General features: G+C 41.9%; 1 protein-coding gene and 1 long non-coding RNA gene across 4 annotated transcripts in view; both read right to left on the bottom strand.

Moving 5' to 3' along the window:
• The window catches only part of LOC112990877 (uncharacterized), a 14,708-nt gene extending 4,471 nt beyond the window's left edge, over positions 1-10,237 (bottom strand). For all 3 annotated transcript variants that reach the window (XR_010390080.1, XR_003261181.2, XR_003261180.2), the window contains exons 1-5: positions 10,112-10,237; positions 8,864-8,994; positions 5,235-7,783; positions 4,055-4,196; positions 1,616-1,788 (exon numbers count right to left, since the gene is read on the bottom strand). This is a non-coding gene — a long non-coding RNA (uncharacterized LOC112990877). The remainder of the gene's footprint in view (positions 1-1,615; positions 1,789-4,054; positions 4,197-5,234; positions 7,784-8,863; positions 8,995-10,111) is intronic.
• Positions 10,238-14,807: 4,570 nt separating this feature from the next.
• On the bottom strand, positions 14,808-60,247 carry NDUFA10 (NADH:ubiquinone oxidoreductase subunit A10). Its single transcript, XM_026112902.2, has 10 exons — positions 60,090-60,247; positions 58,700-58,868; positions 57,875-58,090; positions 56,568-56,654; positions 52,021-52,142; positions 51,190-51,269; positions 47,202-47,256; positions 38,878-38,963; positions 30,051-30,159; positions 14,808-15,267 (listed from the first exon to the last, which is right to left on the bottom strand). Exons 1-10 carry the CDS (start codon positions 60,162-60,164, stop codon positions 15,199-15,201), a joined length of 1,068 nt encoding a protein of 355 aa, XP_025968687.1. The 5' UTR covers positions 60,165-60,247; the 3' UTR covers positions 14,808-15,198.
• Positions 60,248-60,948: the final 701 nt, after the last annotated feature.

A 60,948-nucleotide genomic window follows, 5' to 3' on the forward strand; every position in this document is an offset into this window, starting at 1 on the left:
TGCAAAAAATCATATGCTGATAAAAGTTCCCAAATACCCCCAATTATTGCAGTTTTCCTATTAATATTTGCTTTATATTAACACTTCTATTAGGTTCCAAAGCTGCAAACTCATTGTGCCTAAGAGCACAACCTATGCAGGACTGAAGGATGCTGCCAGCGCTTTCTTTGATATGTCAATTTGTCCTGCAGCTAGTGATGCTGCGAAGATCCCAGGACAACAGACTGGTGATGGTATTTCAAGCTATATTACCTTGGCTCCTCTGCACTGCAGAGGACCTGGGAAAGCAAGAGCTATGGGAGGTCATGTAAACTGACTCTGAATCACTGCAGGTTTTTTTTTAGCTGGTCAGATAAATGCTTTGAAAAGACATACTAAAGCTGTGGCTGCTTTCTCCAGGGAACTATCAGGATGATTTTATTTGGCCAGAACACAGTAACAGGGTCAGGCTGTCAGTTTCTATTAAGATTTGGATGTGCGTCACTGAATGGAAAGTGCTTGGCTATATTGCTTCTCATTAGATTGCTTTATGATAAATCTAATCATTAACTGACTACACTTGGCTGATTTGAGGGTTATAAGCCTGGCTCTGCAGCTGCCCCAGCCGAGCTGTTAACCACCCTGCCTTCCACCAAGGAAGAACAGCTTCACCATGATGGTACCTGATTTGCAACAGCAAACATCTCGACATGGTGAACAGCAAATCTGCCACCCAGCACTCCGAGCCAATGGGCCTGATACGGCCTCTCCTGACAGCAGAGTTGAGACGTCTCTGGCAAATGAAGTAACGCCTTCCCTATTTCCTTGTCCTGGCGGGCCGCACCCACCCTCAGCTCTCGCCCAGGCAGATGTTTTTGGGTAACTACGGCGTTCTCACACACTTGATGGCTTAGCCACATGTTACAGCTTGCCCTCTTGGGGTGAACTCAGGAACATTTGCACCAACCTGCTACATGCAGTGACAAGCCAGGTAGGCAGTCCCTGCTGCTGCATTAAATGAACATGGGGCAAATGCTGCCATTTCATGCCACATCCTTCTGCATCCCCAATGTAGAGGGACATAGGCCTCTTCTGAGGCACTGGGGGCACAGTTAGACAGTCCCTTGGCTTTCATACCCCTCCCTTAACTCTGAGAGCATCTCTGAAAAGAGGTGAAATCTTTTTCCCCCCTCCCGTTCATGTGGCAGGATCAGGGGCAACTGTGGCCTGACCAGCAACTCAGAGGGGCTTATTTTTGTTTAATTTTCCGCTGATCCCTTTACACTACAGCAAACTGGCTTTACAAGGGCCCACAGAGCCTTTTAAAAATTATTTTCTAAGCTAAATGAGTGAGGATTTCTCCTCTAGAGATAGTGCAAGGAGTTGATTTAAGCCAAGCTGAAACAAGCCTGTGGGAGCATGTCCCCAGGTCCCACACAGCAGCTGCACCAAGCAGGTTGCAAGGGCGTAAAAACCAACGCAATTTCGAGTGGCTTATTCCAGAAAGGGGCAGGGGACCTGTGACTATAGGACAGGATCACTGCCATGGACTCTGGGCATGTCCTGCTTCTAGCACAGCTCATGAAAACACCTGCATATGGGGAATCCTGCAGAAACTGCCCAGGCATGCTCTTACCTCACTGCAACTCTCCAACTAGATGGCTTCCAAGACGTCCTGCTGGGAAGGGAAGACCTTTGGGTTGGACCCTGCTGGGAAACGTCCAGAGCAGAAACGGCACAGGGCAATCTTCTTTCCACTGAGGTCATCTTTCCACTGAGATGCTCATTAATTGAGCTCTTGCCTTATCTCTAGGATACAGCACTGTGAATTTACCACCCAGGTGCCATTCAAAACTCACCCAGGCTCCTTCCTTTGGCTTCAATGGGTTGTCATGTCCCACTGCTACTACCAGCCCTGCTAAAGTCCTGATCCATGCCTGGCTGTTGGCAGTTTCTTGCCTTTGCCTGCATGCTGTGCTGTGGCTGCAGTGTTATGAATGCTGGTCCTGCCTCAGCCAGCTGCTCCTCAAGAAGATGTGCCTTGACTCTAATGCCAAGAGAAGGCAGAGATTATCCAAACTGATGTCTCACATGGGAACAATGAAGTGGCAGCTCCACACAGTGCCATGCGGAGAGGTGATAGTCAGGCTGAGCAGATCACTCTTGCCAAGGTTTTAAAATAAGAGCTGGCTTTTGGCAAAGTGCAATGCATTAGGTCAGCCCTGTCAGACAGACCTGATTATTCAGCACTTGCCCAAAGACAGCTCAGTAATCCTGTGTTCACAACTGGTTGCTGAAGAAATGCCTTTTTTTTTCTTTTTTTATAAGGACCAGACAGTTACGCTACCAAAGACTGCTAGGATTCACAGCCCCATGGCACAGGTCATTAGCAGCACACAGGTTTGTGTGCTTCCCAGCACTCCTCTGCAGCTGGAAGAGCAGCCCTAAAAGACATGGCATTGCATTTCCAACCCAAAGCATTGTGAGCCTGAATTCTCCCAGCTTACGGATGCCACTTTCTCCCTCCAGCCTCGTAGATAAAGCTCCTTTTGATCCCTGCTGTGCCACAATCCAGGCACTGGAATGCCCAGCAGCTGGTACCCATGAGTATAAACAGAGCTCCTGGTAACCCACGCTTGTCAAAGGCCTGGGGCACAGGGTCCAGGATTAACCTCATCCTGGCATCCTGAGCACTGCAGTCACCTGCTGCTTCATGGAAAAAAGGAAGCCAGATATCCAACTATCAAGGTGCTGCAGTGAGGTCTAGGCTCATAGCCGCCTCTCTGGCAATCTAGGCAGAAATTCTGCCTTTTCCCACTTTAACGTACCCAAATCAGGGACTCGCACCCTTTGTCCAAAGTCACAAAGCAGCTCTTAAAAATGCCTCTGACCAGCTCCTCAGTGGCTGTAAGGCACGTTAGTGAGGTTCAGACGTGCTGGAGAGGCGATACTTCATTCTCTCTCTCCTGACAGTATCCTGATATGGCACTCCTTTCCCCAGTGATAGTAAAGCACACCACAAACTTTTGATTAGAGATGAGGGTGACTGTGTTCTCCCAGTGACAGGCAAGGAACCAAGCTACGAGCCTGTCGAAGGGTTCACGCCAACATTATATAGCAAACTGGCAGCGCAGCTGGGCATGGGACTCACATTGCGCCCTTCCCACCCTCAGCTTCCATGGCAGGCTGTGGGACGGTACAACACACCTCTAGATAAGGCTTCAAAGCTGGAAAGTTTGGTCTTGGCATCTTTTTATTGCATTCTTTTGGCCAAGGTGGGGGCCATACTGGCCTCCACAGTTCCTGTGGGTGTTGAACTTAATCCGCTTGTGCCAATTCAAAGTGTGCCTGTCTTGCATCCCATTGGCAATAAGGGTTTAGCATGAATCCTTCCCAGCTTCATTTTTTTATGATTTCAGAAATTTATCAGAGACAATTAAACTGCCTGTGGTTGAAGCATCCCAGACAAGCCACTGGAATTCTCCTGCTCTTCCAGAGCAGTGTCTCCAGGTTGGGGAGGGCTCTTTCATGCAGGGCTTGGCAAAATTAGCTCAGACGCACTTTTCCTGGAAACTAGGCTGTGGTTCAACCACGAGCCACCGGGTGCGTTGCAAGAGTCTGTGTCACATTCTCTGGCCTGGGCCGCACAGAATGCCAGGCTGCATCATCACTGTGGTCCCTGCTAGCTTTAAATCTCAGGGACTAGGGAGACTGTTCAGATGGACAAGGCATTTGCTGTTCTTTACACTGTGACTATAAGACAAATAATTAAAGAAATGTAAAGTAAAGAGTATTCTGCAAGGCATTTGAGGATTTGCAGCAGGACGGTGTCCTGCTAGGAAACGCAGAGTAATGTTTTAAGCCATTCTTTCTCTCTGCCTCGAAAGGACATGGGTGACTCCAGCACATTATCAAAACACCAGGATTTTGACAAATCCCAATACTGGCCAGCCTTGTTTTAGCACACATGATGACAAGATAAAAGCAACTTAGCTGAACTTTCTCTCTCAACAGGCTAGGTGAAGTTTCATGGCTTTGGATTAACTTGGTAGGACCAGAAGACTGCAGCACGTACCTGAAGCCTGAAAGGAGGCTGTTCACCTCATGGTATGGGGAGCGAAGAGCTGCGTGCCGAGCAGGTCGGAGGGTGTTTGGGCCTGGAGGCGCCACAGCAGTCAGCAACGCCCAACGCAGAGTGGGGAACACTCCCCATCTGGCTGCAACAGACGAAGGAATGAGTCTTCCCCACCCTGAAGCCCAGTATCTCATGGGTGCATCAGGATGTATCACAGTAAAAAAGACACCCATGTTGGAACTGAAGGCTTCCCTGGGATGCAGCGGTAGTTTCCCATGCCTCGGGCTCTCCCTTTCAGGGGTTAATTGCAGTCACAGCTAACAACCTCTGTCTTTATTTACACTAAAGGCTGGGCACCCGCAGCTGGCACACCCACAGTTAGTGGGAAAGGGGCCTAGTTTGGGCCACACTATCTCGTCTAAAACCACACACAGAGCTCGAGCCACAAACAGGAGCAGCATTTCTGCTCTCAGCTGGCTGCTCCCCTCGCAGACAACAAAAGGGTTGGTAACGCAGTTCAAAGTTCCCCCGGTACAAAAATGTTCTTTGAGGGTAATTTGTTTCATCTCAAAAGCAGCTGAAGTTAATTATGCAGCAATGAAATATTATGCTTTAATATTATTTAACTCCCCTTGGCTGGGCTGCCGTGAAATGCTTCTGTGTTTGAGATCCGGACCCAAGAGCTTTCTGATCTCTAGATAACGTCCTAGTTAAACAAGGGAGAGACAGAGTAATGGGATGCACAACAAGCCAAAAGCCCAGGAGAAGGGGACAAAGGAGCATGGGGCCAGCTCAACGTCTGACTGCATGTGGGGACACCAACCATGCACAACCAGGGGGTCAGTCTTTGAGCTGGATAGTGCCTGGGGCCTTCAGTGCATCACTAACCCATGAAGGATCTGCCAATCCCTCATACTTTCCTGGACAGAATCACCTGCCCTGTGTTTTGACTTAAAGTCTTATTTGAAAATTTTTCCTAATATAAAAGGTGAGGGGTTCCCAACGCACTGGAAATTCGGACATTTCCTTGCCATCAATGCACAGGTCACTTAGCACAGGTGATGTTCTGTGTAGTCTGTGAGTGATGCTGCTATCTGGCCCAGTAGTCATCCCTGGAAGTTCCCTGGCTACAGAGTCAGGCATGCCTGTAAGCACTTGGCCAGATGAGTTCTTTACTCACCAGTTTCTTGAGCAGGAGCTTGAACACCCTGTCTGAGGCATTGCAGGTGTCTCCCTCCATCCTCTGCAGGCCTGGAAAAGGCTTCTGAGAAGGGTAGAGAGCAGAAGCCTTGACCCATTTGAAGCTTGAGCTGGGACAGAGTTTGTGAGGAAGGCCAATGACTGCAGGCTGGTGAATGAATGAACAAGGAAAGCCCTGCTGGCTCTGTGGCAGATGCTCTGTGCCCCTATTTGTCCCAATCCCACACAGCTGGGTACTCTCTCCTGTTACCCTGCTTAGAGATCACACAGAATAAGGTGATAGGAAACACCAGGCTTGTGGATACAGTGGCCAAGTCCACAAGGAGCTGGAGGCACAGGGGAAACTTTTCTCACTGTGTTCTTAGCAGCCCACAGGTGATGTCCCTGAGGGAAAAAGGGTGACATCTAGGAGCCAGCACCCCCATGAAGCCCTCATGGTCCTCTGAGCCATGGATCTGCCTAGAGAAGGCAAAGTAGTTTGAAGGATGACACCACAGCAATAAGGAAATGATCATTCTGAGTAATGGGAAGGAAGAGCAAGTCTGAGCTCCAAAAGCTGGAAAAGCAGTGCTGGCACTTTGAAAGAGAACCTATGTACCCCAAGCAAGCAACAGGGCTGGCCCTAGGATCACCACAGCCACCAGGTGATTTAAGGCACCTGAAAGCCAGGAGGATGGGAAATCCCAGGGCTGTTCCTGGTGTTGACAGAAAAAAATCACAGCAGACACCAGACTTAGAGTGCCCTTCCTACGTGCTCAGAGACTTGGCTGCGCCACCCTATCCCACAGCAATCTGCAGACCTCAGGCTGAAGCTCAAATCACCCCAGTCACGCTGAGGGGCCCATGTCAGCTGCCTTTATCATCCAGTGTCACATGGAGGAAGAAACTGCATTGCCACCTAATGGGATGTGCTGGGAAAGCCCTGTGTGTCCTACTGGAAACCAGAAAGATTGGAGGCACTGAGCAAGAGGTAGAGATGCTCAGCCAGCTCCCCTGTGCTGGCTGAGGTCTTCATTTAGTACTTACTTGTCAGGACGTCCCCTACACTGTAATATAATACAGTGCAGGGGGCACAAATCAAAGAGGATGGGGAGGATGTGAGCGGGTGTTTGTACTCAGAGTTATGCCAGGAAACACTGGCATGAGGTAACCGCTTGTGACCCAGTGGTATCGCAACCCAGATCTGAGCACACAGGGAAAAGGTTTATTGGGTATCAAAGTTGTTTTACTTCACTGCCTCCCTGTCTCCTAAAAGCTGCCAGCAGAGCATGTTTAGTATTAAGCTGTTTGAGCGAGCGGATACGTTGTCCAGTTAAACATTCCTCCTTGCCAAAATGCTTCATGCATGTGGACAGCAAGGGGAAACCAGACCCGCAGGGATTTCAGCAATGGATGTTTAGCCCACAGGGCAGCAATTAGCATGGCTAGGAGAAGAGAGGTTTTGTGCCATGAGAACACAGGACCAGCTGGGTGGAGACTGATACTCCATGCCTGCTGCCACCCCAGATTTGCTCTGTGGCTCCAGGCAAGCCACTTCATCTGCCTCTGTCTCCATCTCTCTGTGCCCAAGAAAACCAGCCCTATAGGCTGGGAAACAACTCTCCTGTCAAAGCGCCTACCTGGGAGACGCAGCAAGCCAGCCTCATCTCCTAAAGCAAAGAGCCACAGAAACATTTCCTGGGCAGAGCCCACACCACTCATCTTCAGCAGTCTTACTGCATGAATGCCTTGTAAAAGGGAGCCTGCATGTACAGAACCTCCCATCCGTGCTTAGCCTCCTCTTCACCACAGCCTGCCCCCTTTGCCTTCTACTCCTAAGGGGAGCTGCAGTAGAAATGGTAGGGCTGCACTTCACTTGATCTTACCAGCCTGAAGGAAACCAGAAAGTTCCATGGGAGCAGCCATGATCCTCACCAATCTGGAGGTCATGGGCTTTACCTTGCAAGGGGCAAACTCGGGGGCTATCCAAAGGGCTGGCAGCAATAACTGAAGTTGCCAACAGGATTTGAGGACTACTCTTCTGAAAGACAGGTACTGGTAAGTTCAGGTCAACAGACAGCTGTCACACATGCCACTGTATGTAAGGAAACCATACTCACAAAATTAAACACACCATATTCCACCACCACCTGGAGAGTAACACTGCACAGATCTGCCCCGAAACTGCAACGATCTTTCATGGTCCTTTACAGGGAATTGTTGCAAGCAGCAAGGATGCCACCTCTGCCTCACTTGAATTCATACACTGGCCAGAGTTGCCTCGCAGTGATGGTTGAGCTGAACAGCCTGCCAGAAGGGTTTGCTCACCTCCCAAGTCCTGCTTGGGGACTGACTACATACTTACATTGGTCTGTATTGCCAGCTTTTCCCCTAGCACAAACCAGATCCTGACATGAAGCAGCAGTAAGAGACACAGAGGCAACTCCGATGTCATATTCCAGTTTAGCTCCTCATCTCCCTTCTGCTCTTTCTCCATTGTTTCTGAACAGCTGCAGTCTCTCCTTCTCACTGTTGATCACAACAAGCACCCTAGGGAGAAGTCGGCAAAGATTTGTGAGACTTGTCCATAGCAGCCTGACTTCCAGGACCATTTCATCTGGCAGGACAAGTCTGGCTCTTCTATTTTACCACCCAGAAAGCATTGCACAATGGAGGGAGTGGGCTAAGTGAATCAGGGCTAGATCCAAGATTAAAGCCATGGCATGGCATGGCCCTGGTCCCACCACACACTACATGTCAGAACTTCAAAACCCAGCTAACAAGCTTTAACTACATGCTTAACTTCTACCCTGTCCTAACCCTGGGGTAAATGAGGCCATGTCAGCTAACCCCAGAGAGATAATAATTTTTGGCGATATCTCTCCCTCCCAGTTCACAGCAATACCCCCAGCAGCAGGCAGCTCTAGTTCAGAATGGCAGAAATATGAAAACCATGTCTGTATATAAATGTTAATCCTCAAAGGAAAATGAATCTGCTGAACAGCTACTGCTTGCAAGTGTTGCAACAAGGACCAGGACCGTATTCCTGGAGCAGGATTTATAACTTTTGCAGCAGCCAGGCTTCTAAGAAGTCGAAGCCAAGACAAACAGATCTCACCCTCCTGTCTTGGGTACAGAGGTCTGAGTTTCAGCAGCATTCAGCAAAGAGAAAGAGAAGCAAAGGATTTTGACAAGTTCCTCCTTTCTTCCTTCTTCCAATGCTCAGAAATCCCCTGTAATCAGACACAAACCAGAACCCAAAAGGATCAAGTGGAGTGTCTTAATGGTAAATTCCATCCTACTCAGCTGTGAATTCCACCGGTTTCTGAATGCTTCTACTCCTTACAGGATGACAAAAATCAACTTTCTCTCCCAAGATACCCAGAGAAGATAGCAGGTACCAGCAAACAGGCACATGCTGGGAGCCAATCATGCCAAGGCTGAACATGTCATGCCTACTTTATGTTAGCATTGGCTTGTTCAATTTTTTCTTACATGCATCAACTCCCTTTCTGCAACAGAAATTCTAGGATGAATTTTGAATGCAAGAATTTGACTCCCAAATTAAGCAATGTGGGGAACCAGGAAGGAGCAAATCTGTAAATCAGTGGCTTAATGAATAACACTTACGTCTCATTTCAGGAAATCCAGAGTGGCATCGCTCTGCTATTCTGGCACTATAATACAGCACAATCCAGTTCCCCCAGAGTGCCGGTATTCCACTTTCTGCTGGAGCTGCACAAGAGCTGAAAGGAAGGTGCCTCCAGCAGTGAGATAAAAAAACAAAGAGAGACCTTATTCTTCAGCCTTGTTTTGCTACAATTTTTAGCCCACAGCTAGAAGCAGCACAATCTCTTTTGGCATGCCCGTGACCCCACGCAGCACAGATCTACCAGTTCAGGGCTGGAAACATACTCTCCCATAGGTGCAGCAACATACAAACCAAACAACGGATGCAGCCTTTATCCCTTATATAGCACCACTGTCTGGGATTCTGTCTCCAGGCCCTGCTGTGTAAACTGTTGATACACAAGCAGATGGAGGAATGAGGTGTGTCTGTCTCTCTCAGAGAAAACCAGAGCAAGTGTCACAGATTTAAATGCCCAGCTATCTCTGAACATGCTCAGTACCCACTATGCTAATTGAGACAAAGTTTTCTCAGGCCCACAAGGTCTGGGTATCATTTGTACCTGGAGGTTTTGTTTGGGAGGGTGGAGAACATCAGCAGAAATCAAATAGTTAGGAGTGGTCCCATCAGATAGAATAGGCTAGGTTGGGTTCCAACAGCTGCAGAGGAATTACACAGCACCAGCAGACAATGCTTTTGTTTTGATCTCACTGTGAACGTGTATTTGGCAAATAAAATTTAGACCTGGGATCTGTGGCAGTACTTGCACATTTCATGCCATCCTGCTGCCTCCGGCGCTAACCGAGGATGCTATCTGATTAGCAGCTATGTAAAGAATGCTGCCCTCTTATCAGGGTTAAAAGGGTCAGATCAAATTAAGTTGTTCTCACTGAATTACTGCAAGGGAAATAGTTTTTCCTTTCTCAGACAAGCTCTTTAACATGGCCTCTGAACTTGTTCCTCTAGCACAATAGGTATTTCCAACCCACAACACCAAAATTGGCGAAAAGCACTGTGCTGGGCAGCCAAGACCCAAGAAAGGTTTGCTCATCATTGCAGCAAGAGGGAGACATGGTTCCTTCTCAGCAAAAAGACAAGCTGAGACTTCAAAACAGTGCCTGGCTGTCAGAAAAACTTGGAACCTAACTCTCTTCAGCCCTGAGGAAAGCATCAGAGAAGCAAGGAGTAGGTCAGAGCACACCCCTGCTCCAGAAAGAGCTGCCGAGAGTGTTGCTCTAGATTGCTGTTACCTGAGCATGGCCTTCACAGAGACGCGGGGTCACTGCAAGTCATTCTCCATATGTGTTGAGGCCTTTCACCCTGTGTCCAATGGCCTCATGATACTGACCGTCTAAGGCACACACTGATGCAACTATCTCTGCTGGGAGGCAAGGACAAGCAAAGTGAGGCTTCAAACAACAGCACCTGCAAAGCATGGTAAACTCAGTGCTTTATGATGCTTCAGTGATCTCTTGTACCCTGGCTACCCTGTGCATGTCTGCTTAGCATCACTGCAGTGCTGATTCCTCATTTCTGATCACGCAATGGTCTCTGGGTACACAGTGTGTGCAGAGAGGGCACTGACTGCCTCTCCCAAGGTCATGCTGTTCTCGGTGCACCTGCAATCTCCATACACCTCATCCCCAAATTAAAACCCAATTGTTAGAAGAGTGGAGAGCACATAGAGAAAAGGATTGCTTTGGAGTTGCTCGATTACTTTTATGCTCTTCTTTCACCATTTGCTGGTTTATGTTACTTGACAGAGCAAGGTATTCAAGAGCAGGACGGTGTACAACACAAGCTGTTATTGCTGTTGCTGCTGCTTTGCTAAAGCTGTTCAGAAGCAGTGCCAAAGCTCAGGGTCTGAGCTGAGCTTGATCTCTTCCCTCCCTATTCCTGCAGGGCTCGAAGGCCTTTAGAAATCTCTATGCTGCTGCTCTGGGGACGCGATATAGGACTTGTAGAATAGGTGCAAGGAGACCAATGCTATTCCAACGCTATTAGGTGTTGCAAATACATGTCTAGTACCAGCAGCTGATGTAAGTGTGAATGCAGCATGTAGCCAGGCTCCAGCCTTTCCATTCTCTAATGTGGAAGAAGCTGATCCTACCACAAGGGTATTAGCAGGAGCAACAGGGAACTTCAGAAATAGAGGAGTTTAGAGCCAGGCAGCAGCCTTATAGCAGAAGGCTGTCAAAACTCATCCTTGCATTGCTTGAACATTTCTCTACCAAAGGCACAGGCCAGCAACAGACACCTAGGATAAATGCCATTCCTATTTCAGCCTTTGAAGAGATCAGGCTGGGAATGCAGTTTTGAATGCCCATATCATCTTTCAACCAGTGTTTTATAAAACACTCATTTCACATGTGAGGGAGCTAAGCAGGGCCACAGGAAGCAATGCTGTCAAAGTGCTCAGTTTTGGCTGACATAGATGGGAGCTCCCAGTATCAAGCACCTCCACCTTGCCTGAGATCATGCGCAAGTCAAAAGGCCAGGAGCATATGAAGCAGACCCAAGCCCTTTTATCAAACTTTGGACCTTCTTTTTCCTCAAAGGCATCCTTTAAGGTTGATGGCTTTTGAGATTCTCCATAAATGCTCAGCTTACATTAAACCTGAGAGTTTCTTGAGAATAGACTGTCAAGTTACGGTGTGCCATCCCATCTCTCCTCTGCTCTGGTTGCTTCCATTAACTTTCACACAGATGATTCATTTTGCCCAGGCTTTTGTGAACAGAATTTGAAGCCAGATGGAATTTGTTTTGCATCTAGATTACACTCGCTCAGCAAGCTATTCCTCAGAAGAGATTAATTTCATTTTTCCTATGTGGTGGGGACAGAGCAGTGTGCATATTCTACAAAATGAAAGAAAATCTGCTGCTGAAATAAAACAGAATTTAGGTAGTAAGGTTAACATCTAAACCTCATGGCTATTAAAACGTGAAAGTAACATTGAAGGAGGAAGAGGCGGAAGAAACTCATTGGATCCCTTAATTGTAGGCCTGGGCTAAATGTCATTGCTGAAGAGTACAAGGTGGGATGGGGGGAAGGAATGAACATTTTTATGGAAGGTGAGGAATCAACACCTTAAGCTAAAATGCAAAGCCTGAGGGGGCTTGGATGCGTGCAGATGACTTCTGCAGAGAAGCTAACCTTGTTGTTCCCTGCAAGGTTTCGGCTCTCCCCCCCGCTGACAAGGAATTAACGGACATGTTGGGAAAGCACAAAAACTCACCAGTCAACAGCAGCAAAGGCCAGAGGGAGAGGTTTAAAAGAGTAAATCTGAAATGTGGTAAGCCAACTTATTAAAGTGGGACAGGGGTTGGCATGAAATCACAAGTTCTTGAGGCTGACGGGCAATCATCACAATCTCATCTAAGGCTGTATCGCGACAAGCATTCCCTTTGGTGGCAGGACCCATTCCCACCTCCTCTTTCTTTTCGTTCACTCCACTTGTGCAACTGTACAGGGAACCCAATGCGGAGTCACTGGAATACTGGACTAACCTACTGTGGGACATCAGGGAAGTCAGTGGCTTTTTCTATAAAATGGAGCTGATAAATATAAATTAAAGAGAATAACCTTTCCTAGTGAATTTGCCTTTGTAAAACAGGCAGATTCATGCATGGAACATGATAGGCAGAAGGCAAACTTTGCCATCCATGAATATAAGCAATAAGAAGTCAGATAGCAGGACAGACTGCAGATAATATCACACGCACACTAGGTATGACTAGGTTAGTCAAAGGAAAGGTGTGGAGAGGACTTCAGCAATTTTATCTTTTCCTATATAACAAAGAATTGGAGACAGACTCGTTTAACTAGCACAGCACAGACTAAAAAAGCCAAAGACTTTAAGAGCTGGCTTGCTAAGAGATGCTTTTTTGAGGTGCTGGAGTGGGGAGGAGGGAAGAGAAAAACACAGCAAAAGCTCCTTCCTACAGTGAGAGAAGAAAAAGATATTTCCTTCAGATTTAGTTATAAGCAGCTTTAAAGCAGAGTTAAAACTTTGATTAAAAAAAAAAAAAAGTATGTTCAGCATCTACTCAGTCATATCGCACTGCTTGCCATACAAGTAAACGCTGTTTTTTCCTGACCAGAATTAAAAGGGCAGCACAGCTCAGCTCACATGCACGTTGTTGAACAGTCCAGCTGGAAAAGCCAGGGAAGCCTATTCTGAGTACTCTGCACCATACCGTGCCCCATTATGGCAAAATTAAACAGAGCACCTTTCCTAACATTACACACAGCACAACATGCCTTTCTGCCTTTTCAGCACAAGATTGCCTGCACAGAGCCAAGTGAATTACTACACCTGGAAGACAGAGCAATATCCAAATGTAGGACACCTGTAAAAACAGAACTGGGCCACTCAAAGAAAACTTAAAACCACTGCAGATGTTTTTTTCATCTCATCTCCACACTCATTGTTGATTGTTGCAAGATGGCACCCCAAGCATGGAAAGAAAAGCTAACACACTACTTGCTTAAGATCTCCTTGCATATGAGAAGGCAACAGCAGCTCAGACTGCCAGGTCCACAGGTGTCTACAGAACTGATGGATGCTGAAGAGAGGACTAGGATACACCTTCCTGGAAAAGTCATGGGATAAGGAAACACGTGGCTGAGCTGCAGCATGCTCAGGTACACTGCCCAGATAACCAACCTCTGGAAGGTGAAAATTCAGAGAGATCTCGCAACGGTTCAAAAGAAGTGCACAACAAGTACCCCCAACATTTCTGTAGGTCAGGAAAAGCAGTCATCTCTGCACAGCAGAACAGGACCTGCTACACACTGGGCTAAGGAAGTCCCACTGACCCAGCTGCAAGGCGTGCAGCCAGTCCACTTTTTGTGTACATAACCATAGATCCTGCACAGACACCAGCCTCATAGGAGGCACTGCTCCAGGACAAGGTTTTGGACCAACACCAAGACTGACAAGGTACCTAGAAAGGCACAATTCCTTATAAGCTTAAGCAGGAGATGGGAGACGAGTGCACAACAGCACATGCACATTGCCAAGGTGGTGGGAGGACCATGGCTGAGCAGTTCCTGTTTCTGATTAGGCCCCAAGGCCAGAAAACTCCACAGTACTGACACTACCAGTTCTGCTGAGTTTCACACAGGTCCAAGGAATAGTGCTGGCCTCGTATCCAGGCACTTGCTTGTCACCATGAATGCATCAGCTGCGTTAGCACAGGAGAGCACCAAAGCAGAGCGAACAGTCCTTTTGTGACTAAAGAAACTCTAAAGCCATAAAACATGGAAACAAAGAGCTAGGAGATCAGTGAGAAGAGCCACATATTTTTTTTCTGTTCATTTATCTTCGTATCTAACTGGGCCCCTGGGCACCTGTTAAAGGAGTCTCTTCACAATAGTTTTGATATAGGAAGGGGCATTGGCTAGACATTGGCTTAATTCAAAAGCATTGCCCTGAATACTGGAATGCCTGGCAGCACTTTTATTCAGTCACTGAAGTATTTAGCCCCTTGCTGGAAATGCAGAATTACTGCAGACTAAGTCTGGACAGCATTGCTTGAACCGATGCCAAGGTGCCTCATTTGTGTGACTAACTAATACCAAATGAATCATTTCTTTAAAAAGCACTCTAACTTGGATTTTCAGGGACTTGCTAAAATAATAATTACTTTTACTTTGTCTTTTATGCCCAACAAATATTTTGATCTATGGCTTCCTTTCGGGGAAGAAATTATGAGTACAACTGCTGGCAATTATTATGAAATTTTTACTTTAAAGCACAGCTATTTTGCTGTTTAAATTGAGCTCACACTTATTTCCTTCTCTCAATAAACTTTTCTTTATGCTTGCTTGCTTTGATGCTGATGTCCACTAAGAGACTTTGAGAACAAGCAAATACATCTTCTTTAAGCAGGTGCATTCTTCTAATGAAACTAAGAAAACACCATGCATCACAGAGCAAGAAATTAACTTTGTGAGAGCCAGGAGGATACCGTTTAATCTCTCTTGATTTAACAGAACAGCAACAATATGGTACAATATTACATGCCATAATCTTGATGAAGAGAAAGTTCAGCATTGACTTCAAGTCTGCCCCTGCAATACCAGATCACCTATTATACATATACTACCTAACATTCAAAGGAAGAGCACTCTGAATTTACCAGGGAGGAATAAACCAGAATAAAGAGATTTGCTTTCTTTGAGTCTGTTCTTTTATTCAGTAGCTGGAAAATGAATTACCCAGATTCTTCCGTGTTACACAGAATTGATGCAGAGCAGGCACACTGAACTCAGCCTCTTCTTCACTCAAGTTCTGCAGTCGATCACTGTTAGGGCTTCAAAGCGAGGCAGATTTCATTTCAGCCAGATCCACTTGTCACCAACATCAGAATTGTAGCCTTTCCTAAAATTGCGACCAGGAAGCTAGAGAAAGCAGAAAGTTCAGTCAGAAACATTTTTCTTTTCACTGTTTACTGAACTTTTAGATTCTCTATAAAGGAATTAGTGGTATCTGCAAGAGCCCAATCTGAAATATTGGATTTTTTGCAGAATAAAGATTAGCACTTAAAGAAAATTCAGTCCCCTTTGAAAAAATCTTGAACTGCGCAGCTGGTGGACAAAACGGCAAAATATACTATACTATTTAAATACTCACCAGCACAACAGCATATTACATCTGGATTCACCCAGTTCTTCTCTTATATTCCCTTGTTCCTCCTTTTAATAGGAGATACCCTCTAAGAGATTTAACTATAGCATGTAGTAGAGGAATGGAATCAGCCAGTAGAATCTCATGCCAAAATAGGCACACATTGTTAAACACATGAAATATTTCATGCATGAAATATTGAGTTAATTATTATATTAAATTAAACCATCCAAATGAAATTGCATATTTAGCTTTCAAGAGCTGAACTTAACTTCATTAAAGCAGAAAGCAATATCTGCCTGTCTCCATAAGCAAAGCCAGAAACTGCTATTTGCTGGAAAAAACAAAATTCCTCAACCCCCCTACCCAAATTTCATAGTTACCCTGAGAATGAAGCCACAGCCTTCACTTGCTACCTCTGAACCTCACTGACCTTTTAAGTAGTAATTCTTCTGCACAGACCCTTAACGCTCCAGTGAATTAACCTCTGCCTAAGCAGCTCACAGACATGGTGGCTAGCCTGAATGACCTTTCTGGATCAGTGGTCCCCAAACCAGGGCTCAGGGAAACACTGTGATGGTACAAGAAGTTCCAACTCTTACGATGCAGACTGGCAATTTATTAAGTATTGCTATGCACAGGGCAGTGCAGGACTAGGAACCCCTGCAAGGAGGCCTTTCCAGTGAGAATCTTCTAACAGGGTCTCAAAGTTAGGGCTGATTTAAAGAAACACATCTCTCTGGAAACAGAAGAGGACCATGCAACAGTTCAAGTCTAGGAAACCAAGGAACCAGCTGCAGGGGGAAAGGATGGATGGGCTGGAGCAGTAGGAGAGGGACAGCAGCTATATTAGAAAAGCTGAAGGGTCTGCAAGCTCACTAGACAGGGAAAGCAAAAAAGGGACTGAAGCACATGATCCCTTTCTTGGTAGTTCATCCAGGCAACCAGCTTCACAGATATCTCACAACCAACGCCCTGCAGGAAAGTTCAGGAGGAAAGGGATGTGCATGGCCTTGCAGCCATGCATAGGAACAGAAAGTCAAGCTTGGCCCTCTCAGCCTGCTGCTGTGTACAGCAACACCACAAAAAGCACTCCAGGTTGCATTATAGACACAAACATTCAATTGCAAAGCCATTCTATCTTTAAAGATTTGGAGAAAGAGGCCTGTTAAGTAGCAGCCACTTTGAAGGATTACAGACACAGCATGGAGGACTACAAGAAAAAGCCTGTCAGGATGGTTAAAATAGCAAACACTCCTTCCAGAGCTTACACACTCTCTCTGCAGGCTAAGAAAGTGTTCCTTCAGGAGAAACAGGCTGCATCAGGTCAGCAAAAGCACTCTTACATGACAGACTGTCTCACCACAAGTTTTCCAACAATGCTGTCATCAAAATCACCTTACCAACTTGTTTTACAAAAGCAATACAAATTTTCAATGCAGTTTCAGCCTGAATAAACATAAACCACACTCTGCACCCACTGAATAACAAAGCCCCGTGAACAAAACCTCCAAGCTACAGAATCAGGACATAAAATAGATACTTTGACAATTATTCTAAGCTGAGTGGTCTTAAGGAGGAAACAGATGTAGATGCATTTCAATCTTTTCCTCTTCAGAAAGTACTGACAATGACCTAAAATGCCAAAAATGGTTAGGGTCCTATCTCAAAAAACATCCTGGTTCTTATCTCTATAAGCAAATGAGACAAAAAGACAACATATATTTTTGAGATATAACGTTGGCATCAAAAAGCAAACCACTATCAAAAAAGCAAATGAACTTTGTGAGAAAGTCTAAGGTAAGCAAAGATGCTATTATAAAACTCATCTTCTAAAAATAAGCCATCAGCTGACAAATTATTACAAATAATTAAAGTCAGATCATCTACACATCTGCACAGAGACAAACACTTGCCCCACACAGGACCCCAAACTAGTTTTTTTCAAAAAACTGTGAAAGCATCCTGTTTAAGAGAGCTGCATCTGTGAAAAGAAGCATGACCAAGTCTTGATGTAATCTATACTTAGGCCACAGAAATAGCTATTTACTCCAGGATGAAGCCTTTTTTTCTTTTTTTTTAAATTAAGGTCAGAAAATAAGACTTTTTTTTCCATAAAATATCAAGCCAACAAAAGACTTCTACCTCTTTCATAAAACATGCACCATCCCACATTGTCAGAAGCCATTACAAGTCATTCTTGATCAGTTTTTCTAAGGTTTTTCATTTAAAGTTGTCTTTAATGTCTTATCTAAATATCAGAAGAAATCATGCAGTCCTGTTAAGAATTACTCCTGCTGAGCAAAGAGGAGATGTGAGATGGAAATAAATGATTACACTATCTCTGCCATATAAATTTACAGCGGTGGGCTAGGGAAGACATCAAACCTGCTGTGACCAGACTGTATCCATTAATTCTAGGACAAAAACATCTTTCCCTGGTCTTCTCCAGGCAGCACAAAATTGTCCCTTTGATACTTCAAGAGAATCCCAGATAACTAGATTATTAAAGCAACAGGAGCTCTCTGGGAAAATGCAGGAGTTTACAGTTTCATTTCTGGGTAAATCTCCCGTCTTTAAAAGACACAGTATCAGTCCCAACAGAATCCAAATTCATTGTCCAAAACAAATTCCCCATGTGTCTTTGCTTAAAGACATGCAGTACATCAAAGCAATTTTTATAATAAGTATTCATCTATGCTCAATCATTCACAGTGGGCCTTGGCAAAAGCACTTGAGTTTCGGGATATGTTATGGGCAAGCTTTCAAAATAGCCAAAAAATTCAAAAAGGAAGGCACTGTAAGCAAATCCCATACTACCTAGCAAGCAGAACCATGTAAATTTATGTTCGCTGCACCAGCTAGATCAGGTACAAGTAACAGACATGACTTCCTGAGAAAGGGCCCTTCAAAGCTCACATTTGCTAAACTGTTGTAAGAGATGCACAACTTGGAACAAGGTGAGTGTGAGTGTACTCCAGAGGGGATGAAGTTGTTCTTTTAGCACATATGGAGCATTTGGAAAAATACTGGAAAATGTAATGCACAAAACATTACCCCTCCCAAAAATAAAAGCATACCACGTGCCTAAATCCCTGCTTGCTCTACGTTCCCCAAAAGATTGCTTACAAGGATATTTCCTCTAGCGGAGCATATGAAGGGTTTAGACAGCTGTGATACTTCACAGGTCTGTTGTTTTATGAGTCTCAGAATCCGGGCCCCAAAGCGAAAAGCCTCCATATTCTGTTTACGTCCTGTTTTCAGACAGGAGACCTGCTTCCATCTACTCAGACAGGTGGTTTCTCTGACCAAAGAGGTGTCATTCCTGTTCTTGTGGTCCTCTGCCTGCCTTCCACCTCCTCACAAACCCACCTTCTGCCAGAACAAGCATTTGCTCAGCTGCATGAAGAGCCAGACCGGAGAACCAATTTGGATAAAAACAGCCAAATAAAAAGCATTAAGAGTGCTGGTGCATGATGTGGCCGAATGGACTGAACAGCTTGATGCCAACAAAAAGGAAAGGTCCTACAGCACCAATCCTCTCATCTCCCAGCTGTGCAGTCCAAACCAGCTCTGCAGCTTTCTGGATTGTTCTGTAAGCTTAATCAACTCCCTTGCCCAGGAAGAAGCTATTCACTCCTTTGGCTGGGATAGCTTTCAGTGACTCAGTGAGCTCAGTCAGCCAAACACACACCAGACAGCTGCAAAGAAAGTGGTGGGAGTGCAAGGGAAGATTTAGGGAGGCAGGGTGGATGGTAGGATGGTGGCAACAAACGATTAAATTGGCAGCCCAAACTTCACCCTTGGTTTTGACCCAGCTTAAGCTCCCAGCCTGTTTTTCCCATGGCTGCTAAGCCAGCACAAAGAAAGGGAGAGGAACAAAAGGCTAGCGTTGAGACTGTCCGTACTGTAGCCAGAAGAGGTAAACTGTTCAGCCTGGAGAAGAAATGATTGAAAGGAAGAAAGCACAAAGGTCTACATAAGTTTCAAGTAGCTGGGAGAACATAGAGAGGGACTAAATGTTCACTGTCTCTTCCTGTACAAGATCTAGGTGCCATCAAATGAAGCCAAAAGGAGCAAGTTAGAAACAAACAAGAAGAGCTTGTTCTTCAGGCCATGGATAATGGCTTAAGGAACTCTTTGCTGAAGGATACTGCTGACACTAAAAGTTTAGAGGGTTAGAGGGGAGACTGGGCAAGTATTCAGAAGAAACGCGTTTTCCATGAGACTTCTGCATTACAGCATGTTTCACAGTCAGAATTGTAATGAAAGTCAGCAACGCCACATCATTTGCAAGTGGTTTGCACATTCACAGGACTGCTCCATGCTTGGTAACTTTAAATCAGACTTGAGTAAGACCAAAGAAAAGGTGCAGCTTAATGGCCGCATTAATAACAGTAATAAAGTATCTTATGATGCATGATTAATTATTAACCACAACACATCTTTCCACATGGGAGTAAAGGGAGTAAGCATAGAGGGTCAAACCTTGGCTCAAACAAATCCCTTAGGTTTTTCACTGACATTGGCCAAAACAGACCTAAGGAGCATATCAACAGGTTTCTCCAATATCAAGTAACAGCAAATGCAGTTGACAGTTACACAAAAGCTGAACTATCTTTCCCATGAAAAGAAATAAAAGTCACATTATCACAGCAGCCATCTAGAAGACACATGCTTTGCAAGGCAGAATTAAATCTCTGCCCACAGGAGCTTACAATTGAAGCAGAACTGGTCAAGCAGAAAGCAACAGAGATTCGACTGAACAGATCCAACAGGTCACCCTTGTTCCTGCAGCAGGAGGTAAATGGGAGCTCCTGCAGAGACACTGCTGAGTAACAGATTTTCCCACTCCATGGAAACAGATGAGACTGAGAATCGAATCTCAGTCTGCCATGTTACACTGTACAGAACTTAAAAAGTTGGCAGTGAGGACTAACTCAAGAAGTATGCTACGAAAACGACCTCACAAAGAATGACACTAATAAAATGAGTTTTACCCAGCAAAGGTAGAACTGCTCAACTTTAAGGAGAACATCGGTAAAATGATGAAAACAAGATCATCCCACCAGTTAAATTAAGAACCCTGCCACAGAAATGTCTGTCAGAACTATAAACATGATAAAAAGTCCCGTAAAATGGTATATGCTGCAGGGTAGCAACAAACAGCTTTAGCCACCTGTTTGCTATACACTGCAGCTGCATTTCATAGCTCCTCAAAATAATTTCAAAGCAGACATGCATAGGTAGAGCTTTGGAGAATTTTAACTATCTGAAAAGGTCTACATCTGTGAGAGTTTAGAGTCTGTCTCATTTTCCAGCATTTCTGGAGCAAAAAGAGTTACCATTCTTTTTCCTTCAATTCCTGTGTTACTTTCCACTAACGGCTGTGCTTAACAGCTAATCTAGATCTATAAATAGCATATTCTGAGCAGTGCACTTAGAGCACTTAAAAACAGAGACATTACTCTGCAAAGCATGGGCTCATTCATCGATATACAAATCCTTTCTTTTATTGACTATTTATAATAAGTATAATAATAGCACCTACTACCACCACTATTAGTGAAGATTATTGCCATTTCCTGCAGAAATCCTGACTTCCAGAAGTTTATTGTCAATGTTAGTCATTGGCACATAGCCAAAAAATTAAGAAAATCTAACAACATAATCATATATTAGTTATATTTTGGAATTGTTTGGTTATTATGTTCCAGAGCAACAGGGGGAGGAAAAAGAAAAAAATAAGTAAAACAAGGGGGAAGGAAGTGATATCTCCTTCCAAATATATTTAAGGTGTATATGGTTTGGTTTTCAAAGGAGTTGCATAGATGGATGTTCATTTACAGCTCTATTCCTGCCATTCTTTATTCAAACAAAATTCTTAATGAACTTAACATCCATTATAGTCCAAGTAACAAGTACCAAATTGATACTAGAGTACTCAAAGGCTTTACTGAATTGAGGTTAAAACAATTACAATTCACCGGAATTGTCAACGAATGTTGTCCTACTCTTCATTCAAAAAAAAAAAAAAAAAAAAAAAAGACAGTGGAAACCTTTTTGAAAAGGCAAGTGAGGGAGGACTAAGCTAAAGTATTTTTATTTCTGTAATAGTGTTTAAGCAGGAAACAGATTTGTAGAAATGAATTTGTGAATTGTAATTTGAACAACTACAAGCACCATGAACAATCTAAAGCATATCTCTACTTCTGCTTTTGCAAGACAGCCAGGAATAAATAAGCAACACAGTTTAAATAAATATTTTGTTGCAGTTTTTCTCCACAATGCCAGCTTGCCCTAGTGACTATTCCACATACTGACAGAATAAAATATACTTTGTTTTTTCTTAGCAAAGAGAATGTTATAAACACCAGTTAGCCACTACAGTGCACAGACCTACCATAGGAAAAAGTCAAGCGACGACATCCAAGCTGGATAAAGTGTTATAGTAACTGCAGACTCACTTTTCTAACTGGACAGGTAAAATGCAAAATGCATTCTTTATGTTACATTACCCAAAGTAACAGCAGGTTTTAGAAATGCCAGTTCATCCCTAACAGCCCTAACTGAAATTGTCCCACCATACCTGCACAGTTCTGCACTGTCACTATTTCATGGTTACGCCTGGTTACCCATGCAGATATTACCCCTGAAGAGCTGGAACAAAGCAGGGACAGGAAGGAGAGTGAGAAATAGATCCCAGTATCTTCCTTATAGATTTTATAAAACCTTTTCCTGCTCTACAGCATGTTTTTCAATATAAGATACCAAGTCTCCCGGGACATGCAGAACAGCAGACACAGAGCAGTTCACCTGTGACTTCTTTCTCCATCTTGTTTAATCACTAACAAAAGGTCTTTCTTCCTAGCTATTTTTCAGTTTTTTAATTCAATACACTTCTACCATGGGGATCACATTCCTATCTGGGCATGGGATTGAGAAGGGTTTTGGAGAGGGAGTATGTGCTCCCACAAAAAAAAAAAAAAGTGTTTTCTTTCATAGGGCTCAGTGGAAATTGCCAGTGGGGATTTTATTGTCTTTTTGCTTTACATGGGCACCTAGTGCCTGGGACAGCATTTTTTATTGTCTAAAACAAAACAGATGTAACTAACAAGACTGAGATTTGAGATCGCCCCAAGGCCTTTCAAGTCCTGTTTATTTTTTTTCCATATTTGGGGTGGATATCTCTGCTGCTTGCCCATGAAATCTTTCAAGGGAAGCAGAAGGGTAGAAAGGGTAGAGAAATTACACATTTCTAAAGCAGAAGAGATGCTGTGCAAAACCTCTCATGCTCTCTCTGTACATAGAAGAATGGCAGGAGTACAGAAGGATGGGGAAGCAGTGGAGAGAAGCAGATCACATGCCGACTTCCACCCCTTTCCAGGTAACCTTCAGGAACAATGTCATCATTCCTAAGTTTTAGTTTTTCTTCAGCTTCTTTTAGTCTTGCATGCATCTAGCTATCTTTACATGTTTCTATGCACCGGTCAATTATAAAATGTGATGGTAACATCTTATTGTTAGTTTAGAAAATGCTAAAAATATTTTTGAAGAGATAAAATAGAAAAAAGATAAAATAAATTGAGTCTTTCTTAATTTATTGTGGTCTGTTTTCATTCCTTCCTGGATCCAAGAGCAGACAGTGCATTAGAGCTGTCAAATCTCCATTAAAAAAAGAAATAGAATGGGAGACCTTGATTCTCAAAAATGAAAACTTTGGCAGGACAAGAAAAATAGCAGAAGAGAGAAACAAAAGATCTTGTTACCATAGCGGCCATCTTTGACACAATCATAAACAGGGAGAAAAAGAGATATCCAAACAGCGTTTAATCTCCTTACTTCGGAAAAGGCAAGAGAACCATGAGAGACGATTCATGATTCAACTAGGTTGTAAGAAAACCTACAGGCTTCTAGAAAACTGTTTTGACTAAATTCTACTTGTATGTACTGAGACAATTACATATACATATATCTGTATCTATGCATATATACATATACACACGTATATACGTGTGTGTGTGTGGAAAAAGTAACTGCTGCAATGAGCCAAAGGCTAAAACATCTACTACCCCACAATATAGTTATTACCATGTTAAAACTCAATGCGTTATTTCAACACAAATGTTCCCTGTTGTTCACCCAGACTCTCATTTCCAGAAGCTAAAGTATTTCCTTTGTAGTTCAGGAGACTTTAAATAGGGGATTAGCTTGTAAGCCAAGAGCATTCTATATTTGTAAAAGAGATGGGAAGGCTAAAGGCCTTCCTAACCTCTCATTTACCATGTAAGCCATCATCAGCCCCTTGCAACCAAATCTGTCAAGACATCTCAGGCCACATCAAATCTGGAGAAAGCCTTCTCCTAACGTTCTCCTTATTGGACTAGTTATAACCTTCACAGTATAAAAACATGTTCTTACAATACTCTTATTTTCAGTGTTTTGAGGCTGATAGTTGACAAATGTCATAGACCCACAGCTGTTTCCTGAGCTGTTTTACCTTCCTGTCATTCAACAGCTCACTGTGATACAACAGTTTTCCTGGAACTACTTATAAAACTAACTTGAGACATCCTACACTCCAGGAATTTCCCCCTAAGGTTGCATCCTTAACTGGTTATGGAAAAAAGTGAAAATAAAGAGCTTGGGGGAAAAGTCTGAAACTCTTCTCCCCTCCAACCTATCACCTCTTCTCCATTTGCTGCTACATGCAAGACTCCAGGGAACTGCCAACCGCACTATTCCAGATCACTGGGCCAAAAGGGAGAAGGAAGATGAGGAGAGGGATATAAAGATGCAGCTTGACGAGGCAGCTGTGCTGGTGCAGCTGCTGTTGAAAGGCAGCCATCCCACTCCTGGCTACATATTCCTGCTACTTCCCTTCTGCGGCTCCAGTATTCATCTAACCCCTCAGCAAGCCCATTCAATTTGGCATAAGACTAGCCCATGCAGAAAAAAAATCAACTGCTGTGAGGTTAGCAAGCTGAATGGACTTGCCAGAGGCACGCAGTTATCAGAGCCAGCACAAGGAAGGGAGCCAGACTGCTTCTCTTAGAGGTAGCAAGGTCTTACTGGTTCAAGCTTTCTTTGCCTCATTATCAGCATCTGTATTCCAAGAATAATCTCCCACCAAGGGAAGAGAGCACAAAAAGGAAAACGAGAGCTCTGTCTACCTTTCAGTGGCATATTTATTTGCATTTTTGATGAGTTAAATAAATGTTTGGCAGAAAAATCTGAACCTCTGCTTAATGTGCAGCTATACTGACAATGCAAATAAAATCTTTAGATGCGTAAGGGATGGGGATGGAGGACACAGAACCAATGTTACTGCCAAAGAAGCCTCTGATTTGCTCAGATGGTGAATATGCATGAGTGCGAAGTTTATCTTACCTTAGAAAGGGATGCTGCACAATTAGATGTTTTAGGGGAGGACAAGGAAAATGATCAAGGGCTTAGAAAGGAACGCAGGGATGGAAGTTGAAAGGATTGACAGCCAGTGTCCAATGATCAGCAAACAGCCAACGCATGATGGTGGGAAAAGTAGTAAGTGGGTAGAGAAAGGAAGAGAAGCAGGTCGTTCACCATCTCAATACAAGAGCAAAACGACACTTAAGATTGAAAGATGACAATTAAAACTGATCTAAGGAAGCTTTACACACAGGCAAATGACCTACTGGAGCTGGAACTCACTGCAATAGAAAGCTTCTTTGAAGTTAGTTCAAGAGCATGGAATAAATTCTTCAAAGAATTCCTCACAAACTTTCTGCTTCAAGGGTAAGTTACACATCCTTGACTTTCCTTTTTCTAACTGTAGAAACTGGGCTAACAAAAGAGACAAGATTTTGATATGAGTTTTGCTCTGGTACAAAAGAAACTTTTCCTAGGTGCATAGGCCTTTCTTGTCTGAAGAAGGATCTGCGTGCCCAAACATTTGTTCGCTTTCTTTAGTATACACACCCGCACACATGCTTAAAGAATCCCACCAAACTAAAATGAGAATACTCCAACTGCTTGCTCTCACCCTCAGGAGAAAGGACGGGGGGGAAAAACACTTAACAAAAAACAGACCCTAGAGCATGAGATGCAAGCTGTAATGTTTAACATAACATAAAAACAGTTCTCTCCTACTACAAGACCACTTAGACTTCTGTTTAAAGATGTTGAGGCTAGCCACTGGAGAAACAGAGGAAATGAATTACACAAACCAGGATCTCAGTGAGTGCGGTAACACACATGCTTTCTGCTAGAGCTGGTAACATGAAAAAAGTGACTTAGTTTTAAAGGTTTTGCTTCCATCTGTCAGAGTGACAGTGTTTCTTGGGTATGGCTGAGAGGCATAGTTTTAGCTCAGAGATGTACTTCAGAGAAATCCCAAGTGACTAACACACCTAAAAAGATTCTCCCCTCTAATGCCCAAGTGAACACCAGCAAGTACTGGACTTCAGACTCTAGCAGACCTTGAGATAAGCAGCCCACTAACTTACCTTTCGTGTGTGTGTGTTTTTTTTTTTAAAAACAAACATAAAGTTTGTGTAAAAGAAATGCTGATCATTTCCCTTTTATCTGCAGCGAAGGGTGAGGTGCTAAAGTCTATTTTAAAGCTCTCCAGCTTGGTTTTCGGAGGTAAAGAGGTAGGTGATGGTTTGAATGAGAATCTCAGACAGCTGCATTTTTACGTATGCAGAAAAGAGTATGCACGTAAAAGAATTCTTATTTCACCCTCCCTAGGAGATTCAGGCAGAACTTGCCAACCTCATCTGGGAGTGTGAAGTGCATAAGTACATTATTTAAGTACACTGATTCCATTAAACAGAACCATTTGTTTTCTTTTTCTCTGCAAACACATCTGCCTAAGTGCTCCAGCTTCACAGGAAGCACAAAGAATTTGGAGCATTATCTGCTGGGATTGCGTGTGGTTGGAAGAAAGCACAGAAATAGAGCAGTTGTTAAAAAAGAAGAAAAAAAAAGAGTAGTCAAGTCTTTACTACTCTGACAGTTCCTAAAATAATGTTACTTCATTTAAGAATGAACATGCTTATCTTTCAGTGATCTACAAAACCTGACTCAAAAGGTTACTTTTCCCTTGCCAGAAAAGCATCTTTAGAAGTTTACGAATGCCTGAACAAACTGCTGAACCCAGCCAGATGACTTTACGGTGAGAGAAAGAGACAGAAGCCACCTCCTCACAAGTGAAAAGAGTATCTACAGAAGAAATTTAGGGGATACACACAAAAAAGCCATTTCATCGAACTCAAACCTCATGATTTTAAAAAAAGACGAATGTACCTAAAATCTTGCTCTCTGAAAAGTGTTTCTTCCTCCCCAGTTGTTTGTGACTAATGAAATATTTGAATAAAAAACAGCTTCTGCCTGGGATTTGAGAACCCCTGAAAACTACAGGGGCAACAACAGCATTAGGCAGCATGAATTGTTTGCATGCAACTCTGAAAAGCACAGGGGTTAGCTGCCTATTTCTATGATTGCGGATTTATGACTAGTTATAGAATTGCTGAGGAAAAAAAATCCCCTACACAAACCATTGAATTTATTTGGTAAACATTTATTATACTAACTTTAAAAGCACATATTTCCCACATGGAAATGCTGAAGTTCTGTAATTATACCATAATTAAGTCTTTAATTACAAGTCATGTGAGCCTAAAATCTTTATCTGCCATTAAATGCAAGAGCAGAAGTATAGTTGTAACTGTCTGTACATAAGACATCAACAAAGGCAAGGTTTTAGGGGCTGAAATCCTCCCTCATCAGACCAAGCAATTTCATAGTCAAGACCTGTGTGTCTAAAAGATCATCTACTTTTTCTGCTTGCACTGGTTGGTCTTATACTATATTATCTCGGAATACAAGCTATCACACTGTCATTTGCTAAACAAAACTGGCAGGGGAATGAAGATCTTAACACAAAGAATTTAATTCTTACAGCATAAAGAGGCAGGTGGGGCTGCCTTTGTGCTTTCTTTTCTAGTAGCTTTCTTTTCTTTAGTAGCTTATGAGAGGTAGGAAAATTCAGCATCTTTTGCACTGAGCACAACAACCCTGCATAGACTTACTGAGTTGAGACAATCCTTCCTGAGGCCAGTACTGAATAAGCAAAGCATCACAAGCTGCCCAGTGCCTCAGTGCAATTAAATCTTCTGAACATTTCCAGTGGGCTGTGGGTGAACACTGATTATAAAGGCTAAAGAGGGAAAACTCGTTTTACCTTTAGGCCATGACCCATTCCTGTGGAATTTTACACAAATGGCAGAGACCACCATGCATGGGGCCACGCATCTCTCTCATGAATAGAGAATCTCTTACCCAACCCATGACAACCACTTCTCCACAGCACTGTTTCATAGTGCAGGAACAAATGAATGTCTTCAGGAGATGGTTCTCTGGCACTCAACTCCAAGAAGCAGGGAAAGGCTGAAGAGAAGCTATTCAGTAACAGATTACTTTCAATTAAAAATAAAGAAATGAGAAAAGACAGAATTGCTAGGTCACTGCACTCACAGGAAGATGAGAAAAGAGAAGAGACCAGGCAGATCTACTGGGAAAGATGCCTTCTGAACAGTGGCTCCATCAGACACCTGATGGATTACAAGTGTTTAAGCATTCAGAAAAAACAGTGTAGCTAGTATTGTCTCAATTTAACAGAACCCTTCATGAAAAACGCATGAACCTTTCTTATTCTAAAAGACATTAGCACTTTGCATAGTATTTTCCTGAAGGAGGGCCTAAAAGCATGCCTGCAGAAAGGAGATTATATTTTGGCAAAGCAGTTTTTCTGCACTGATAATGCTCAGCTTCTGCTGTCAACTAACTGGCACCAAACTGAGTAACCTCTGATCACTGTTTCCCTTCCCAGGTATTCAGATTCCTATGGCTAAGCAACCTTCTACTATGTCTGCAAGGCAAGTCACAATTTTTCCTGGAAGCCAGCTTTCTTGTGATCCAGGGCATTCTCAGTTTCTTGCCAACACAAAGAGGAATGTGCTGTTGTACAGTCAGAGAAGAAAAGGCTTTCAGAACTAGTACCCCTGGTTCCCAGTACGCAGCACTGAGGTCACATCTAGCTGTGTGTCAGGCAGCCTCAATAATTCCCTGCTCCACTGCAAAGTGACATTTCAACCAAAAAGGCCTATCATCTTTGGGAAGAAAGGCAGAGTCAGTACAGATGGATGTTGCATGCTGGTGACAAGTCATGCAGCAGATCATTCTGAAATACGTGCTGCACAAAGACATCTTTTGGAGTGAAGGACTCCAAACATTCTTAGTCTGAGCTTGAAGTTTCAGATTTAAACTGTGACACCAAGAAGCACCAAATTCTGGTAGCAATTTCTCAGATGAACCAGGGAGTTTTCAAACCCATTAGACAAACGCAAGGAATATTGACAAGCTTTCTGCTGCTTTAACCCTTAGCTTTAGCCCCTTTTACAAAGTGGAAAGAATACTTTCGTACACAACTCAAATAAGGCAGAACAGCATGACCTTGGAGAGTCTCTGCACTGCACAGCTAGCTGAAGAAGAATAAAATATGTTGAATATTTACAGGAAATTCTGAACAGACTATTCAAGAAAGCATTTGCTAGTACAGAGTTTCCAAACAAGTCCACAAAACTACACCTCACATTTTAATTCTACTAACAGACTGTACACTAACAGGACCAGAAAAATGACAGTGTTTTCTCTATGCGAATCATGGTTTGTAACAATTTCCACATATACTCCTTCATCTTCAGTGACTGCTTGAAAAAAATGCAGTGGCAGAGAAGATTTCAACAAAACTTGAAAATATACCATTCCTTGCAATTTCAGTTTGTCCAAACAATAATTGGCATCACTTCCACAATTTCTCTAATGAGAATTTACAGTACCTGGGCCTTAAAAAAATACTGCATGGTGTGATAGGATCCCATGCCAGCCAAATAACAACTGATAGGACTAAGGGCTAAGTCAATTTGAAGCCATTGTCTCCAGAACCAGAAAGGCAAGCAGCTAATTAAAACATTGTGTGGGAGCCTGCATGAGGTGTAAGAAAGTGCTGGGCCACAACAGGCTTTGGATGTATGCCCGCTAAGAGAAACACACTATTTAAAGCAACAACACTTTTGAGAACCAATGTAATACTCATATCTCCTCAGCCTACTTCAGAAAAACACCCCCTCCTGAAGTGTTTTATAAGCAGTCTTCTTTTTAGAAGTCTCCATGGGTTTCCAATTTTCTTGTTTGACTCAAAGGATTATTTTAGATTTCAGAGGTCAGAGACTAATCAGGGCAAGAGAAACAAAAACAAATGAAAACCACTTTAGTCCACATCTAAAGATCAAAAAAGAAAATCAGCTTACAAAGCAAACAATTTGCTTCATTATTCCTCTTATGTGGAAGCTAGACTTCAAAAAAGATGGGGATCTAGGCAAAATCCAGAACTTACTCTTAGAAATGTGCATGTACGTGCACTAGATTAACACCCAGGCTGTGCGCAGGACAGGTATGAATACACTCACACATTCATAGGCACAATTGTACCTGCTCCTCTTCCAGAATTACTTACCGATCGATATTCATAATAGGTTTTATCATACTCCGTGCCTCCAATTGTTATTTCTGGAATGAAGCGAGGGATGGCTGCAGGATCTAGTACTCCATCCTTGTCCTGAACACTGAGGGGAAAGAAAATGGGGGGGGGGGGGGGGGGGAATAGTTAGTCCACATCCTGCCCAAAAGAGAGCAACATCAACCCTGAGTTTTGCCAAATATTGAAGAACAACTTTTCTGCTAAATAATTCTTCCACACATTCTGGCTCTAATTATGATAAATACACAGTCCTTTTCCTCACACTGTAGTGTGCTAGGGTTCCCCCCAGGTTTTACCTCCCTCGAGTTACTCTGTCATTGCTGGGAATAACCTTCTGTAAAAGGCAGCTCTAGCTTGCTGCTTTCCTATATAAGCAAGATAAAGCCAATGCTTTTAGCAAGTTCCACACTCCATCTTGCTAAATCAACTTCATTTAATTACTTCCCGTTCAATCTATTTTCACAAACAAACCCTCACAAACGTTAAAGTAGGGTAATGCTCTTCCTCCCCAAATCCCCATCCTAAATGTATCAGCACTTACTAGGTACCTTGCACTGAGGCAAATCAAATGATTTGGAGGAAGGTAGTGCCTCTAACATCCTGCCTGGGACTAATTTAGAGGAAGCTTGCTGTGGCAGTTATGACAGGTTAGCTATAGCTACAAGGGGTGCAGATACCGGGACCAAGCAAAAATCCATGCTGCATGGAAACAGCACTTTCAAAGATCCCAAATCTGAAATGTCTGAGAAACTGCTAGAAAGCCACCTTTTGGGCACAGACGCTATACACAGCTCAACAGTGCCACCTATACGTACATGGGGAAAAAATACATCAGCTATCAATTTGCAGTGGACAATGACTGCATGCTAAATTTGATACTTGAGGACCCCGCAAACAACTGTGTTATTCGTTTTCAGGGAACTGCACTTCTTAACAAATAGCTACACACGCATAAAGCAAACAAATGCACTGAGCAAGGCAGAGTTAATCGTCTTTAAGCAATTAACATTTTTCCCTAACGCACAAAACTTGGGATATTACTTCACAGCACTGCAGTTTCAATGAGTTAACTAGTTTATTAACGCTGACACACACACTGCAAATTATCCTAATATGGCCAATCAGTAATAAAATACAAGAATCCAGTAAAAGGTGAGGGAGGAGAAGATAAGAATAAATGCCTATTTACAAGATCAGGATGAAAATAAAAGATGTTTCCTACAAACTTTTATATTATCTGTCTTCACATATAAGTCAAGTATTTTCTAATCATTTGGGAAACTACCACAAATTTAATGCTCTGGAAAGCTGTGGAATGACACACCATTTCTGTAAACGCTTTTAAGATCTCTGTGGTTCTATTCTGTAAGAGGTAAAAAGTCAAAGGGCAAACCCAGCAAGGTTCGTCTAGCTGCCGAAACCCACATCATCCACTTGCTGGAAGCCAGGAAAATGTGCCCTCCTCAGCTTCCTCCCCAATGCAGCAAGAGCCATTTCCATACTAATACCAGGCCTCCCATGTGCCATTCCCAGACTTTCCACCTGAGGAGAACTGGGTAATAACCGAGCTGAGATGGAAAAGCCTGCCCCAGATAGTTGCATGTGGTTTTTCTTCTGAATCCCAGCTTGGTTTGTGAACAGCACCTTTGCATGTAGTAGCTCTCTTCAATTAAGGTTCTGCTGAGACTGAATCAGCTCTAACACCCACTGCTAATTAAAGTGGAACTAAAATAAACAGATCCCCTCCAGAAAGCAGACATCCTGGTATCACCTCTTCATTCCTTAACCTCAGTCCATCTCCAAACATAACTTGAAATCAGGACTGAAGCAAGGAGCTTTCATCGGCATTTTCATTGTACAGAGAGCCCAGAAAAGCCCTTTGAAAGACAACAAGCTAAGAATATTGATTAACAAAGGACTACTTGCAGGCTATCTTTAAATGCCTTGTTGAGCTCAGCCTTAACAGCACAGGCTGTGGAATACCCACTAATTTATCAGTTAATAAACACCTCCATCCCTTTTTCCCCGCACCAATGTCCCACATCAATGGGAGAGTTGGCTCTCTGTCAAATAGTAGCAGATGTTCTGGACCTTTCAAGTCTGCAGGAGAACACAGATACAACCTATCTGGGCATATCTACACACACAAACTGGGTCCAGCTGTCAACTAGTCTGCAGTCAATCCATTCTTTCAGGCATCTCAGCCAAATGCTAAACGGAAATTTTAAAGGACAATTCCCAGGTACAACTTATTGTAGTTAGTGACGGAGACAGAAAACCTGCTGCTCTTATAACTTCTTTCACAAAACCACTGCCTCCAAAGAAAATGCTGCATAACAACAACAAAAAAAACCCTAACGCTACCAAAGATACCTTCTCTAGATTCAGCTCTACTTTTTACGTTAAGAAATTCCTTGGAAGACAAAGTAAATGCACCACCCAAAGACACCTGCCACAACAATGTCTTCAACAACAAAACCACATTTGCTTGCCAGAACTAATTCACTGATCAGGAGGAAGCATTTAAAGGTACCTAATAAGTTTCCTTAGTTTTCTCTGTCTCTCCCAGTACAAAAGTGCCACCTTCATTATTTTCTGGCACTTACTGTACTTTCTAGAAGCAGCTCACTCATAGCCTAGTAACATAACTACCCAGAGTATGTTCTATCTATCCATAATATTATGTGCAATTTCAAACATACCTGAGAACATGTAAGTGATTACATGGTCCTAATAATGTAGGAATATTAGATTTTAAGATTTTAGTTTATCATCATTAAAACAGTTCATAACCCAATTAGCTAGAGATCTTCCCATTGTTACACAGAACAAGGAGTAAGACTTGCAATTATGTTACAGTGATGGGTAGCTCTCATCTCTTCTCCGAAAGCATCTATGACACAGTTTGAGGCAAGCTCTGTGAGCAAGTCATGAAGAATCAGGACTGACACACACTTGCCTCTTCTTCAGAATAGGAAGTTCTGTTTCTCTTAAAGGCAGTTTATGACAAGGATACACAGTGTTTTCAGAGAACCAGCAAAAACCTGATGACACACGAGTACTGTAAGCTGTCCTGAAGTTACTGCAGTTCTCACAACAGCTAGGTATTGTATCTAAAACTTCTGTTCCTAGGTGGTCAACTTTACTACCTAGAAATGCCTACCACAATGAAAGTTAGAAAGTCTTATGAACGTAACTGTTAAAGGTGCAAAGTGGGAAGATTATGGGATGCAGACTGCTTGGAAAACAAACAAACAAACAAAAAAAGAAAAAAAAAACCCCAGCTGCGTAGCCCGAATCATGATTTCTCAACAATTGATGTTGGCATTGTTACAAAAATTTAAATGAAACAATACACAATAATAGAAAAACTTGCTTGTACCTAAAAGCATTCATTGGCCTAAAAGACTTAGAGCCAGCAACACAAATCATCCCAAGTTAAATTCTACACTCCTCCATGAAGGCAACTTGAGAAATAGCAGGTGGACTCCCCTGGAAAACTGAGAGCATTTTCTAGCACACCTTGAAACCAGCTCCAAACTTGAAATGCAACACCCAGTCAGAATCTGAGCGAGTGGGTGGCATTCATTCCTTTGCTGTTCGCACCCTTATCACCTTAGCCTGGCTCCTCAATTTCTGCTGCGGTCTGCTTCCCTATATCCAGTGGGTAGGGTACGTACCTGTGTGAGGGAGCAAGTGAGTGTGTGCATCTGTAAAATGCTCAAGTTTTGCCCATACTTGTGAGAGCAGGGGAAAGGAGAAATGCTCCTGACTCATGCCACAGGCACATAAAACTGGTTGGGAGAGATGGCAATCAGAACTCCTGTGTCCACCTCCTCTCGTACTGACCTCTCCTTCTGTGCTCATTCAGCAGGCGCACAGGACAGCAGTAAGCTGCCCACTGCCTGTGCCCATTTGCTCCAGACCTTCGCAAAGGTAGGGCAATGACCTACAAACCTGCTGCTGCCAAATAAGACTCAGACTGCACCATCTGGTTAGGCAGTACAAAGCATGGTACGTCTAAGGTGAACCATGACCACCCCCTTAGTGAATGAAACCCACTAACTTTTAGTAACTTCCAAGAAAAATATGGCATTTCAAGAAAAAGCAGAAGGTCTGCAAGAAAAGGCCAAGGAGATGTAATAACAACTCTTCAAACCTATAAAAAGGCCCTGCAAAGAGGAAATGACAAAGAATAACTGTTTAAATTGAAGCAAGAGAAAACATGGATGCTTGGGAAGAGCTTTTTAACCATGCCAGTAGTTTTCCAACAGATGGCCATTTCCCAATGGTTTTGGAGTCTCCAAGACAAAAAGTTTTAAAAACAAGCCCGATACCCCTCTTACAATGACCTCTAGTCCTGCTATTTGAAATCAGTACAAGACAGACACTCAAACCTGTATGTTTCCTCCTTTTGCTAAATGCATTCAATTAGCTTGTGAAACAGAACTTAAGAGTCAATTTCCCTCATTCACTCTGCTGCTTCCTCCTTGCAAAGTTTCATTTAATGAGAGCAAAATGAACAAAAAAGAAGTAAAAGCAAAGCATCTGGGACCAGTCACAATTCTCAGAGTCCGAAACAAATGTTAAACCAACTTAGAGATTATCACAACAGTTACTCCTCATACAAGATCCTTCAGTAAGGACTTCAAAATGTATTTCTGATGTCCTACCAAGGACAATATTGGATGATTTACTAAGTAGGGTATATGGCACACTAATGCATATTAACGAACAAAACTGAACAGATATGAGTGGCGCACTATTTTCGCTGCTAGATTTATTCCAAATGGAAATAAATCCCTTTTTATTAAGATAAAATAAATGTTGATACCTATCCTTTTTTACCCCCGAAATCAGTGGCGGCTGGGGAAAAAAAAAAAAAATTGCCCATAGAAAGGATGTTTGGCTATAGCAAATTCTTAAAAATCTGCAGAGATGTAATAGATTTAACCATGAACTTGTCTGATGAAAAAAGTCAAATTCAGTAAGCAGTGGGGCCTGGAATGCACCATTTTCAAGGTTTGCCCCACCACTGGCAACAATACAAAAAACTAAAGTTCTTTGCTCCAAAACATTATTTACTTTGCAATGCATGTATACAATAGCAGGTGATTTTACTGGGAAGGGCATGGATAAAAACATGCCTGAGACTGTGTAGCAGCAAAATGGGAACCCTCCAGACACTTCAAACGCGGCCTGCCAAAGACAGCAGAATGATTTTTATTTGAGTCAGGGTCTGGAGAGGTATGTGCAGAGCATTCTGCGGGAGAGCCCTTCATCTTACATACAAGCATGCATATGTTTTTAACCTTTTACCAAGATAGGCCTCAATCCCATAACCACGCTACCTTCTATTAGGGCAAGGGAGAGAGGACTACAGGGTGAGGTGGGGAGATGAAAGATGCTGTTATGCAACTGATTTTATATGGGTGTGGCTCACTGGTTTGATTAGCTTACTTATTATTTGCATTACCAAAGTACTCTGAGGCGCTGCTAGGGTTTCCATATGTTAGGCCCTGTATAAAAGCAATGAAAAAGTTCTCCTCATCTGCCCTTCATTCCCCTTTCCCCAAACAGCATGCTGGTAGGAGCTGAAGGCGGAAGGGGTACAAAAAAGCCCACAGCCAAGCAACAAATCAACACTGGAACTGGAATAAGAATACACTGCCTCCCACTGCAGTGCCCTGGTCAGAAAACACTCTGGATTTTCAAGCAGCATCAGACCTGAAACAGTCAGTCAAAATAAGTGGGCTGTGCAAAACACTGGGAGATGGTAAAGCAAGCAACCACGACTAGAAAAATAGCCAAATGCTTTCTAATCATGCTTTCTGTTCCAGAATCACCTCAGCCACAGAATTCATCACCAGTCTAGTGCCCACGAGAGGGCAGCACGTGGCAGCATACAGAACAGGACAGCCCATCAGCACACAGCATACTAAAATTCCTTCCAACATCAAAATTAATACAGGTATGGGGCATTTAAAAGTCTGTGGAGGCCTGGGAACCATGAGCTCTTTTTTTTACTCAAGCATTGGAAAAATAAAGACAATATGAGGAAGCACTAACAACTTTGGCAAGTGGAGATGCAAAGGATGGGCTAAAATATGGAGTACGGAGTATGCATTTGTGCATAGAATGATGCCTTTGCTTACTGTAATTGAATGTGCACTCAAACTAAGCACAGCTGGGTTCCTGAAACTGAAAGCTAAAAAATGTAATGTTTTTAATGTAAAATGTAAGTTTTGCAGACTCTGTCATTCCCAACGTTTAAATAATTTAAGCAGTTAAAAGACAAAAAAGAGATGGTTCAGGGGAAGTGTCAGCTTTAACATTCATGACCTAGCACCTGAATTTGGCATTTGATGCTCTGGGATGCAATTCCAACATCGAAGAAATGAAGCATACTATCTCCAGTATTTGCTCAGTCTTTATACATTTGCCCTCCCTCTGACACTAGAACTGTTTTCAAGAGTGAAGGTGGTGCACGTGGAGACAGGAACCTCACATCTGTCCTCCACTTCTAGAACTAACATGAAAAAGGAATATGCCCAGACCTACACATTTTTTACAAAACGTTACAATATGTTCCCTGCTCAGGTTGCCCCAACATATTGCCCCCTACTTCCAGTTGAACAAGGTGTGGGCGCAGCAACAGCATAGGATTTTAGTCATGTGTTTGACAGATGTTCTAATACCCCAGCATCAAATGAAGGTTCAAAGCACCATGATGTTTAAAACACTAAGCACATTCATCAGATGTCTGAATATAAACACTGTCTTGACAATACTCTTCTGAAAGCAAGTGGAAACAGTAAAACTCAAACTGTATGTATATTTAAATCTGCAGTTTGTTGCATTATAAGAACTTATTAACATAGCAACATTGCCAATAGAAGAAATAATTTTGTATTTTCTGTAATGAAGAGAAGCTTGTAAAGGAAACTCTCCTCCCCCAAGTTCAGTGAAAAATTAAGCCTTAAACAATGGAATTTATTCCCTTCTACAACTGTGCAGTTTACATTGGATATCTTTATATGCTGCTCTTTAATTATACACTTTCCTTTAACTCCCTCCTACACTGCACAATTAACAATAATCCTTTCTTAATGTTGTACAGATGTAAAGTTATATGAGAAAGCAACCCTATTTCCTCTTTCAAAAAGAAAATCTGATTTTGATATTTTTGCAGGGTCTAAGTTGCCAGACTCTATACTTCATTTACTGTATGAAGAAACCTCTTATTAGATAGCTAAAGGGCATTCAAGTCATGACTTTTTTCTCTTAGATGCCATCCAATCCAACACCACTTTTCTGCAATCTGTCTTCACCTCTTGATAGGAGAACTATAGAAAAGGGACAATGTTATCTTTAATATCAGAAGGCATTTTAAGTAACAACACAGAGGAGTAAAAGGCAAAGAATATCTGAAGGCTATAAATCCTTGAGAAAACAGTATACCTTATTTTGTGACAGAATTATTTTGACAGAAGGCACCAGAATAAAAGACTAAAATTCACAAGCAAATATTCAATTTAAAAAAAATCATCCCCATCTTTCTATTAACCTGCGAGATTACCCGAAATTAGTACCATGAGAATATCATCCTTAAACTTTGTTTTAAAACAGTAGTAACTATACTGATCTTATTTCTTGTACATTTAGTATAAAGATGACAAGGGTCTAGTCAAACAAGTAGTTTGCACTTCAGTGCAAGGATATCCCCATTTATACTTTTATAAGTGTAGATTTTTTTAAATATGGGATTATCTGGAGTACATCTTGTTCAACAAGACTTCAGAGTGGCATTCTTCTGTTTCATCTGTAGTACATGTGTAGGTCTGTGACAGACTATGCTCTTCTCAATTCTTTAGACACATGTCAGTGGTTTGCTTCACATCTTTTGGAGCCTGGAGTGCTACCTCTCTTTTCAGCATTGCTCTGCAGAAACATGTAATGCCACTAGTAGCCTTCCACAGCTGAACTGGAGGACAGATAATCATGGAATACTTGCAAAAAATTATTACAATCAAATTTGATTCTATTCCAGTAAGGCATTCTCTACTATCTGAATTTTATCTCTTCAGAACCAATACGGTGGACAGGGATCTTTAACAAAAGAACAACCTGAAATGCTGTACTTTACAATTCTCCTTGTTATTACTGAGAATGAATGAAAAAACTGCAACACTTCATTCTGTAAATTAGGATTAATGCTCCTCTCATACTGGGGGTTGGGGGAAAGGAGGAAAAAAAACACTTTTTGAGCAATTGTCTAAGTTTGCCTGTTTCCTTTTTCCTCTACGTTCTCTTCAGCCAGCTTCTTGACTGCTGGAAAGATATTGAAAGGCAGAAAGAAGTACAGCATATAAGAAACTGGACTAGTTTTAGAAAAACACTTTGAACATAGCCAATCTAAACAGCACTACATTGCAATTACATACCTTTTTGCATACTGTGACCATCCAGGAACAGGAGTACTTGCAAAAAATACACTGCCCCAAAAAAACACCACAGGTCACAGCACTTAGGAAATGACTATAAATTTCTTTTGATCCATTAACAGAACAGGAACTATTCATCTGAAATCTCTGGTCCAACCAATTATCAAGTAGCAGCAGCAAAACACCACATCCATATTACAATGGCAAGCACCCATATTACAAAAGCCTGCTATCACTCCTGATTTCTGATACAGAAGTGAGTCACAGTGCAAATATAATCATACTTTAAAAAAGTCAAAGCATTGTTTTCCCAGAGCTCTGATGCTAAATAGCATGTTACTCAAAGACATCATACTTACTAAAGTCTTAAATGATGGAAAGAAACGTCATCCTGTTCCAGCCAAGGCCCCTTGTCAAACTTCAGGTACTCAATGTCTTCAATCACCTGGAATCAGAGGATAAAAGTACACTAAAAGGTGGTCTGATCAGAAGTTCCATTCTCTTTAACAGTTCCCCTCACCCAAATCACTGAAATAATCAACATATTTGATTTAACAAGTCAGCCAGCAGGAAGGTTTCACTGCTAGAGCAACAATACAGATACTAGAATTCCCATGATCGAAAACCGTATTGCTGGAGGCTCTGGCCCTGCCAAAAGCATCAGATAGACACATGGGGTCCAGTTCTAAAGCTCCTGGTGCTCCGAATCCTAGCGAGCAGAGGATGACAGGGACTAAATAGGCTGGGAGGTGCAAGTTCTTACATGCTCTAAAGTACTTTTGCTCAACCTGACATTCATTGAGGGTAGAAGGAAGCAAAAAAATGCTACCTCAAAAGTACAATGAGAAGGAAACAAAAACAACAGCCTAAATTTAGCCCTCTGTCATAGCAAACAAAAGCCATCACACTCCATGCTACATAGGAAGTCTGTTTTTTTTCAAAAGGCTCAGTAGTCCATTAATTAAGAAAAGGTTGAGGAGCAATACTACATAGCAACCAACTATTCCACCTTGCGGCAATTGTTTCTTGGTGCTGTTGTGCAGGGTTCACACAATGGAAACTGATGAATATTTCAGGCTGGAATACCCTAATATACTTAAAGCAGCCATAGTGACAGAAGTCCAAAGGCTCCCAATTTGATTGGTCATCAAAAACTACCCATGCATGTGCACAATCTGAGCGGAAAGTAAAGCTAAAACTCACAGCACTGCACCAAGGACAACTATCAAGTAACACCATCTCAAAAAACCACTCCTCCAGCACCTCAAAGGTTATCAATGCTATATTTGAGCTTCATTTACAGACTGGCTCCATCAGAAAACACATCTTTGCTGGCACACTGGATAATTGCTTAACACAAGCATGATGTGATTACATACAACTGACTTGATCTGAAGGAAATCTGAACTAGTGTTGGGAGGATGCACTGAAGCTATTTTATAAATCCTTGAGGTGGGGATAATATCTTAAAACAACTTGAGAAGGAATGGATCAGTAGAGCTCCAAATATTATTTCACAAAGGCCCTCTCCAAAAACAAAAAAAAGAAAAAATGCTACTGAGGTCAGGACCACAATCCTGATGACAAATTCTCGTTCCATTGACAACAAGCAAGCAGGTGCCAGCAATAAAGCAAGTGATGGAGTAATAAATGAAAAGAAGCTTCTATTATTTGCCACGTACTAAATCCACAGTAATCTATTCCCTGCAGTCTGAGAGAATGCTAAATCCCATTTATTACCACTTAAAGGGAAAGGGCAATAAAAAAAAGTGTTATTACAAAGGAGTCTCAACTATAACGGTCCGTTCTATTACCAGTATTACATTTTATGGTAAGAGGTAGCTTAGAGATACAACCAACTGCACGATGATTTTACTTGAGCCATTTGTATTGCTTAAGGACTAGATTTGCTGACAAAGACTTCAAACATACACTTGACATGTGACAATATCAAAGCATATTTCAAACTTCAAGCAAGTTCCTATTTAACCATTTTTGATCTCTTACAAATAAGCAAAGTTGGCAAGCCAGATACTGTAGCCAAGAGCATGGGAACCTACCTTTCACATAAAGAAAAAATATTTATATATATATATAGGTGTAAAAATATAAATACTGTATTTTTATATATTTTAAAGTATATTATATATATTATTGTGTGCACGTGTGTATATATATAAAGATTTAATAGCAACAAGAAATTTCTAGACTGCAAAGAGATATTGTCCCAATCCCTTCCAGAAATCTTTTCATTTAGAATAGGCTCAGATGTATCCACCATTTTCCAGTTTGCACTCAGATTTCAGGATCCCTATGTACTGGAGAACCACATGACTTAGACACTCCTCAAGCACAGTAAGAGCTCAACAACAGTCAGAGAACATTTATGTTTGCTGCAGTTGGGATACTGGTTCTTTGAGGTGGGGGGTGTTCCTGAGCTTGCATGGCAGGCCCCATCACAAATCCTGTCATATTTAATAAAATGGCTCAGATATAAACTTGTATTACCTGCATTTGAACATCATAGACTATCACTTCATTCATTCAAGGATGTAAAGAGAAAGAAAGATGTATGGTAAGTTAATTCAAATACCTCTTATTCTTAATTTAAATGCCAAACATTCAAATTCCTATTAGATATGAAAAAAAAAAAAAAAAAAAGCTACTTTACGCCACGGCAAAGCTTTGGAAACTACTGATCATGGCTGATGACAGGAATAATAATAGAGTTTCTAACAATAGGGCTCAGAAGATGTTGAGGGGTAAGAAAATCAGTATCCAGATTAGTTTTGCACACTCTTATTACCGTATCAGAAGACATCTTTCATCTTTTCCAGTAGCTTTTTAACAATGGTATTAGCCCCCTACCAGGCTAGAAGAGCAGCTTCTTAATTCACAAGGAATGCCTTGACATCCCCTGGGAATTAGCAGCAAGTGAATGATTTAAACCTAACCAAGTAGCACAACATATACTAATGTCCAGGAGAGATCAGTTTTTAATATACTGGAGAGCATGCTAGGATTTGGAAAAAAAAAGTTTTTCAATAATCAGACTCTCTTCCATAATCTTTGCAACTAAGCCAATTCAAACAATATGTAAAACCTAAGCTTATTTTGTGGGAACTGGTAAGTTCTGTTGTTGGAAGAACTATGGGTGGGAAGGTGGGAGGAGCAGGGGATGACAACACTGTTATTGTTCATATAATTTATGGAGAGAATGACACAATACCTGAGGTGAGGGTACTCTAGAGAGTTGAATTTTCCCCAACTTCCTCTTCATAGGTTTCTTCTTTAAGCAAGAGACGGACATAGGGAGCAACTCAGGATTCAACCCTACAGAATTCAGACTACGACTTGCAGGAAGGAGCTTAACCCGTACATAGCATCTGCAACGGGACAGTTTTCATGGGATACTTCTGAAGTCTTTCACTTCTGCACAGACAAGGGACGCAGCACAAAGCTTATCTCTCTATGGGCTCCCATCTTCAGCTTCGTCTGAATTTTTGCAGACTTGTGATGCTGAATAAAACTGACACATAATGCAAAATACTGCATTCACAAGCACAGAGGAAAGGAAACATTTCCTGTGAAGTTTGCAAACTATCCCCCTTCTTCCCCCCTTCTCAATATCCATTTTTTTTTCATTGAGCAACCTTTTTATTTTCAGTTTTATCCTCAGGTAAAAGCAGTCTGAAACATCCTAAATAAACAAACTCTATTTTAGCCTTACAACTCCTTTAGCCTTACAACCAGTGTTAAAGATAATATGAAACATCAGCTCAGCACACCTAAGAAATGTAAGTCATTTCTGTAAGTTGTGCATGTCTGCTATGAGCAAATCAACAGCCATTGAACTCTAAATTCATAAAAAACTAACCTCCCAAATTGCAAAGAGTCTATACATCAAAGCTACCTAGCAGGTAAACATCAACATCTATTAACAGCATACATCTGTGTACACAGAACCCTACAAGCCAAAAATAATTCCCTCCTGCCATCCCTTTTTCCCAAATTTCAATTATTTAATTTCAAAGATAAATTGAACCTCAACAGAGGGGGGGGAGAAACCAAAAAACTTCATTTTTTCAAACGGAACCAGTATTAGTTTTTATAGCTAAAATCAGTAATGAAAATATGAGATCATCTTGTAATGTGTCTTCAAAGTAATTAATCCTTCCTCTAGTCCAGATTTGTCCAAACAAATTAATAGGGTCATCAGTATGCACTCTGCTTATGTTCAGTGATGATATGAGATTGGTGAGCTTGGTGGACTCTCTACTTCAACAGTAAGAGCTTTAGGCCAATTTTAAAGCCTGATTTACATGATTAAAATAAAATCCCCAGCAATGTATTTTACTACAAAATTCAGAGAGGAAACAAATGGCTTTATTCTGGCCACTTCATGTGCACTCAGAGAGAAAGAGGGGGAGAAAACAAGCAGATGATAAACAACCACCCCCCCCCAACTCTTCCTCTTCTGTTTCCTCTACGAAACATCTGTAGCTACCCACTTAAAACACCATGGCTCTCAAATCTTGCCATCCTTTCTTTTATGATGTCCTGAAAGCTAACTATAATTGCTCAATAATCTCATCCACACCCTGACCTCTTTTTTTTTTTTTGTTCATTTCAGCTTCTTCCCTTCTTTTTTTTTTTTTTTTTGTCCCTCAAAAAAAAAAAAAGTCTTCCTGGTATTCCTAGGATGCTAATCTTGCCTCTTCATAGAGGATGCTTCTCACTGAAAAGCAGAATTCTCATTGAGGCTGCAAATGTGTGAACTTCAGACTGGGAGTGCACACCAGGCACTGTATGCATTATTCCTTCAGCATGCAAGCAGGGACTCCCCAATCCTGCTAACACGAAAGTGTATACCTAACTTTTTACGCATATGAGAATAATGAGGTTGTATTCTCCATTTTTCACATATTTACTCAGAAGACTGAAACCTCAGAGATCCAAGAGCTACTTGGATGCAGAGTAATTTCAGGACTGAATAAGATAAAATGTGAAGGTTAATTCCCTTCAGTCATTTCTGGAAAGTGATACAGAGAGATTTACGTCAGAATTTTCAGGTGGAAAAGGACACAGGTAACCAGATGCATGAATAAGGGTGACTCTCAGAACAAAAGGAAAGTCCTTTGGCTTTTAAAGTTTCAAAAAAGCCTCATTTGGGGGAAATTTCTCATTCTGCAATACTCCAAAAACAGTTATTTGCAAGTAGCTGCCTACCTCAAATGCATCTCCTGAGTGAATTCCTATTTGTCTGCTGCCACACTGAAGCCATCAGCCCTTTTTTGGGGTATAAACTCAAGCCGTTTCACAAGTCTACTGTTTGATAGCTATTATTTTATAATCTCTATTATCAAATGTAATGGAAATCCAGGCACAACAGGGTAGGACCCAAAATGTAATGCCCAACCATTTTTTTCATAAAAGGAACTAAAATGCATAGAAATGCACAGAAATGTGCTTAATGGAGTTTATAACTTTACTATCAGGAAAGTCCTTACTGACATTTCCTGCTTCACATAAAGCTTTTGCACAAGAACATGAGGATATTAGATACAGGCTACCGTAATGGGCAAGGCCAAATAAAACTAGAGGGGAAGTTTACTACAGACTTCAGCTGAAACAGATTCATCATTGAGCACAGTAGTAGGAACTAAACTCAAAAATCCAGGAGATTTTCCAGTCCCTTGCCCCTAGCATTAAGCTTTGCCATCTTGGTCAAGCAAAATGAATGCAAACTAATGACAATAACATTATGCTTCCTCTGACAAAGGTAATACTACTGCCGTATATGCTCTAGCACATGGACACAAAAGCCAGAGCTCTACCAACTGAAGACAAGGACAACAGTGAGTTTTTCATTATTCTCTTCTAGCCTGTTTGACAGAAAACGCAAACTCAACTTCAAAATGTTCTTGTAAGATTCTAACAAAAACCTCTTACTACTCCTAATTTTTCAACAGTACCCTGGCCACAGTGGCACCAGTGTTCTTGTCACCCAATGGGAACTATCAGCCCTGATCACAATTAGTTCTCTCTAAAAGCCTGAAAACAGTATTTTGGGATCTCCAAGGCTCACTGCTACTCTAGTGAGACTTCCTGAGTGAGAGATCATAGCAGTGATAGGCTACCTGCCTGCAATACCTAGAAAATGTTCAAATATATTTAATATACAAGAACTCTACCACAGCAGTAAGCAGCCAGAAACCTCCCTTGTTATTAACACCAAGGTTGGGCTTAAAGATCTTTTAATTAAGCATCAACTTGGAGGTTTAGCAAAGAAAGGCTCTCAGATACGTCCCACAGCAAGAAGGAAGTGCCCTCACAAACCTATGTGTAGTGCAATAGGTGGCCTACTATTTATTGAAGGAATGTCATATAAGGTGTAGGTGGATGAATAGGTGTGATATGCATACTGAAAGGAAGGTTGTCTCCCTTTTCCATCCCATTCTTTATACTCTTTTCTCTGCTGTTCAAGTAACTGGTAGTTGGAATCAGCTGGTTTGAGGACTTCCATCTGGGAAGCCTCAGAGCCAGCAAACCAAGTAACACAAAAGGAAAAAAAGGAAGGTGTGAACTAAGGAAGGTACCTCGGTGTGCTTTGACCCTGCAGCCTTTGCCAACCGTACTTGCACATTTTAAGTTCTGCTTCAAAATAAAACATACTGCTTCACTCTTGAAACAGGGTTCTGCCTACATATGAAGCAGAACACTGTCAACATTTTAAAAAGAACCATAGTAATGCCATTTGCATGGGGCTTCAGCAAGTACCCTGTTATCAGTGCTGGACTGCCATCTTGATATATTTACTTCCGTAAGGATTATGTTCTTTCCAAAGGGAGCAAGGATGCTCTGCTAGATAAGCTGTTTGGGGGGGAGGGGGGGTGCTTAAAAGAAATCATCATCCTCTCATCGGTACAAATAGAGTGGGAAAAAAAAGAAAGCTTGGAACAAGCAGCCTAAATACTGTATTGAAATTGGTAAAAATACCATTATACATATGGTCTCTAAATACCACGTACTTACTACATGCTAAAATAAGAATATTTAAAATATACCCTATTAATGCAAACCAGCCTATTATGCTTTCCCTTTCTCCGCTTCTCCAAAATAGTGAGTTTTCCATCTCAAATAAAGTAATCACCCTGACACTTCTCTCCTTCCAGCTTATTTAGAAATGAGTCATCTACTAATATGTAAAGATCTGGGCCTATTTACTCAAACAGAAAGCAATATAACCAGACTTTCATTCTTTTCCTCTGTAACAAACACAAGGAGAGCATTAAATGGATCCCAGAAGGACATATCAGGGCCTTTAAACAAGAAACACAGAGGATGAAAGCATTCAAATCAGCAAAACATCAGAAAATGTGATTTTTAGTGCAGCTGACACCCTTATTGCCACTACAGAATTCAAAACAGCTTTGAGGGATTCATTGTGCAACTTTCATCCCTAGAACTGGAACAGACACTACAAACATGTTCAGAATTATATAAGGCTTGGACATTGGAATTATACCTAGGCAGTGGACAACGACTACAGAGAAAAGTTAACTATCAGGAAGCAAAAGGCTTCAATTATCCCACTAGTAACCTTCCACAAGCAAGTATGTCTGCTGAAATAAGGCAAACATGTTACACCTACTCTGGAAATAACGGTCTGGAGTAGGAGGAAGCAGTCATCTCAGGCTAATCCTGTCATATACTAAGAGGTGATTTCTGGCAATGAGATGGCAATTTATCTGGCTTGGTCCAGGACTAGCTTGTCTGACCAAACCGTTTGGAGAAAAAAGATTGCGGTTCAGATACCACGTGCTAATCAATATAGATGAATAACCCAGGTTAAAAAGCTGATAGAAGAGTTGGTTATCAAGCTGTTCGCGATAACCAAATAATGATCAGCTTTTAGAAAATAACAGTTATTTTACTGCATAGGAACTCGTGCATGAATCCAGATCACAGAAAGCTGCATACTGGCAAAAGCCAAGAGACAGACCTTACACTAGTAGAAAGAGTCTCAGCTGAACAGTGGGGGTGACTTACCTCTTGGTTTATGCCATCAGTCCCCAAACTGAGCTATGCAGAGCCACGCCCATCCCACCAACCACTTCAAACTGGGAAGCTGACCGAACAGCCAAACACTGCAGAGCCCAGCAGAGACTCAGGAGATGTTATTTTCATCTGCCTCACACTATTTCCTTGGAAAAATCAAATTTGGAAACACTTGGCATAAGTTACATCAGCCCAAAGACTCTTTTACTAGTAATGATCACGTGATCTGTAGTAGGCTTTGCTTACTCAGATACCCAGATAATTTAGCAATGGAACGGGGCGGGAAGGAGGAAGATTTCCACTCTGCTGACTAACAAAACTACAATCACTCATCAAAACTTTGTAGCACAGATATAGCCTACATCATTGCCATAACAGTAAAACAGTAGATGCATTAGTTACCTAGCAAGACAACAAAATAGATTGGTGTTCACTTTACCTTTTGCTCTCGGAACTTTAAAAAAAAAGTTGAGTCAGTTTTGCCATATTAACACTAAGGTACGACTTTGACATTTGCCACATTGATTATCCAGAAAAGATGACAGGAACAAACCAGGAAAGACAACAAATCTTTTCACATGTAAAGGCAGTTTTACAACCAATACATGCTGCAAACTCTTACCTTCTCCACATCCTCTACCTCACTTGCAGTGTACTGCAAAACTTCACTGGTCTCACTGCAAAGAGAAGAAATTTTTAATTCACAGGATGCAACTGCTATGCCTGTCCTCTCTCCCCTGCTCCAAAATGAAGCAGAAATGAAGTTCAAAGGCACAATAATAGCAGCATTCAAAAATTTTAGAATATTTATTTAGAATATTTATGGAATTCTTGCAATAAAATTCCTATTAGATCTGTAAGTTGTTTCTTTCCTGGTACAAAATTGTTTTTAAAGAACAAATTTTCTGTGATATCTACATAGTTTTAGTTCCAAAAAACTCCCATCTATGAATTTGTTTCCATTTCACTTGTGTATATTCACCCCAATTACAATTTTCCAATCTATCTGAAGCCCAGTGTCATCTTTAACCAGTCATAACCAAAACTTCAGTGGACTTTCAATTTTATAGCAAGTACATTAATACTCATGGATTATTTTTAAGAAAAGAATAAATTTATTTATCATTATTTACTAGGCCTGAGCTAACTGAAAGAAATACAACACAGGTTCTGGGATATGTAAGTAGAAAAATATTTACAACATGTAACAACTTCCTGGTTAAAAGACTGTTTTCCTATTCGCACAGCAGCCTTCAAAAAAAAGCCACTTGAGGAGCAGCACCATGGTCGCAGTTCCTATGTGAGCATTTTCCACTACTGTATACACACTGCTCGGCAATAGTTGCTCCCAAATTTGATGTAGCTCATGTGGAAGACTCACACTGTTCCTTTAGCTAACAAAAGCTTATCAGAAAAATGAAATGGAAACAAGGTACATCAAGCACCGTGAAGAATGGCTGAAGAATCTAGAAGAGCATCTGCAGACCTTTTTTCTTAGCATGACCACTTCCAAGTGGTTAATCAGAATTAAGGCAGGCAATCTAAACAGTGCTGCTGGAAGCAATCACATTACCAAAATAACATACAAATGCAGCAGTCCAAACTAGTTCCTGATCTGCATTAACAGTGGTCAGTCAGAACAGCTCTGGTTAAAAAAAAAACAAAAAAAAACCAAAAAACAAAAAACCAAACCAAACAAAACAAAAAAAAAGCTCATTTATAGAGTGCCTTTTATTCCTGTGAACCCCTAAACTCTTACAGAGTCAGTGACAAGCAGCTGGTTTGAGATTCTGCAGTGCTGCAGTTTAACTAGTGCATATAATGGGGGAACTATTTAAAGAGTCTGTTCTTAACTTGCGGGGGAAAAAAGAAGGGCAGAAGGACTCATACAAGTCTTCACAGTCACAGAACAGAAGAAAATAAATGGCATCCTTTTAAAGGGAGCTATTGTGACAGTATAGCATGCATACTCGCATCTTCAATTTCAACTGTCCTTAATCAGAACAAGAGGCCAGACTTGGCCAAATACAGAGCTTTATACTGGCAATTGCATTAACAGTGCAGATCAAGTCACTTGATGCTCTACAGATTATCAGGGCTTTCATTAAGAGGAAACAACTGCTCTGCAGAAGCAACACTGGATATGAAAGATAACATTGGTAATCTTAGGCTTAGGGTCCAGAAAAGAAAACCCAATGAAATACAAAAGCTGTCTGTTCAAAATCACCAAGTAGTATCTGCCACAGCACCAGCTTCACAAATCACTATCAAAAAAGACATTAAAAGGCATTCACAAACATGTCAGACTAGAAAGGAAGCATCAATTTTAAAAGAGCTAACCATATTATACAGGACACTCCACTTAGGGCAGCACCAAGTTGCTTCAATTAAATGGAACCAGAGAACAGGAATTTTACTAAGTAACAATCTATTTAATTTTCCTACTGCGTTTCAAGACATATTCAAGAAAAGCAAGACAGGAGAAGCAAACCCAAGCTTAAACATGGAAAGTGTACAGCCCAGGAATTTGTCTGAAAGTCTAAATAAAATTCTGTTTAGCCTGTCTGGACATGATTTTGGTTGTCCTGAAGAGCTAGGGAATCAAATACTTCCTTGTCTGTCCAGAGATTAACAGCAAGGCACAAAGTAGTTTAATGTATCACTCTGCAAGCCAGCAAACAAACAGTTAAAGGCAATTGGAGCTTCTGAATATTCATCCAATATGCAAGCTATCAGTAAGGTCCTGAATGTGCAAAGTGGAAGTTTCACACATTTAGAACTTTTCCATGTTAAGGGGACAGAGAAGTCCTTCTTCAGACCTGAGCACAAAGATTGATCTGACAAGCTACTGTAAACCCATACACTGACAAGGATGCCAACCAGAGGGTGTTTGCTTAAGAAGCGTACTGACCATGAACAGCCAAAGGGGGAAAGAGTTGACATCACAGCAGGACCAGCCAATCTACAATTTAGCCTCACTAAACAACACAGTATATTTCGGGGGCAGCATTTCTCTCCTCACTAGTAAATTCTAAACAGTTCTGCCCTCAGGGGGATGATAGTCCTAAGGTTTCCCACCCTCCCTCTCAGTTCTTAGCTCCCATTTCCCTCTGACAGCCGTGTATTAGCTGCTAATCTGTGGCGGATGCGCTCAGAGGCAGCTGACCATACACCACACCAACAAGTTTGCCCTATGTGACTGACAGCCTCAATACAAAGTTAGTCAGTTCAACTGCTGACAATTACACTGATATATCTTGGGAGCTGGAGCAAGAAAACAAGGGGATACAAGCAGGCTACAGCCAACTTCACACACAAACTAAAACTTTGTGTGATTAGAGACTTTGATGTAAAGTAGGCCTGGGTCTGTGACCTTTAAGTGTTGCCCTTCTAGAGCGTCATCTGTTTATGAGAGACCAAGATTATGTTCATGTGCTTTTAGGTTTTAAGACAATTTGATTTTTGACAGAGCTAAGAATTGGGACAGCTAACAATCTAGAATAGTCTCCACATCTCAAGTTTGCACTTCCCACATTCTTGCTTCCTAGCTAGAGAAAACCAGGAGAGCCTAGAAAAGAGCACCCTTAGTCTCTCAAAGCAGGCAGCAGTATAGTCTTTATTTAACAGCACTGACAAGCCCATCAAATCTTTTTCAAATGTGGAAGGCTGTAAGGTGTCTGTCTCATGAGGCAGAGAAACAGAACTAGAAAAGGGAACTAAAAGCTCTTATCTCAAAATCTCTTTCTCTGTCCCTTCACATCAAGAGGCTAACCAAAGCTATGACAAGTGAAAGGAATTTTTAAAAGAGAAAAATTGCAAGTGTTCAGATTCTCAAAAAAAGCCTGAAAAAAAAACTTACATTACATCACACTCCCCTCAGGTCACATGAATGCAAACACACAACTATAGCTATGGCACTCTATACATAGTTCCGAGGAAGCACTCCATCCACTCTTTCTAGCTAACAGAAAGAGTAGCAAAATGGCCTAATGCCAACCACATACAGTGTGCTGCCATAAGAGGGAGACAAAGACAGCACTTGTTTCTGCAGAGCAAAGAGGACAGCTGTAAGCAGTAACGGACCTGATTCCAGGCTTTGCTGCTGATGTGTCCTTTTAACTATAAACAAATTTATGTTACCCTGCATCTGACTCCATGACAATGAAGTTGTAATGACCTGAGACAGCAGGATGAAGAAATGGTCATGGCTTATTAGCTTTGCAATATATTAGACGAGTCAATTAATGAAATCTAATGAATTTATTTTTCTACAACTCTTCTCCCGCTTTGAATCTCCAGAGAGTCAAAAAATAGCACTCTAGAAAGGTCACACCTACAAAAACTTCATTTTTAATCATCCAGTATTGTAAAGGTGGCATTGGGTTTCTTGGACACAGAAGATAACTACACACATAGATAATAATACATGGATATTATGCCATGAGTGCAGTAGCCTGTCATTAGAACATAACGCTGTACCACACAGCACAAGGAGGATTTCTCAGATGACATGGTTTTGTTTGCTTATATCTGCAGAAATTTTAGGATCTGCACACATTTTTACTCAAAAATGTGTTTACTCATTGGACGACACAGTTTAGTTTGCTAACCTGATCTGCGGTATGAAAGTTTTCTTGTAAGCATCTTCAATGTTCTGGAGATAAGCAGCAGACACCTTTTTTTCATATGGCTAAAAATAAATAGAAAACAGAAGAAGAATGTTGTAAAGTTTGTTTTCTTTTCCCACTGAATGTCCTGCAACTGTCAGAAATTAGCAATAGGTAGATTCACATACTCTGACCTTAGACAAGATTGAATTTGTACTAGTGACAAACTAGTAAACTGTATTTCTTATTAACTTTATACCAGGTTAACTGAAAGCTCCCTGGATTTTATATCTGATGGAAGACCTATAAAAAATTAGCTTTGAGTCTAAAAATGACAGTTTTACTCAGTTAACATGAAAGCATCAAGCACCAAATTTCTTAATTTCACAATACTGGTCATCCATTCTCACAGTGACCCACACATTAATGTCAACAGTTCAACAGGTCTGAGAAAGCAATCAGCTGGGGAATTTGGAGAAGGAGACAGCCAACTGCGGCTGACAGCACTCAGGAAGCACAGAGAACTGTAGAGCATTTGAAAGAAACATGTCGTCTGGATGTGACTCCTGGCACGACAGCTACAAAGGCTGATTTTTAAGAGCACATGAGTTTTACAGAGTTTCTCGTGGCAGAAGTGGTCAAAGGGTTGATTTTTTTAGAACTAATGTACCAGAATAATCACACGGTCATCCTTGACACACAGTTCTAACACTTGAAGAGGACTAGAAGCTTTTCAGAAGCAGAATTCTGCAGCAAATCCTATAGAATTCATGCATAAGGGCCTGATTATGACAGATGTTAGTGGACAGTGACAGCAGTAAGAGAGAAAACTACCTCTCCTTTCTCTTGAATCCTCTTCTGTACCTCTGAGACAGGTACATCTATATAAATGACCAAGTGAGGTGGTAGAAATTCACAGATGCTTATCTCTTTGATTTCCTTGTAGTGATCAAGACCTGAATAAAAAAAAATTAAAAATCAAACACACTACAGACCTAAGAGCAGCACAGCTGAACACATACCCATACTCCAAATAAGGAACAGGAGCAACGATAACAGCATTAAAAATATAAACTATCGGGTAATCAAACTGCAACCACTTCTTCAGTGTTCTTCCAGCATTTACTATGCATATTCTACTCCCAAATAAATCATTTCTCCCACCAAAGTATTTGTAGTCTCCTCTTCTTTGCTGATATATTAGGTGTAGGCTAGGCTTTTCCTCAAGTAGGATTCAGAAGTTTTCAGGCTAAACAATCTTCCAGAAATAAAAAGCAAAAATCAATATAATTAAAACAGGAAGCTACAAGCACTGAAATGTAAGAATATTTAACAAACTAGTGATACCAAATGGAAATGTATTTCTGACTTAAGTTTGGAGAAACATAGGTTTTCCCCATCCTGTACAGACAGCTTCTCATAAAACAGTCAGACAGCTGCAACACTTAGATTACCTGAGGTGATCAATGGCTGCTGCTGCCTTCCGTTAGGCATAGTCTCATTAAAAAAAGAAAAAAAGAAAAAAAAAAGAAAAAAAAGAAGAAAAAAAAAAAGACTGTATTGTGCTAGCACAGTGAAGGCGAGAGTGTGGCAAAAGAGCATGCTGGAAATGTCCCGTTTCAGGAATACTGCTGGAGGAACAAGATGCTTTGCAAGAAGTACTTTTTATTTCCCCCATGGGGGGAAATCCAAGGGTGAGGCACACATTTGCACTTGTCCCCTGACGCATACACAAAACCATTCTGGAGGAAAGCAAATATTATAAAAGAGGTCAGCAACTCAGTACACTGTTTCCCTCCACACCTGTCTTGGAGGCATACTCTATACTACTGTTTCTCAATAGCTTTGTGCTCTGCCACTAGGAACAGCTAGGAACAGCAGACATTCGCTCCAAGAACATAGTAACCAGAGGATTCTGCTATTGGATTCTTTTATCACATCAGTAACTTAAAGCATCCTTTGATTAATAGTGTGATAGTTAAGAACACACCCTGACTCAATGGAAGCATCTTTTCAATATTTATGAATAGCATGGATTGCCTAGCTCAAATGCAAACATTCCTCAATAAGGCTTATTGGTCGAGCTAAAAATGTAGTGCTAGGCTTTCAAATTAAAATACTTCAGGAAAAAGTTAAAATCTACTGTACTTGGCACCCAGTAAGAAGTGGTCAGCTGTTTCTTTATCAAGGCATTTGCCATTTTAGGATTCCAGTGCAATTGTTAATTTGTTAACTGAATTTTATATTAAAGAACAAATACACACAAATGATTCTGCCCACTATAGAAGCATAGGTTCCTGGGCTTTGTTTGCCTCACCAACACAGATCAATAAGACACAGCTCATTATAACCAGCTCTCAGAACAAACTCATTCAGCGAGGAAGTTGCAACTTACAGCTAGTATTAAAAATCCCAAATATAAACTGCCTAAATCTAAACCAAATCAAATAGGACACCAGAAACACAAGGTAGTCAGAGAAACAACTATCTTCACCTCAGGAGTAGCCAAAACCCTAGGTTTGCCAAGAACAGGCAGAAACAATAATTTCAGTAAGAACTTACTTTGGGGACAATTGAAGACTTAGTTTTACAGCTCCTTCTACAGACTTTCAAACTTTTGCACAGCTTGACGTTTGTAAGGGTTAGCTGCAGCTGGTCTCCTATATACATCATGTAATTAACCCATTTCTAGCCCAGTGACAGAGACTCAATGAGTCTGCCCAAGACACACCAACACAGTAATACCGCATTACTCAAGAATTACAGAGTCCACAACCTAGAATCACAGAATTGCTGAAGTTGGAAGGAATTTCTGGAAATTGTCTAGTTCAACCACCTTGCTCAGAGCAGGGTCAATCAGAGTATATTGCTCAGGATTGTGTCTGGTCATGTTCTGAAAGTCTTCAAGGACGGATATTCCACAGCCTCTCCAAGCAAACTGTGCTAGTGTTTGATCACCTTCACAGTAAAAACTTTTTTCCCCCCCCTATGTTTAAGTGGAATTTCCTATATTTCACTTTGCGCACTTTGCCTCTCGTTCTTCTCACTGGGTGCCACTGAGAGGAGTCGGGTTCCATCTTCTTCACTCCCTCCCATCAGGTATTTATAAGTATTAATAAGATCCCTCCTGAGCCTTCTCTGCTTACCCCTAAATAATCACAGGTCTCTCAGTCTCTCCTCATGTGAGAGACACTCCAGTCCCTCAATGACTTTCACAGCCCAATGCTGGACTTGCTCCAGTCAGTCCATGTCTTTCTTGCACAGGGAAGCTCAGAACTGGGCTCAGCATTCCAGACATCACCTCACAAGCGCTGAACAGAAAGGAAGGATCACCTTCCTCGACCTACTGGTGACACTCTACTTTATGCAGCATAGGAGGCGGTTGGTCTTTGCTGCAAGGATGCATTACTGGCTCACGTTCAACTTGTTGTCCAAGACCCCAGGTCCTTCTCTGCAAAGCTGCTTTCCAGTCTGTACTGGCGCATTCCTCCCTGTGTGCAGGACTTTGCACATCTCTCTGTTGCACTTCATGGGGTTCTTGCCCGCCCACTTCTTGAGCCTGTCAAGGTACCTCTGAAAGGCAGCACAACCATCTGGTATATCAGCCACTCTTCCCAGTTTTGTATCATCAGCAAACTTGCTAAAGGTGCACTCAGTCCCATCATCCAGGTCGTTAAGGAAGATATTAAACAGTATTGGCCCCAGTATTCTCCCCTGGGGTAAACCACTATGTGATTGGCCTCCAGCCGGACTTTGCACCACTGCATGCCCTTTAAGCTCAGCAGTTCAGCCAGTTTTCAATCCACATCACCCCCTACTTACCTAGTCCATACTTCATCAGTTTGCTAATAAGGATGTTGAAAGATGATGTCAAAAGCCTTGTTACAGTCAAGATAAACAACATCCACCACTCTCCCCTCATCCCCCAAGCTAGCATTTTATGATATGATGACTATCAGATTGGTTAAATATGATTTTCCCATCATAAATCAGTGACTACTATTCCCAATCACCTCCTTGCCCTTCATATGTTTTGGAAATGGCTTCCAGAAGGATTTCCTCCACCACCGTCCTAGGGATCGAGGTGAGGCTGACCAGCCTGTAATTCCCCTGAATCCTCCACCTTGCCCTTCTTGAAAACGGAGGTGAGATTCGCATTCTTCCAGCCCTCAGGAACATCCTATGACCACCATGATCTCTCAAAGATAGGGAGTGGCCTTGCAGTGACATCTCTCTGCACTCCTGCATCTCTTGATTCATCTCATCAGGTCCCACAGACTTATGTACGTCTGATTTGTTTAAAGTTCCCTAACCTGAACATCTTCTACTGAGGTGTTTTCACTGTTTTCACTGTTCCAGACTTTCCCACTGGTTTCAGGGCCTGGGATTCCTGAAGGCAAATCTCACCATTAAAATCAAGGTGAAGAAGGCATCCAATACCCTGGCTCTTTTTGTGTCACCCATCACCAGGTGCCCTGCCACATCCAATAGCAGACCCACATTCTCCCTATTTCCCCATTTTCACTTTTGCTGCTGATATACCCGTAGAAGCTGCTCTTGTGGCCCTTCATACCCCTTGCTAGATTCAGCTCCAGGTGGGCTTCAGTTTTCCTAACCCTATCTCTGTGTGCTTCAACAGTGTCTTTTTATTCCTTTTCATATAACCTCTATGCTTTATTCCCAGTTCTACAAAATTGCAGCTTCTGCCTGCTTATCGACCGTTAAGTTTTCTGGTTCTTCTAATAAGACCCACTCTTATTAGATGTTCCTCAGCCTCTACCTCTGTAAAAACAGTTTAATGAACAAAAAAACCCAAAACAGCCTAGCAGTATCACTCAATCAGGCCAATCGTCTTTTGCAAAAAAACTACACAAAATGAAAAGAAATTAAAAGGAATCTTGCACATTAGGAGGTGTGGGGAAGTAATCTTTTTTTTTAAATACAGTTTGACTATCAAGACCTTTGAGATTCAAAAGGGAGCTGGCTGTTTACGGGAAATGGGCCAAACTCACAATCTACCTCTCACCTAATGCTGCAAGATAAAGGTCTGCCTGAAGAACATTTGATCTTCGTAAGCATGTTCACTCACATTTACAGGGAACTGCAGGAGTTCCTGGCTGACAGGACACAAATAACCAATAGGCTGAATACATCCTCTTTAACATATAAGAACTGAAGCCTTCAAGAAAAACTGGAAAGTCCCATGGCTTGAAACTGGTCCTTGATGCATAAAGCATCAAGATGCTAAGCTCCTTATGAACAACTCTGAATATTTAAATAAGTCTTCCAAGCAGGCTTTTTTTGTTTCTCTTTTAAATACTAAGCTATTACAATGCAGGCTGAGATTATGGCAAAATAACTTTCACTTGCGGGTAACTCACATCGTTTGTGGATGTAGCCTTGTTTAAACATCGCATCCAAAAACACAAAATCACTGTAGGGAGAGCGCTCCAGCACCACACCTTGTCCTGCAATTGAAAGTATGTTCCAGTCAAGAAAGGCTCAAAAAGATTGTTTGTGACAACATTTAAGATCAAAGACAGTGCTGCTCTTACGGTCAATTTTCTGAATGTTTTTCTAAGAAATTTTAAACAAGACAAGAGAATAAGTGCTTTCTGTTCACACAAATGTAGTGATTTTTAAGCAGAGCATGCCTGCCTAATCCATATATTCTCTTACTGTGCCTACTCTTATAAGAGCTAAGTGCTACTATATTTAAGCAGTTCATTTACATTTTTGTCTGAAACACTTTCTGGTATTCATATCTTTTTTGGAAAACAGTGATTAAAGCACAAGCAACGGGAAAATCCATGCTGATGCATAAAAGCTTCTCTCACCTTAATTAAGATACTCAGAAATTATAACAATACCATCACAGAATAGTGTTTAATGAAGTCAAAATGACTAAAAAAGCTGCTGTCAGGAACAAAGCCTAGGGAAAGTTTAAAAAAGGCTGAAGAATTGATAGCTCAAGCAAACTGAGGCTCTTCCAAGATATTCATTTTTATCTTTTAGTAAAGTAGAAGCTTGTTATATTGTATTTCTTTTGTTTTGCTTTATACATCAGTACAAGACTAGTGTTTCTGGTGACTTACATGAACTAGAAATGATTTGATTCAACTTTCAGATCACACATTATTCAAGTTTGCATGACTGGACTTTACACATTTATCCGTCTCTTCACGGGTTTTGAATCTGAATGAGATCAGAGAGATTCTCTAGTCTTACTTGCACAGTCCCTTTTCAAGACAAAAGCAGTGGGTCATGTGCACCTGGATTTCAGTTCTTTCACATGAAGGGCTCAGTTACACTACCTCAGCAGAAAAAGCTTTAAAAGAAAGCTGTGCCTCGATATGTTTTAGACAGACTTTTGTATATAATCAGAGATTGCCCAATTTTAATTGGGCAACTAATAAAATTTGTAACTACTGTGTATTTCCTTAGCTAAGGATGATATAAGATACTGTTCCAACAGAAAAAAATATAAGATATTGTTCTAATAGGACTGATAATCTATACTCCCTTACTAAGAGAAAAAAAATTTCTAAAAAACTTAAGAACATAGTAGCATTTCATTTCAAAATTCAGATACTAGCAAAACACTTCAGACCAGCTTATGTATTTCAAAGACAGAACTCATATTCACAAGTTAATTTAGAAATGAAATTTGTTTACTGTGAAATCTAACCTGTGCTCAGCAGATGCTCCAATGCATCAGCATACTGTAAAACACGGTTACCAAACAGCCAAGCCTGTAGTCGATAAGAGTTTCCATCGGAACATTTGGGATCATTGTAAAACCTCTCTAGGCTACAGAAGCCATTGAATTTCTCATCCAGCAGTGTTCCATCTCCTGTGATTCTGTCTAGGTAATGGATATCTGCTTCTGGGAAATATTTCATTCCTGACAAAAAAAGCAGACACCCCCCCACACACACAAAAGAACACCTGTTAAGACAATAAGTTTTGTTTGTTTATAATAACTATTTCCTATTCATTTTATTTAAATAAATAGCTCTAATCTAAACAACACTTGAAAACAGCACATACGATCCTTTGGTCAATCAAGTCACAAGGTGGACGAAACCTATGAAAAGTATTACCTTCCACCTTTAAAATGAGAGCTAAGCTGTTGTTCTAAGTAGAACCTTTTGGCCACCAATCCTCTACTCCCTTTCATGATATGAGAACATTAATATGGAAAATCATACCTAAAAACTTCTCAAGGTGCTCAGTGACTTTAACAGCTCTAGGAGCTCAGTGAGAAAACCAAGTTCATTAAAACTAAAATTTCAGCCATAACAAATGATACCTACACTAGAAATCTCAAACCTCACCAACATTTTAGTCTCCTCTTACCTATAAACCCTCCACATTAACAGTGGCATTGCTGAACTAATACTTTGCTAGTTGAGATTTGCTGATTTGGTGAACTATCTTTCTTTATACAAGAATGATAATCACACTATTAAATTCTATGAAACATTACAGAAATAGAAAAGATAAGACACACCTAATTTTTCTGCTAGCTGTTGTGCAAGCTTGCCCTTTCCAGAAGATAAGTTGCCCTCCACTGTAAAAACTTTGCTGTTTTCGCTGAACTTTTTAGTGGCTCTGTCTCCCAACATATAAGCCAGCCAACCATACTGTAAATTCTGCTTAGGGCTCATATGAAGTCTGGCCTGGAAGAAAACACAGCAACAAGATTAACAGATTTTAGCACTCTTAACTGAACTAAATATGCTCAAAGAGTAGCTTTTTCAGACATTTTGTACAGATACATGTAATTTTAATGCAGTAAAGTTAACACCGTCATTTCAGCTCAGCAATCAGAGCAGTCATTAGGCTGAGAAACTAGTTATGAAATGGAAGATTGAGAAGCCAGAAATGGTGAATCAGTTTTCAGTGTGTTTAAAGTCTGAAGCAGGACTATTCTGCCAGAACTTTCCAGACCTATAGAAGACCGCTGACACATGACGTGCCCTGCATTCCTGAGGGAGATCCTATAGTAGGCTTTTTTGGTATTTTTGTTTGGTTATTTGTTACTGGGTGGAGATTGATATTAAACCCTCTCCCAGTCTCTCCGGGGAGTTACAGCTTCACTGCTGCACAACCCAGTTCCTGAACATGAAGGTGGAAGGAAATACCCACCTGGCCTATAAAAGCTGAAGCTGGTACATGGCTGAGCTCTGCTCAGCCAAAAGCCAACCTGCCCAGAGACCTTGATAAAAATTGAATAAACCTTATTTAGAGCAATGTAATGATCGCACTTACATAAGGTCTTCATTTTTATTTGTCATCCCCCACTTACACCTCCAAAGGTCACATTCATCTGCTCAGTTCACTCAGTCATCACACTCAGGACTCACATATTTAGTTGTATTTCTACCTTAAATTTCATCTCCTTCCCAAGGTCCCTGCATTCGCCGACTCAAAATTTCCCTCTGTATGGTGCAGCCCAACCTAATATTTTCCATGCCATATTTGCACCTGCCCTAGCATTTCCCAGTGATATTTTCCCCTCCACATTTAACAGCTGAGTGCTGCTAGGAGAAGAGATCCCAGGATCCCTGCTCAGCATCTAACCAACTTTTTGAGAGCTGCAGCTACCAGCACAGCTGGCGTGCAAGAGACATCCCCTACTGCCACCCTGCAAAGGGAGACCAGGGGTGCCCTGAGCTGGTGCGGAAGAGAGGGACTTTAACGCGTGCGGGGCAGAGGCACTGCGGGCAAGGCCTCCTCCCAGCTGGCGCGCTGGGCGCCGAGCAGGGGCCCCCGGTAACCATGGCAACGGCCACGGTGGGGGCACTGCGCATCGGCGCGGAGGGCCGGCCAGGGGCCCTGCCCTACCCGCCCGGCGCGGCGCTCGGCTCCCCCTCCCCGGGGGGCAGGGCCCCGCTCACCGCCGACAGGACGGCGCTCCCCAGGCGGCCCCGCGCGGCCGCGGCCGCACTGAGCTTCACCAGCCACAAGGACATAGCCGCGACTGCCGAAGAGACGGGGACGACCCGGCTGTGACGGAAGCAGGGCCACAGCGGGGACCTTGTGCTGGCCGCGCAGAGAGATGACGTCACGACCGGGCAGGGGAAAGCTGCCTAGTTGGGTGCCTGATGGAAACGCAGGGCTGGGCTGCGCCGTGGCGGCAGTCCCCCCTAGTGCGCCTTCCCTCCTCCCGAGGCAGTGAAGCTGCAGTGTGCACCTTCTGGCCGGGGTCTGATCATGGGCAGAGAGGGCATGCTGTAGTGAGAGAAATCATGGCTTGGGTCGTTTCTGTTTGGGGCACCTGGCTCGACAGAAAAAGAGCTGAAAGCAGGCTGCGAAATTCAAGGAATATGTTATCATCTGCCCTGGAGCCGTTTTTGCGATGGACTGTTCAGTCCCCTCTGGCACTTCATGGGTATTAAAGGAAAAAGAGGCACCATTTGTGCCTCCTGACTGTAGAGGCAAGAGAAAACAGAGGTAGCCCAATATGTGTTGGTGTTGTCAGCCCCAGGATAATCCAGCCGGGGGCAGGCAAAAGGAAGGGATCCACGGGGAATGCTTCTTCAGTGGGACAGTGGGCAAAGGCTGGGGACTTCAGACAACACAGGTGAGCATGCCATGGGATGGGAGCTCCAAGGATGAGAGGGAGTCTTGCTCTTCTGGTACCAAGTTTGCCTTGGGAAGTCTTAAGCACAGATGGAAATGGTGTCGGGGTCCACCAGGGTTTGTCAGTTAGGAGACCAGACAGTATAAAGAATTATATGTGTCATTTAATGTCCA

This window comes from Dromaius novaehollandiae, chromosome 7 (assembly GCF_036370855.1).
Source record: "Dromaius novaehollandiae isolate bDroNov1 chromosome 7, bDroNov1.hap1, whole genome shotgun sequence".
NCBI classification, from domain to species: Eukaryota; Metazoa; Chordata; class Aves; order Casuariiformes; family Dromaiidae; genus Dromaius; species Dromaius novaehollandiae.

Bases quoted from the DNA above. Each gene is read 5' to 3' on its own strand.
- NDUFA10 (XM_026112902.2), bottom strand. From the start codon at position 60,164: ATGTCCTTGTGGCTGGTGAAGCTCAGTGCGGCCGCGGCCGCGCGGGGC. The intron at 56,655-57,874 runs GTTAGATTTCAC...TTTCAATTGCAG, and splicing joins GGAGCATCTGCTGAGCACAG to GACAAGGTGTGGTGCTGGAG. The intron at 47,257-51,189 runs GTTAGCAAACTA...TTCTCTTTGCAG, and splicing joins ACTTTCATACCGCAGATCAG to TGAGACCAGTGAAGTTTTGC.